Source organism: Balaenoptera acutorostrata, chromosome 5 (genome assembly GCF_949987535.1).
Source record: "Balaenoptera acutorostrata chromosome 5, mBalAcu1.1, whole genome shotgun sequence".
Classification (NCBI taxonomy): Eukaryota; Metazoa; Chordata; class Mammalia; order Artiodactyla; family Balaenopteridae; genus Balaenoptera; species Balaenoptera acutorostrata.
In genome coordinates, this window is record NC_080068.1 from 91,982,550 (window position 1) to 92,054,638 (window position 72,089).

General features: G+C 38.8%; 1 protein-coding gene across 3 annotated transcripts; it reads right to left on the bottom strand.

Moving 5' to 3' along the window:
- Positions 1 to 3,083: 3,083 nt before the first annotated feature.
- On the bottom strand, positions 3,084 to 34,577 carry PI4K2B (phosphatidylinositol 4-kinase type 2 beta). Of its 3 annotated transcripts, XR_009008430.1 has the most exons (11): positions 34,118 to 34,577; positions 24,719 to 24,855; positions 22,963 to 23,163; positions 22,208 to 22,339; positions 20,240 to 20,393; positions 18,652 to 18,713; positions 16,478 to 16,577; positions 12,642 to 12,775; positions 12,005 to 12,064; positions 4,933 to 5,176; positions 3,084 to 3,694 (listed from the first exon to the last, which is right to left on the bottom strand). XR_009008430.1 is itself a non-coding variant. In XM_007168448.3 (10 exons), the coding sequence occupies exons 1-10, from the start codon at positions 34,428 to 34,430 to the stop codon at positions 5,003 to 5,005; spliced, it is 1,467 nt and encodes a 488-aa protein (XP_007168510.2). In that variant the 5' UTR covers positions 34,431 to 34,577; the 3' UTR covers positions 3,084 to 5,002. The 3 variants fall into 3 exon arrangements, 2 of the variants coding, with proteins under 2 accessions (XP_007168510.2, XP_057403261.1); XM_007168448.3 differs by having other exon boundaries at positions 3,084 to 5,176; XM_057547278.1 differs by lacking the exon at positions 22,208 to 22,339 and having other exon boundaries at positions 3,084 to 5,176.
- Positions 34,578 to 72,089: the final 37,512 nt, after the last annotated feature.

Consider the following 72,089-nt stretch of genomic DNA (forward strand, 5'->3'; position numbering starts at 1 on the left):
CTCATACTTAGGTCTCTGTATGGGGTGAAAGTGAAAGTTCACTGAGAATACTGGCCCCCAAAGATGTCCATGGCCTAATCTCCAGAATTTTTGAATATATTACATGGCAAAGGGGAATTAAAGTTGAAGATGGAATTAAGGTTACATATAAGCAGGCCTTAACATAGGGAGATTATTCTAGATTACCCGGGTGGGCCCAGTGTAATAACAAGTGCCCTTAAAAGTGCAAGAGGGGGGCTTCCCTGGTGGCGCAGTGGTTGAGAATCTGCCTGCTAATGCAGGGGACACGGGTTCGAGACCTGGTCTGGGAAGATCCCACATGCTGCGGAGCAACTGGGCCCGTGAGCCACAACTACTGAGCCTGCGCGTCTGGAGACTGTGCCCTGCAACGGGAGGGGCCGCGATAGTGAAAGGCCCGCGCACCGCGATGAAGAGTGGTCCCCGCTCGCCGCAACTAGAGAAAGCCCTCGCACGAAACGAAGAATCAACACAGCCAAAAATAAAATAAATAAATAAATAAATAAATAAAGTAGCTATTAAAAAAAAAAAAAGTGCAAGAGGGAGGCAGAATGGTCAATGTCAGAATGATGTGATGAGAAATGTATTCAGCCCGCTGTTGCTGGCTTTGGAGATGGAGAGGGCTACAAGCCAAGGGATGTGTGAGGCTCCTCGATACTAGAAAGGACAAGGAAACAGATTCCCTCATAGAGCTTCCAGAAAGAAACACAGCCCTGCTGACACCCTGATTTTAGTTCAGTGACACCTGTATCAGGCTTCTAACCTGCAGAACTGTCAGACAATGAATCTGTGTTGTTTAAAACACTAACGTTTGTGGTAATTTATTACAGCAGCAACATAAAACAAATGTAGAAAGCTTTAGATTTTCCAGCACTAAGTATGATGTTTGCTGTAGAGTGTCTGTGGATATGTTGTCTATTTGCTCTCGGGTTCCTTCTAGTTTATTTCTGAAACATACTGTTAACTCCAATATTTCCTCTGAGCTCTGTCAGCTCTCATTTTATTTCCTCCTGTTGCTTGTCCATCTAATTTTTGAGCTTTTCTGATTTTGATGTTATATTGTTCTTTCTTGGCTTCTATCATGTCTTGAATTTCTTCAGCATTTTAACAAATATTACTGTTTTCTTCTGCTTTGTAAAAGTTTCTAGGATATCTTCATTTTCTGTGGGTATGTTATACACGCTGTTATCCTGTTTTCTTAAAGCATATTGTATGATGTGGTCATGTTTAAGTGAAATGGACTTTGTCATACTTTCCTCCTATATTTTCAGAAGATTCCTGGGTAGGTGGTGAGGTAGGCCTGGAGTTTCCTGGTTTTGTAGTTCTACGGTTCTCTCTTCTGTAGTTACTACAAAGTATTAGATAACATTTTTTTTTTAAGATAACTTTTATTTTTATTATTATTTTTGTAATAGCTGATATTTTGTTCTTATTTATTTATTTATTTACTTATTTATTTGACCATGCCACTTGGCTTGCAGTATCTTAGTTCCCGGACCAGGGATGGAACCTGGGCCCAGCAGTGAAAGTGCTGAGTCCTAACCACTGGACCACCAGGGAATTCCCAGATGACATAGTTTTTTATGAACCTTCTTAGTACTTTCTGAATTGTCTCATCTGGTCCCCTTTTCTATCTGTATCAGAACCTTGTCTCCTTTATCCCCAGGGTCCTTCCCTTGTCAACGTCTATTCTATATCCAGTAGCTTCTCTCAGGGCAGGCCTATGTGCTCTCACCAGCTACTTCTGGGAACCCTGAAGACCAGGTTGCCCTGGCACCCTCATACCTTCCTGCAGGCTCCCTTTACAGCTGCCAGTTGAATGCTGGACAGCCCTCTCCCAATTTTGATTGTGGTTTTGGATGCACCAGCTGAGACTGCCACGAGGACTGGGGGCGCCTCCTTTTGGGGCTGACGACATGTCAGCAGATTCTGGGCTCTTTGTACCATCACAGGCCCCCCTCACTTTCCCTCCGTTCACTCCTCCAAAGCTGTTCTTCCCATGTGATCCTTTTGCTATTGATGGATTTAGCCCAAACTGCTCATTTCTGGGATCCATAGGGATATTCTATCATCTAATTTTAGTGAAGATGGTGTCACTGTGATTTTTCTTTTGCTATCCTAGTTGTTCTATGGGGATTTGAGATTAAATACTCATTGCTGCTGCCATTCAGCCTTCTATAATTGGTTTTTTATTTTTTTAATTTTAAAATGATTTTTTTTCTATTTACACTGTTAACACCCAGGATAGGACAGACTATGGTAAGTTTTAATAAATAAATGCAAAATTTTAGTGACTAAACACAAGCACTATTTCTTGCTCATGTCACAGTCCAATGCAGTCAGCACGCTCTCCTGGTAGGTTTCCAAGCAGTGACTCACATGCCCTGGCTGCTTCCACTTTGCAAATTCTTTGTTTATAGCCAAACGGGAAGGCAAGAGAGTGGTCAACGGTGACCACTGGTTGTGACGCAGTGAGTTTTACTGCCAGGTCTGGAAGCCCCATATATCCCTCATCCGCACATCTTACTGACCAGAACTCGGTTACATGGCTCCAAACTCACCATAAGAGAGGCCTGGGGACAAAGCCACACTGAGGATCTCTGCCACTACTCTGTACAGCTGCCCAGGCAACTTTGGGAAAGAAGGCAGACTATAAAACATAAGATGCTGCCTGTCTCTTCATATACCTGTAAAAGGATTTAAGATGTAATCTGATCAAAGAACTGGTCACCATTGTTTTTCATAAGGTTTTAATTCCATTAGTAAAAAACTTTAAATTAAAAAAAAAATTTTGTGAATCAAATCGTTTTCAAGACTGCAAAAAACATGTTTCCGTAGTCTTCAACTGCTGACAAATTTGGGGGAGAGTAAGGCAGCTTATATTCAAATAAAAATGAAAATGTCTCTAATTATAAAGATTCCAGTTAATTATGTCTTTTGGAATGATAAAGTATTAAACTATACTACTAATATATGCAGTAAGAAAATGGTGGTTTGGCATCATTTATAAACATAAATGTATTTACAAACATTCTAAATATTCAATATACATACTTCAGGAGAAATCTAGTCTTAAGACAGTGATTTTTATTACCTTTCGTCTACCATGTTTGACACTATAAATATACTCACTGAAAATATTAACACAATATTTAAATAAAAATGAAGTTCATGAAAATTTATAAAATAAAACCAATGTACTGACTTGTAATCATATCTTAAATATTTCAACTCTACTTTTCTGGCCTGGTCAGACCATTTAAAAATATTTCCACACTATTTTAATTTTAGGGTATAAAACAGTAGCAACTTACTAAGTTTCCATTTTTAAAATTAATATAGAAATTCTCAAAATACTGAAAAACCTGTTTTATGAAAGCAGTACCCACATCATAACAACTTATTTCATTAAGAACACATCTTCAAAAGGCACATTTTAATTACTGGTATTTATCTAAAGATATTAGCTTGAGTTTTGAATTTCCAGTCAATTTTCCATTATCTCAACATTAAGATCATGGAGGGTCAGAGGAGGTAGGAGAACACAGGTTTCCAATGGACTTCCACTAGGACAGCAGTATCCTCACTCATCACATCCACGAAGACCAAGAGAAAGATGTGAAGGAAGGGAGAACGGCAGATCTGACTTCCATCCTAATTCAACCTTCAGGAAATACTTTTTACATAAAAATAACTTAATTTAAAAAATTACAGGACAGAAAGCTTAACAACAAAAGGCCAAAACCACAAACTGCCCAGTTTAGTCTGAGTGGTGATGTTATTTGTTTGGAGCCTAAGAAGAGAATGAAGCTCCTGCTTCTTTGGGATCAAATCTTCGTATCGGGCTCATCTCAATTTCAATCACTTGGTAAGTTAAAAGTACTACAAATTCCCAGGATGCCAGAAATACTGATATTCAAAATCAAATAAAAATGACTTAATGGTTATCTCTGTTACGTCCCCCTTTAATTGGGACTAGTATTCTAAAGTTGACTGTAATTATAATAACATCAGTAATTTCAAGTACCCTACACACTACTATTATTTTTAAGAGGTTATGTCCTAGGACCTGAAAATGCAACCCAGTAAACAGTTTGAGTTATGGTTTACCTTTCAGTGAAGTTTAATACTAATTGAAGTACTAAATTGAACGAGATCAGTACTCTGAGGTACTAACTGATTAAGTATTGATCCCATGCAAGAAACAGAAGGGAATTTTTAATGTTATTCTGGAATTTCAAAATACTGGGGATCTATCTTAATTTCATATTATTCCCCTCAAGTCTCAGTTGAGTGTTTCCATTTTTTTAAAGGGGGAGATAGCATTAGATTTTTTTTCCCCTCACTATAACAAAATAATTGGCCAAAAATATTCTGAAGTACACAAAAGAAAATAGTCATTGGTAACTTGAAATATAATTTTCTGGTCCCTAATAATGGTCACTTTAGGAGCATTTATTCAAGTTCTAAAATAGCAGCTTTTTAAATTAAGGCAACATTGCTTTATTCTTAACTATTTTCTATTAACTACTCTATTAAAGCTCATAAGAGCAGTTTCATCCTCAAAGGCCTTTTATAATGTAAGAAGAGTTAACATGACCATTCTTCTCAATATTAAAAAAGTATATAAAAAGTTATCGTATTCAAAGTCAACAAACACCTTATTTTTCTGTTTGGAATTCTAGAGTAATTATAGTCATTCCAGAATGTGTAAACTATGAAATTACCTCTGAAACTAACATCAACAACATAAAATACAATTTTTCTACAAAAATACGATATAGGAGATATATCACCTCTTCCCTGAAATAGAAATTTAATATTTGGACAAAAAACTGTAAACTTCAATTACATTCAAAAGAAAACCTTTTAGAAACTTATATTATTTGAGGTTTTGGCAACTGGAGCTCTTACCAGCAGGTTTACAGGGCGGTAATGTTGTAACAACACAATAATGCCAAACAGTTTCTTTCTCTCACATCTGCTACCAGGAGGAAAAAAAAGGCTTCCTGCAGTGGACAGTCTGGGTGAATGAATTGCTGAGGTGGACGATCCGACCCTGACCTCCACCTTGACTGCGCTCCACAATCACACAAGGCATCTGTACTAGCTGGACAGGACTCCTCCTGTCTCTCAATGCCTGAGTAAGATTTAAGATCTGTGGAAAGAAGAGAGGTTTTCATCAGTTCAAAAAAGATAAAAACCTTCCGTTCATTGACATTATTTTAACCATCTATTCATAACTACAATTTTTATTTCATCCATTTATGCCCAGCAGAGAATGTGATGAGGAGTAACTGCTCTCAATATATATATGTGGACATATGTATGCTTATACACACACATACATATACACAGACAAATGCACAGGATTAAAATCAAATAATTTTTGCCAATTGGTAACTTTGAAATATTCTAGAATGCATCTATGTCCAGGAGCAATGGAGTCAGAGACTGAATGAAATGAATGGTTCCACATACGTACCCCATTTGACACTGGACCTAAACAAATACTGGTCTAAATAGTCTGGTTTTTACTAAATACTTGCCTTACCCACTCATTCAACAAATAAATTTATTGCATGCTTATTACGTGCTAGGCCCTGTTCTAAGTGCTGGGGATGCAACAGTAAGAAAACAAACAAAATCTCTGCCTTCACAGAGCTCATATTTCAGCAGAGGAGGAGTCAATAAACATCACAAACAAGTAAATTATACCAAGTATTAGAATGAAAAAGTGCTATGGGGAAGCATGACGCAGGGCAAGTGAGTTAAGAGAACTGGGGAAGGTAGCATTTAAAGTAAAGTTTTATTTAAGAGTCTATTCTTAAGTAGGAAAAGTAAAACTAGGGAAAAGTAAACTATATTACATTCCATGTTTAAACATACTCTTGGAATTGCTACTTGAGCATATAAATAAGGTTATGAAATAATGCATAGCTTACAGCCTATTCTACTCTGTTCATATAAAAATTTAATAATTCATTTTCTTTTTCTCCTTGCATATCAGGTAAAAAATTCCCTTTGTTGTGTACTTTAGAAATAAGGATGTCTCCTTCAGGTATTTGAAAATATTTAATATACAGATGGTGTGCATTTTACTAGTTGTTGTAGAGACTGTTTAATAGTGAGATAAGCATAAAGGTTTCAACATAAAGCCATACTAATAAATAAATGTCATAATACTTGAACGGTATAAACTAGATGGTTTAGATCCTGGAAGATCTGAAGTATTTAATACATCAGAGAAATAAACCTTTACTAGTAATAGTAGTTACTCATTGTATTTATGGTTTAGGATTCCTTTTAAGCTCTTCCCTTAAAATCTTCTAGGCTGGTTATGTTTGGATGAAAAGACAAAAAGAATTTACAAAATTTATGTTTATAAGCATTGTCCTTACCATGAAAATAAATGTGGGTACCAGCATGGCTAAGGAATGAAATATTCAGTTAGTTTCCTCTTTTGATTTTAAAAATCCTATTCTAAACATGTTAATCTAAACACACTAATTTAAGTAACACCTAATATTTTCCTGACTCTAAAAACAATACATGATTGTTGTAGAGAATCTAGAAGCGGAATGGTACAAAGAAAATGAGAGTCATTCTACAAGACTAAAAAATTTCAAATATATAATAGCAAAAATTATTCAGTCTTAAAGCTATCTAAAATATTAGTATTTCTTTGGGAGTTGAGAAGACACTTGATGATCTTGCATTTATTTACTGAGCACGCACTGTGTTGGGGAGAAGACTAAATACGAGGGAAAAAACCCATCTGAGCCTTAAAGTGCACACATTCTAGAAACAAACAGCCGCACGAACAAATAACTGGAATGTAGTGTGACAAACACTTCAGCAACAGTGGATCTATGCCCTGACTTTACAATCTGATCCCCTCCTTTACATACCACTCATTTTTTCATTTCCCAAAGAATAAACACATCTATTACTACATCTTTACATCAGAGAAGATTATTTTTAGAAATAGACTAAACATTGCAGGCAAGGAAAAACATTTTAGAATGCTCCATCTATGCCACATTTGATACCATGGTAGGGGTGCGATCGGTCAAGGGCAGATGGTGTGAACTCACAGACTTCTGCATATAGACTTTGCTTTCCTTTGGATTAGTTCACTGGTCCTCAAATTTTAGTGGGCATGAGAATTACTGTACTATCTACATAAAACTACATATATTCTACTTCCCGGTTGGTTTTAAGCTATTTTTCAACTGTACTATGCCCAATTTGCAGTCCTTTTTTTTTTTTGGCCTGCACCATATGGCTTGTGGGATCTGTTTCCCGACGAAGGATTGAACCCGGGCTGCAGCAGTGAAAGCCCGGAATCCTAACCACTAGGCCACCAGGAAACTCCCCCAATGTGCTGTCTTAACATCCAATTTCTGAGTGAAATGTGACCCCAGTACTCCCATGGAGTGCTAGGGAAATCAGAACTCCTTGAGTGGCAGGAGAAGCCTAGGAAAGGAAAAACTGTTCTCCAGAGGAAGAGGAAAAGGCACCCAAGGAGAGACGACAGCATGCAAAGGGCACCACTGGGAAATGTGAACTGGGACTGAGAACAGTTCTGAGTGCCTAGGCTTAGGGGAAGCTGAAAATGACAAGAGATAAAGGCAGGTATGTTGGGCGGAGGCAGACTGCAAAGGTGCTCAAAGTCAGGCCTTAAGCCTATACTGACTGACAGATCAGGGGAGTTTTAAATCACAAAAGAGAGGATCCTATCTGCTTTGAGAGAGATTGTTCTGGTCTAATGTGGAAGAAGGATGGGAAAAGAGGTAGGGACACCACTTAGAAGATCATTAAATCCAGAGAAGAGATGATAAGGACCCCAGGCAGAGGCAATGCCGAAATGTTGCAGATTTGCCAGACTTAGACTCCCTTATTAAACAGATGCAACATGTTAACCCATTTGAGCCAAGTTACAAAATGCAGACAACTATGTAGAGCTGTTATGAGGAAAAATAATAACAAACATAAAAATATCTAGTAAAGAGTCAAGTACTCAGGAGGTACGAAAGCGTCACTTTCATTTTCTTTAACATCAATTTTTACTGAATCTGCAAATGAGCTTCTGGTTTATATATCACTGAATAGAATTTCACTCTGTATTAATAAAACTGTTTTATTAATCATTTCTGCCACTTTTTTCAGATTGTGTATAAAATATATTTCAAATAAATAAGTATTTCTGAGGTCCAGTGTTCCAAGTAGGCACAGGTAGAATATAAAATGAATGCTCTTATTGAGCTTGATCGTGACCCTACCGCTATTTAATGTAAAATTCAAAAATTTTAACTGAATAAACATTTCTAGTCAAATTTGAAAAGAAATGCCTTCATACTAGTTCCTCATTCCAGTCCACATCTTTATATGTAGAATGAGAATTGTCACTGATTATGTGTGCAAAACTAAAAACTTACTATAAACTAGGACAAAAGACTTGGTTGTACGAAGCACAAATCATGATGTTAATTGGTAAAATTAGAAGGGAGAGGGATTCAAGGGATAATTATAAATGATTGAAATAATGAAACGGAGCAGGACCCTATGTCCTCTGCCTGCCTTTTGTCTGTGGAAAAACCTTAGCCGGAGAATAAGTTTAATCAGAGAAATGAGAAAATGCGGAAACAAAGGAAGACAGCCAAAGGAGACCAAATAATAACAGGTTAGTCACTAAGCATAGTCAAAGACCTTTAGTTCCTCCTCAAGGGCTATAGATAATATTCTGGGCCATATCCTGTGAGCTGTGTTATAGATACTGAAACCCCCATCAAGTGGAAGAAGTTAACTACATGATGACCAGACTGTAGCCATGACCTAAGCTGCCACAATTCCAAGAATTGGCCTCAAGGAAATGGGAACAAACCGACCCTGGAACTGAAGAGTAACTGTACTTACAACAACCAAGATGACGCTGGTGAGACCACCACGTGACCAATTTCAGGACGCCTGTCAGAGCCGACTGTGCTGTTCCTGCATGTAGCCCCCTCCCTCCATCTATAAAAGCTCTTGCCGGCTGGTTGTAGGAGGAGGGGAGTCGGCCTTTGGACAGGCGTCCGCCCTTCCCCCAACCCCAGCTGCCGGCATCTAAAATAAAGCAAACTTTCCTTTCCACCAACCTTGCCTCTTTTTGGTTTTTGAGCAGTGAGCAGCCGGATCCCACTTTCGGTTTCAATAACACAAGCATTTTGACTCAATTAAGGAACTGGCTGAATAATGAATTCTGTTGCTTGAAACACAGGTATTGGTTTTTGTTTGTTAAGCCTTGGTTTCAAAGCACTGATTTACTTTAGAATATAAAATAATACCTGATTTTTTTCAGACCAGCTTTTTAAAAAAAGGGTTAAAACCAGAGAGCTACACAATCATGTACATGGTCAGAGTAACCTTACTCTTTTTGGCTATCAGAAAGGTCAAAACCAAATTAAAATAAAAAACCAAAACAAAATCAAATTAAAACATATAAGGTTTTATTTTATTTTTTCTTTCCCAGATCCTGATCCTGTCACTTTTATATTCTATTACACCCATTTGTATAATACTTTACTCCTTTGTAAACAAGACAGGATATGAATAAATAAACCTAAAACAGCAGATAGCCACTGGTATATCTTTGTAATAGACCTCAGAACTAGAATGTCCCCATATCTGTTCAGACAAGCATTTTAAAATTAAAATTAAAATTTCTCACGTACTAACTTTAATCTACAATTAAAGCTTACAAGATTATTTACAGCTTTTATTTAAAAAAAACACACAAATATTTCTGAAATAAAGATACATCTTTAGGGATAAGAGAATTCCAGAAGATGGAGCATGTTGTTAAGTCAAATAGATTTGTTTCAAGTAAAAATGCCAAATTAGGGCATAATTACCTATGCCTGAAAATTTAGTTCAAATATAGTTTAGGGTGGTAACACTCAGCAACATAATTACAATCATCAATCATCTAAGCCCATCATTCATACCTGAATTACTGAAAACACCTCCCCACAAGGCTCCCTGGCTCTAGACTCATCTGCTGAGTCAATCTGCACCCCACTGTCCAATCTGCAGGGGTTCTTTGTTGGGTTATGGACACCTTTTGCTGGGATATAAATTCTATCGTCCACTCCATGCCCAAGAGGCACATATAAACAGAATTTAGCACATAATCTCAGGGAGTTGATAGGAGAAACCCCAGGGTAAGGTCTCCTCTCGGGAAATGTAAGTCTCATCATGACTCTCTCTTTTAAAAAAATATTCTGATTCCTTTTTTATTATATACAATATATTAGCAGCTTATACATACCATTATGCACTACATTTTATAACATAATATATTCTGGAGATCTCTCCATACTAGTAAATAGACAGCTTAGTCATTATCACAACCCTTTTTTAAAACTTGAAGTATAGTTGATTTACAATATATTGCATTAGTTTCAGGTGTATAGCTTAGTGATTCTTTTTTTTTTTTTTTTTGCAGATTATACTCCATTAAACGTTATTACAAGATACTGGGTATAATTCCCTGTGCTATACAGTAAATCCTTGTTGATTATCTATTTCAGGTACAGTAGTTTGTTAATCCCATACTCCTAATTTGTCTCTCCCCTCTCCCTCTCCCGTTTGGTAATCATAAATTTGTTTTCTATGTCTGTGAATCTGTTCCTGTTTTGTATATAAATTCATTTGTATTATTTTTTAGATTTCACATATAAGTGATAATCATGTAAGTTTTGTCTTTCACTGACTTATTTCGTTAAGTATAATATTCTTTAGGTCTATCCATGTTGCTGCAAATGGCAGTATTTCATTCTTTTTTGTGGCTGAGTAATATTCCACTGTATTCTAAGCCAATCATCTGTTGATGGGCACTTGGGTTATCACAACTGCTCCAACCCCTTCCATGTGGAATCTATACCTGGCACTTAAGGCCCTCTAAAATCTGGCTCTAGCCTGCTTCTCCAGCCATTTCACTTACTATTTAAAACTTATGACTCCAGCAAAGCACTGTATAAGCGCAAGAGAACACAGAGAGATGTACATGCTAATAATCTGTCCCTTTTCCTGACCCCCAGCCTCATCAGAGCAAGAGCTCCATCAGAGTAGGAGCTTGGTTTTTACTCACTGCTGTATCTCAATCACTAGGACAGTTTCTGGCTCTGGTTCTGTCAATAAATATATGATGAATACATAGTTATCTAATTTAACTATATCTATTTGTTAATGTTATATAATAAATAGTGCAAAACCTAGACTTGTCTTCTTTGTCACAGGTATGCAGCAAATAGCTACCTTAAATGAAATGCATATTTTAGGAAGAAAAAGTTAATTAGTAAGTCACTAAAAGACAATGTTTACACTATAGTTTATTTTCATTTCAAGTCTTCCTTTTGGAATCTAAATACTATTAGTAGAGTAGAAGAACCAGACATCACCTGTAGGTCAGCCCAGCCTGCAGGTCCACACCAGCAGATGTAACTGATACCCTGTATTGCTAATTAAAGGAGGTGAAAAGGAGTGAGAGGACTGAGTTACAACTAGTATTTTTATGTCCCAATTAGTGCTCAACCATGGTGACATGGTTATTTACTGACTGCTCTAGCAAAGGCCAAACATATTTTATGAGGAAAATAATCAACAGGAAACAGAACGTGGTATTGAAACATTCAAGCAAGTGGATTTGAGGAGGAAAACGATACCAACACTCAGGAAAACAGTTATCAAAATGAGGACAAGAATTAGCAGTAGGAGGAGACTGGCTAACTAAACAATACACAACAAGGTAAAAAAATCTAATACAGAAGACAAAAGAGTATTGAAATCAACTTCATTTCTAATCATCTGAGCTATTTTGGTTCAGAATAAAGGACAGTGTTGAGAGCTGCATCTTTGGGTCACAATGGAAAAAAAAAAGTTGACTACTGTTTCAAAGAGAGAGTTTTTCCTTAATGAACAAGATCTTAAAAAGGTGACCTACCTGACCCCTCATCACAGACATCTGCCTTTCAAAAGTGGCTTTGTCAAATCTTCTGTCAGTCTATCACAAAAAGGAAAGAAAACATTACTATAATTCCAAAAATCAGGATCTTTGAAAAAAAAAAAATTGGAAACAAATGAACTCTTCAACTCAGCACATAAGGTCATTAGAAAGCATTCCTAATAGAAAAAAATAGCATGAAAAGATTATTTTTACTTGATGTATTTTCGTATTCCTCCAGAATGACAATAAACAGTGTAGTTATACTCCAACTTGTTCCAGAAAGGATTTAAAATGACTTTCCAGCCAATGGGTTTAGGCTTTTTTAAAAAGAAAATTGAATCATAGCAGATCACCAAACATTTATTATAATTCATAGAGTAATTTTGTAAAAGTTCAACTTTTGAAGAAAACAACTTCTCAGATTATAATGTAATTTCACTCCAAAGAATACTCATAGTGTAACTTCATAAATTTATGCTCCTATAAAGTAAAACTGCTAATTCCTTTCTGTTATGTCAGGTTCTACTGCAAGCAGTGATACCAGAAGCAGTAAACTGCAAATTAGCTCTATTAAGAAAATCTCTTTAAGATTTATTTCATTTTCTGCAATAATTAAAACTAAAAACTTATTTACCTTAAAAAGTTCATAAAGATCTTCACATAAATCTTGCACAAAGTTCATGTCAGAAATATATGGTAGAACCAAGCTTCTTATTTCTTCAGAAAAAGGAACTTTTGCTTGAGGAAGCCAAGCCCAGTGAAATGGATCTAAAAAAAAAAAAAAAAAAGTATTCTTATCAGTGAGGGGAAATGGTTTATTTAGACCTAAATTTTATACCCTGTTTTTTCCCTACAGTTCTTAGGTTAAAAAAAAGACAGGAGACCTAGAGGGGTGGGATAGGGATGGTGGGAGGGAGACACAAGAGGGAGGAGATATAGGGATATATGTATATGTATAGCTGATTCACTTTGTTATAAAGCAGAAACTAACACACCACTGTAAAGCAATTATACTCCAATAAAGATGTTAAAAAAAAAAAAAGGAGAAAGGAGGTATCAGAGAGAACAATTAGTTTTTGCCATCTAAATTATTCATATTTCTAAGTTTGGATGGTTAATTCAGATGGTAAAGCACAGTAAGGTATTACCTGAACTGGTTAGGTTTCTGAGTTTTAAATACGAAACACTAAGAGTTCTAATAATGAGTCTATCTCAAACAGCCCTATATCAAAAAATATATCTGAATCTCTGGTTCCTGTGTTTGGAAACTGAGGGGTATCTATAATTTGTTCAGAGCCCCAGATACCATGGCCGAGGTCTCCCTGCGTTTTCAGCCACAAATTATCAGGAACTGACCACTCATATTTGTATATGTGTGTCTGTGTGTGTGTATGATGTTCCAAAATTTTAAATCATTGGTAGGTAAACAGGTAATTGGCTTTGAAGGATAACAGATCCATGATTCTGGGCTAACTCTAGTTCTCTCCCAAGAAGACCATTAAATATACACAGTGCCAGGATTAGAAAGATTTGTAACGTAGTGAGATTGTCTAGATAGGGTACATATTCAGATTCTTGCAAGAAAATGTAAGGCTTATGAGAATATGATCACCCATAGAACTCCAGTGGGTACATCCAATATGAACCTCCAGCTCCTACCACTTAGAAAGCCCTGAGGAAAAAACTCTGCCTTTAGAGTCATTCCTTCTGAATTCTCTTCTATCTATCTCTTTGAACACTGTGGGAAGTACAGTCCATTCCAAAGAAAGCCTTTCCTGTGGCCTACATCTCTGAAGCTATGTCCAATTTCCCTTTGACCTTTCCCTGACCAATTATATAAAAGAAAAGCCCTCATTCTATGCCTGCCTCTACTTCCAATCCCTATCCCTCAACTTCTACTATCACCATTCAAACTCTCCCCTAAGATCACCAGTCATCTCATAAGGGTTTCTCAAAAAGCCCATTTTCAGCCCTCATGCTACTTCATGTGTCTTTGCAGCAAGCAGGACTGTTCTCTATCATCTCCCTCTGTGAAATTCTCTTCTATGTGGTTTTGGAGATACCACTCTCTCAAACTTTACCTTCTGTCTTTTAAGCCACTTCTCTTGTTGGCTGGCTTTTCCTCTCATTTTCAATGTCACCATTAAAGTATAGGTTCTATACTTAGTCCTTCCTCTCCTTCATCTACTAAATATTCATGAAACATTTATTGAGTACCTATGTACCTCACACATTGTCCTAGTGATGACATTTGTTCACCATGATTTTCCCAGGTGATAGCAACACCACCATGGCTTCCACTTACCAAGGTGACAGTTTAAAAATGACATCCTCAATACCAATTAATCTTTCAAGTTCTAGACCCTTAATCCCCAACTGTGTGTTTGGTAAAATTTTCCAGGTGTACTGTAGGCATCGTAAACTTGACACTTTTAAAATGCAATTTGCATATAGATTCCAAACCATTAAAGGAAAAAAAAAAATAGAACAAAGACATCTCAAGTCAGTTCAACCAAAGATAGGAAAGGAAAAAAAGAAAAAATTGAAATTCATGGTAAATAGAAAAAAAAAAAAAGATGGCAGGAAAAGTTCAAACACATCAGTAGTTTATTGAGACAAACTACAGAGTTAAGTGTACCTATTAAAAGGATCTCAGATTGGGTAAAAAAAAAAAAAAATTCAGCTAAGAGCTGTTCATATGTCATATACTTAAAATAATGAAAGTTGAAAATAAAAGTATAGAATAATACAGGTAAATACTAATAAAAAGAAACGAGGTACAGCAATGTTACAACAGACGAAATAAGAAATGCCAAAGACACTGCGACGGATAAAGTGGGATATATTTTACATTACTGAAAAGAACAAGCCAACAGCAAGATAAAACGCTGGGCCTTTGTATGTGAAATACAAAGCAAAAAATGTATAGAAATGCAAGAAGAAATTGACAAAATCACAATCGCAGTGAACTTTGTCTCTCAAAAATTAACAGATCAAGTGGTCAAAAAATATATCAAGAATATGATTTGACTAACAAGCTTTCATTAGTAGACAGACACAGAACTTTGTGCCTAACCACATTCTTCTCAAATACAGTCCTTCAAACTGGCCATAAAAGTTACAAAAGAATTACTAAAAAATTTCAAAGAGCAGAATTCACACAGTTAACATTCACAGATCCCAAAGCAATAAAACTTGAAAATAACAATGGACAGTTTTTTTTAAATCAACTGCCCTAGAAATTTAAAACCAAACAAAATACTTCTAAATTATTCCTGTCAAAATAAAATCGGGAAGTATGAATATGTAAAAGCAGAACAACAATGCAACACCTAGCCAATCTGTGCTTTAGCCAAATGATACCTAGAAAAAAAAAATAGGAAAAAAAAATAGCATGAACACAATAGAAGAAAATAATAATGGAAAACATAAATTATGAAAAAGAAAAAGCAAATAAACAAACTGGAAACCTGATCAATAGAAGGCCAATTATCTGATAAAAGCAAAAACAAATTATATATAAAATATATTTATATAATTATGTATATTATATTTGTTTTGTATATTATATTTATATATAATCATATATATTATATATATATGGGCCAGTGCTTTATAATAGACAATCTTGGGCAAGTCTAGTGAAAAAAAATCCAATAAACAGTAGGAATTTAAAAGAGGCATAGTCATAGATACAGAGATTATTTTTTTAATTTATTACATATATTTCAAACATACGCAAAAATTTTAAAAACTAGTACAATGAATTCCCATATTCTGAATAACCTAATTCAATTATTCCCAAATTTCTTATAAAATTTGTTTCATCTATCCCTGTTTTTCCTCCCCCTAAGTATTTTAAAGCAAATTCCATTTCATTTCACCCCTAAGTATTTAATATGCACAGAGGGGATTTCTTAAATCATAAGAGAATTCTACAAAACACTTATACGCATAAATTACAACTCAAGATAACATGGATAATTTTAAGCAAAATAACAACGTCTAAAACTGGCTCAAGAAGACGTAGAAAACCTGACCATTAACTGTAGAAGAGACTGGTAAGGCAGTTAAGCCACTACTCACTAGAAAAGGGGGAGGTAGGCCTAAATTGTTTTAGAAGTGAATACTACCCAAATATGAAAATAAAATTCTACCAAAATATTAAAATAGATAATTCCCATATTACATACATTTAAAAATTGGAAAGCTAGCAAACTTATTTTACAAGGCTAATACAAGCCAAAAAATCAAAATCAGACAGTCATCCAAAAATAAGCAAACAATACATGGCAAGACCCACAGAGTGTAGTACACATCTTTGCATCCCTAGTGCCTAGAACTGAGCCCTAATGAATGACTGTATTTCATCCAGTTTTTCCTCTGCTATTGTGATATCCATAAATTTCATCCCCTCTTATTCTGGAAAAGGGGTAACTACAGAATCTATGGAAAGTTCTAAATACTCACATGCTCTCCACTCATCAGGATGTTTAAAAGGAAATGCTAGACCATTATCAATTGCAGCTATTTTAATAAGCGTTTCTTTATCATCAGTCCGTTTTGTTTCCTAAAGGGGAGAAAAATAGTCTGTTGATAAAAAAATTTATATGCATATTTCCAAAAGATAATTTATAACAATTGTTGAGGTTTAAAGACATTTTATCTGAAGAGCTTATAAAAATAAAGTTGCCAGAAGGTACCAATTTACCCTTTAAGGGAAGAGACTGTCTTAAGAATCAGTAAAAACTTCATAATCACTATTTTTTTTTAAATTTGGTATTACAAATTCATACATTAATAGTTTCATTTTTTTTCCTCTTTGTGGAAGAGGGCTGGGAATTATCAAGACTTTAAAAAGTGTACTTCTGGATAATTTATTGTTAGATACATTGCTTAAATGTATGGTATTTGCAAAATATTGATATTTTTAAGATAACAACTTAAAGTTACCTTATTAAAATCAAGTCTTTCCTACGGTCTCATAGAAATAATTAGTTCAAACACAAAATGTTTCTAAATAAAACTCCCCAATGACCATAGCTAAATATAATAAGGTCCAGTAGAAGGAACTTCAAGAAACTCTTGATTACAGAATGTAGTCCATTCCTAACTTCTCCATTCTTCTGTAACGGAAACGAAGACCTCAGGGACAAGAGACTTTTCATGTTAAACAGTACCTCCTATTATCAAAAAATAGACGGTTGCCATTATTAAGTGGCCCAGATAAAATAACAAGATGTGAAAAAGATAATTTTTAAATTGAAAGTATTAGAGTGAAGGTCCAAGTGATATATGCCAGGTTTGTTCCTGTTAGTTTATATCAAGTATCTCGATGAAAATGCACAAAATACTTAAGAGCGGAAGAATAAGGTTTTCAGTAAAATCCAATTGCTTAAGATATACCAATAAAATATATTTAGGAACTGTTATAAATATGAATATTTTTATATGTGTATTTTAAAACCCATTTCTGCTATAACTGCCATTTATTTGTATTTCTATCATTTTTTTCTATTTACAACTTTATTGAGGTATAATTTACACACAATAAACTTTACATATTAAAGTGTACAATCTGACAAGCACTGACAGATGTGAAACCACCCAGAAGTTTCCTTGTGTCCCTTAGCAGTCCCCTCCCTCCCTCTACCCCACCCCAGGCAACCATGGCCTGCTTTCTGTCCCTAGGGATTAGTTTGCAGTTTCTAGATTTTTATATAAAAGGAATCAGACAGTATCTTCCCTTTTGTGTAGCTTCTTTCACTTGGCAGGATTTTGAGCTGCATTCACATTATTGCATATATCAAGCTTATTCTTTTTTTATTGCTGAGTACTATGAATATGTAATTTTAAATTTCTTTGATGAACACGGAAAACTACAAACTTTTAAAGTGATGCAACAGCTTTAAGTGATGAGAATACACAGACTGTAAACATTGGAGAAATTTATTTTTAATCAGTTAAAACTCTCTTAAATGTTTAAACTGATTAAAACTAGTAAAATTATTCTGAAAATATCTCTCATGTAAATATCTAAAATTTGAACTTAGGTAGTCAAAGTTGATAGGAATGGATCTAAAATCTATCATCCTGATAGTGTTGAGGGTCTTCACAGTCTATTATGTACATGAAAACCAGCTTCTTATAAGCATTAGAAGTATATTTTTTTAAGTTCAATGGCTATAATTCACAGGTAAAGCACATAGGTTCCATTTTATTGGGTAATTCTGCATTATCTAATCCTGAGTCATAAGGCTCAGAAAGAAGTGAATTAGTAAAATATAAACATTTTGACAAAAAATACTAGAAGCCTTTCTTTATTACATAAAAGCAAAATAAATATGGTGGTTATACAACAAATTTCCAAAGCCCTAAAAAAAGTACTGAGCTGATATCATTCTTCTATACTAATACAACATAAAAAATAAAACTGCACAGAGATTTTGAAAATAGAATAAAAAGTACAATGTAAACAGGTGAAGGAAAGAAAAAAGAGGATAAAAACAGAAAAAGGAGATAAAAACCAAGGATCTAGGTGAAGGAGAGGATGTGATGAAGAATAACTTAACGTCAAGGAATTTTTTACAGAAATTGATAGTGTGTGTATGTGTACATACATATATATATTAAAATTTCCTTACCGTAATTTCATCTTCTTGTTTCTGGTTTTCACATCTGATTAACCAGTTATCATTTCCCCTATCTTTCAAAACAAACAAACAAAAAAATCTGTTACTTCATTTTTTTATGGATATCATAGTTTAATCACGGGGAAAAATTTAGTCATCACTTTTTGAGACCTTCATTTGTTATCTGTAGCATATGGACATATTAAAGCCTCCAATTTAGCACATACAGACTAAAAATACTCATAAATGTTAGCTAACATTCATTGAGATTTACTCTGTGCCAGACATTGTTGTAAGTGCTTAACATGTATTAGTTCACTGAATTCTTATAACTCTGTGGTAGGTACGATTACTGTCAAGAACTCTTAAACCAAGGTTATTAAAAAGGATAATTTCTCTTCACCTTGGGAAGAAAAAGCATCCACCCCCATTTCCAGGCAAATTCCTGGATAGGCTCTTACCTAATGTCTCTATAGGAGTATTCTAGATTCTACACTAATTTTTAAAAAAACTGAACTATAGTCAATTCGCAATATTGTGTTAGTTTGAGGGGTACAGCAGTGATTCAGTTATATATACATATTTTTTTCAGATTATTTCCCATTATAGGTTATTACAAGATACTGAATATAATTCCCTATGCTATACAGTAAATCCTTGTTGCTTATCTGTTTTATGTGTGGTAGTTTGTACCTGTTAATCCCATACTCCTAATTTATCCCTCCTTCCTTCCCTCTCCCCTTGGGTAACCATAAGTTTGTTTTCTATGTCTATGAGTCTGTTTCTGTTTTGTATGTAGCTTCATTGGTGTTATTTTTTTGGATTCCACATATAAGTGATATCACATTATTTTTGTCTTTCTCTGTATGATTTACTTCACTAAGTATAATATTCTCTGGGTCCATCCATATTGCTGCAAATGGCAATATCTCATTCTTTTTCACGGCTGAGCAATATTCCATTGGACTCTACACTAATTTTAACATTAACTTAAGACCATATGATTTAATAAAGGTAAATCTAAAAAGGTACATAATGCTTTTCCAGAAACTAATATAAATAAGCAAAGATTTGGTTCTCAAGCTTCAGGGTGCATGAGAATTACCTGGAGGACTTACTAAACCACGAACTGCTGGCCTCACATTCAGCAGGTCTGGGCTGGGCTCCCAGAAGATGCATTTGTAACAAATGCCCACATAACACTGACCCTGACAGTCCGGGGAACCACATTTGGGAACCACTGTCGCAGATTATCTATTATGTTGGCCAAAAAGTTTGTTCGGGTTTTTCCATAAGATGTTACAACATTTCCAATTTCCAGCAGGCTTTGTCCTGTTGCCAAGAAACTCCCCGCTCCCGAGGGATAGGAACTGATCGTTATCACCTGGGCAGGAGCCTGCTCTGAGTCAGAATATCCAGTAGGAGATTAATTCTGCCTGGGAGAGTTGGTACTACATCTCTGTTTTCTAAGGAACGTAAAGAAAAAGTGGCCTCAAGACTACTGCATCAAAATTTTACATCTTTGATTTGGATAAACAAGAGTTGAATACAATTTGAAAGTTAACAAGATTTGAGTGAACAAATGAGAGAACTTCAGTACCTGTATTTCTGATGAGGTAATCCAAAATAACTAATCTTTCAAACTGTGACTGAAATTGTTTTCTAATATTCTCCGGCAAAGGGTCAGCTTCAAATTTCCTAAGCCAATATTCAGCCTCCTTGTAACCTTCAACAAATAACTGAAAGGAACCAATCTATAATTTTAAGAATTATAGTTAGAAAAGAAAATATAAGAACAAAGAGACTACTTTTTAAAGTTCTCAGCAGTATTGTCATAAAATACTTTATATGAACACAATAAGAAAAATCGAAGTTAACACTAATTTAGATAAGCCACATTTATCAAGAAAACTATTTTTATACACTAATTTAAAATAATCACATAAAGAATACATAGCAAATTAAAAACGCTCAATCCTAGACTTTCAAGGAGCATAGCAGCTATTTTAGGATAACTAAAAAACAAAATACACACGTGCCTTTAAGGTGATATTCTCAACAAGAATGCTGTTTTCTAAAAGTATTCATTAACATGAAGTTAATTTTGAAGACCAAATTTTACACCTATCCTGGTTATTTATTTAATAATAGTATAATTTTATCTTACTGAAAAAATACTTCAGGATTCTTTTTACAACATAAGATACAGAAAATGACTTTATTTTTATAAAAGAATGAATTCTTTGACTATGTAGCTTAAAGATCCTGTCATAAATTTTAAAGAAGTAACCAATTAATCATAACCTCTATAGTGGTTTTTTAAAAAAGTCCTTTCCTTGAAGATATGTCTATTTTATAAAGTTTTCTATCGCTAAAATTACTAGTTGTTAATATTAAACAATTTTTTTAAAGACGGAAATACAAATTTAAACAGCACAGGACACATAGGTAATGGGTAACCTAGCTGGCCTCATAAATATTTACAAACAAATCACTACAAAGAAAACCTATTTAGGACTCCACGCTTTCACTGCCGAGGGCCCAGGTTGGCTCCCTGGTCCAGGAACTAAGATCCCACATGCTGGGCGTTGCAGCCAAAAAAAAAAAATCTATCACTTATCCTAACACTTTATGTTATGGTTGGCATGAAATTTTAATGATTTCCTAAATGTTTTCTCTAAAGCACTCATAATGAAGTCCTAGTAGTCATAAATACGGAAATAATATCCTTCTTTAGTCACACCTATTTCAGCATATGCAAGGAGTAACAGGCCTTGTAAATTTTTTCAAAACTTCCTGCTTACTTGGAGTACAATATTAAAGACAAGTTAGGATAACCATGCATTTCTACTCCAATTCTTTTATATAGATAAATGCATAGCAACAACAAAACAACAAAATTGCATGTTAAATAATAATTAAAAAATAAATAAATAAAGCCTAGTGCTTTTTCTAGAATGTTTTTTCCCATTAACCCTCCCTACCCTTGCTTAGCTAGTTGCTAATCATCCCTTAGGTTTATTTAGAAGTGATAAGAAAAAACAAAATCTAATATGTAGTGAGTAAACTCGGCTACTATTGTTTACTATGTGCCAGGTACCGTACCAATACTTGACATATATTTTTTCATTTCATTCTCACAACCCTAAGAAGTAGTTTTTTATTATCCCCATTTTACAGAAACTGGGGCTTGGAGAGTAAGGGACTTGCCCAAGGTCTCAGAGCTAACTGGTGGAGAGGGCTGGAATAAAACCGAGGTCTAATTCTCAGCCTGCCCTTTCAGCCAGTACTTTATAAAGCCTTAGGTGCAGCCTCCTCTCGGAAATTCCCTAGCCCTCCAAAGTGGGTTAACTATCCCTCCTCTACCCTCTCTGGGCTCCCTGCACTTAACCATCCTCAACAGCTTTATCACATTGCGTTGAGACTGCTTGTTACTATAAGCTCTTGAAGGTGAGAAAACCGTTTTTACTAACATATATCCGCAGTCCACAGCACAGTGCCTAGCGCACAGAGCTCAGGTAATATGTGATGAACTTCCCCCCAAATAAAGCTCATCGCAGTAACTTACCTTAGGAGGAAGTCCTATCCGATGAAATTTTCTACCTACTTTTGGCACTTTCTCTAAAGCATACTTTTTGCCTCTAGATTTTGCACGGTCAATTGCACTGTAGTTAAATGTCTCACTGACAAGCCAAACCACCTAGAAACGTACAGTTTAGAAAAATGGCTATTAGAATTTGCATTATAGTATTTCTATTCACATACCCCATGGCACTCACTCTAATGCTGTAAATTAGCAAAGTTTAACACTATACTAAATGCTCCTGAGAATCTAAAATAGAAAGGCTAAGGGATTTGGCAAAGTTGGTTCAATGGCACACATGTATTTCTTTCTGAGAGAGGCAGCCTAAAATTGGCCAGTGGAAGAAAGAAGTAGTAGTCTTGAAATGTAGAATTAGGAATGAACATTTCACGTAGAACTTCAAGTAAAAATGTATAAAGGTCAGAAAGAAAAATATAGCAGTTTTGTGAGCATATTAGTTATCTCTACCTTCAAAAGAATTGCTAGGTTTTTTTCTGCTTTCTAAATGCTAGTTCTTTCTCCTCTTTTTGTCAGCATCATCTCAGCTCACCTGAGCAAGAGATATTCCCTTGGATACTTTGTGGATCTACACTAGAATCAATTTACTAGTCATTTGTGACTCTGGATTACAAGAAAAGGGGCTCAACTTTAGGCTCTGTCACTACAAATATTACTGAAGTGTTCACAGAGAAGTGGGCTGTAAATCAGAAGTACATGATTAAAAACAATTTCTGCCTTACCCTTGTTTTTGGTACAATGCCCAGATGAAGCTTTTCATCCACAAGGGAGGCACCAGCTTCGGAAAGGTATCCCTGATTAGGAAGCAGGCAGCCTCTGCCAAAGCAGCAAGGGCAGCAGACCTTATGAACATATTTGGTCCATTTTGGATTCAGGTGACCATAAGGCTCTTCCGATTTGGGTTTAAACACACCAATAATGTTCTATAGGGGGAAAAAAGTAGAAATTTTATTAGACTTTTAATACAGAGAGATAATAATCCATAAAACGCATTCTGATCATTTTCTACTTCTTCCCACCACAAATTTGGGCATCACTCTTAACTATTAAGAGGTTTAATTCTAATAACAGTTTTATATGCATTCTCATTCAACAATCTAAAATCAATAATCCTTTGGGCTAATGGTTTTCAAACCGTGCTCTGAGAAATTCTAGGGAAGGTGAGAGAAGAGGGGAGGGCAGGGCTCTAAGACCCTATCCACTGATTTCACCCATTTTATGTACTGGACTTCCTAGTTAAGAAGGGGTCCCACTGATTTTAAAATGTTTGAAAACCACTGACCTAGGTCAAACAGTGTTATTATTCAATATCTATTAAATACCCAAATTCTATGTTTATTTATTGTCTACTTTCCCAGTAGATGTGTATTCTAAAAGGGCAGGGACTTTCTCTGTTAGGGCTATATCCTAAGTACTGTGTACCTGGTACACAGTAGACATTCAAGCATCTGCTAAATGAATAAATCCAATGACAAAAAGTCATCTCTAAGATACAAAGGAAATGATAGGATATAGTGACATCTATGCTGCCAGATTCTCCTACCCTAAATCATTTTTCAGTTATTTCTTTATGAACCAATTTTTAAATAAATTCTCTCCTCTTAAAAAAAATTGCTCATGGATGTCTAAAAGTTTATAATCATTATTACTGGTCTGATAAAATACATTAATATTAAATTTAGAAGCTGAATTATCCTTAGACAAGAAATAAAAATCTAATTATAAGTATATAATTGTTTTATAATGCAATAAAGTCTGAGTCACTAATAAAAAAGTCAACACGAACAAATTAAGAAATCAAGCTTGGAATAAAGATTGAGAGATTGACATTACCTACATATATATATTTAAATCTCAAAAAAGACTATGTTTTAAAATATAACTTCAGTCTTTGCAAAAAATATTTGGATGGAATTATAATCTTTTTTCCTCCTGAAAAAGAGAACTGCTGGCTATGCATCATTCAGAAAGCTTTTAGAAATAATACAGATTTTTGAAAAATTCTAGACTAAGTGGAACAAAGTCCCGTATCAACTTCTCTTTTCTGCCTTAGAATTATACTTTGGTTCATTTCACTTTGTCACATTCCAACGCCTTCAAACTTCAGACTTCCCAGGCTCCTTCTCTGGTATAATGCTGGAAAAAATATTCTGAGGGTAAAATAAAACTCTGCTTGGTTTCTGTACGGTAAGGACTTGTGAATATAAACCCAACAAATCTACAGCTAAATGTGAGTATTCAATAAATACTTGAAACCAAATATTAAAATAATAAAACAGAAAACTATGGCTTAAAATGAATAGCTCAATTTTTAAGTCGTAGAGTGCTTTAGTTAATAGTAAACTGACCTTTATATCTGAAAAGAAGGTGCAATCAGATTTATTAGGAAAATATCTTCAGAAACTCACAATGACTTCACATTTAAATTAGTGTTTTCCAAAATGTCTGTTATGTATAGTAGGTCTGTGAAATTCTCACCCTCTTAGGATCCTTCACAAAGTAACTTCCACTTGAACCTTGAGAGATTCTTTCTGGATAAACTCCAAATTCTATTGCTTGCTCTGCTTTCAATATAACATCAGCAAATTCTGGATCATCCAAGAATGTATTCAACTCTGAAGAACCAACAATTATTGCATTAAGAAAAAACAATGTTAAATAGAATGCTAAGAAGAAGAAAAACCAGCTATGAGAATGCTCACAATATAGACCTGTAATACTGGATTAGATTATTAGCACTAAAACATTTAGGTACAGAAAAATGTAATTAAGTATTGTATGGGCTGGTTTGATGCTTTTTTTTCTTTTTCTCTAACCCCACTTCAAGCTATGACATGTGAAAAACAAGATCTCCTATACTGAAATAATCACACTAATGCCTTGTGTTAACTTGAACTCCTCCCTCCCAGTGTTTTTTTTTTTTTTAATTACTCACTTTTTTTTTTTTTTAAATGCTATTCTTGTCTGCTTACATTCTTTTTTTATGTATGTATGTATGTATGGCTGTGTTGGGTCTTCATTTCTGTGCGAGGGCTTTCTCTAGTTGCGGCAAGCAGGGGCCACTCTTCATCGCGGTGCGCGGGCCTCTCCCTGTCGCGGCCTCTCTTGTTGCGGAGCACAGGCTCCAGACGCGCAGGCTCAGCAGTTGTGGCTCATGGGCCGAGTTGCTCCGCGGCATGTGGGATCTTCCCAGACCAGGGCTCGAACCCGCGTCCCCTGCACTGGCAGGCAGATTCTCAACCACTGCGCCACCAGGGAAGCCCCCTCCCAGTGTTTTTGTTCTTCATCCCACCTCAGCCTCCGACTGCAGTCATACCTCAGATCTGTCATCACCAATACCTGCAATCTCTCCCTACTTTTCACTTCAAGCATCTATTTTTCCTAGTTCACGCCCTCTGGCACCCTGAGTCCAAAAATTCTTCCATCCCACTAGGACGTTCAAAGCACCGATTTACCATATACTGTTCAAGGGTCTTCACCCCCTTTGTGTCCCTACTTCCCTCCTTGCCAGCATAAATTGTGGTTAATCATCAAAAAATCACTCTCGGGCTTCCCTGGTGGCGCAGTGGTTGAGAATCTGCCTGCCAATGCAGGGGACGTGGGTTCGAGCCCTGGTCTGGGAAGATCCCACATGCCGCGGAGCAACTAGGCCCGTGAGCCACAACTACTGAGCCTGCGCGTCTGGACCTTGTGCTCCGCAACAAGAGAGGCCGCGATAGTGAGAGGCCCACGCACCGCGATGAAGAGTGGCCCCCGCTTGCCACAACTAGAGAAAGCCCTTGCACAGAAACGAAGACCCAACACAGCCAAAAATAAATAAATAAATAATAAAAATAAAGGAATTCCTTTAAAAAAAAAATCACTCTCTTCCTCCCACCCCTCATCATGGTTACACGGAAAAATCCCAATCCTGGATAAACCCAACTGACTACTGACTATGCCTATGCCTGGACAGCTGAACTTGACTAGATAAACACAAAGCCTGGTGTCTCCCCTTAAATTCATCACCACAATCCTCAGGTGGACCCTTCATGTTGCCCTGGGAGCATACTACAATCCTGTTAAAGACTCAATGCTTGTGTCCCTCAAAACACGTCGAAGCCTTAACCCCTAATGTGATCATACAGGGAGTGGGGTCTTTGGTAGGTAATTAGGTTTAGATGAGGGTGGGGGCCCCATGATGGGATTAGGCCATGTGAGGACACAGTGAGAAGGCTGCCATCTGCAAGTCAAGAAGAGAGCCCTTAGCAAGAACCTGATCATGCTGGCACCCTCATCTTGGACTTCCCAGCCTCCAGAACTGTGAGAAATAAATGTCTGTTGTTTAAGCCACTCCAGCTAGGGTATGTCATTATAATGGCCTAAACTAGGACGACTCCCCTAATACACAGACTTTCCCACTCTTCTGGACAACTATCTCATACCCTCCCCTCTCCTCAAATTCCCAACACCACTTTCCTCTCAGCAGATGATCTTCCTATTTCAAGAAGAAAAGAGAAGCAAGCAGAAAAAACTATCATCAGCCCTCAGCACCATATCTACCCATCCACAACCTCTGCCTCCTGCTTATTACTATAGATGGATGATCCAAGCTCTAAGATCAACTCCTCCACTTTGTATACTAGACCTATCTCTTCCTGACTTCTCCAGGACATTTCTTCTACAATTCTTTCCTGTATCAATATTTCCCTCTCTATTGGATCATTTCCGCCACCATACAAAGCATGGTGTAATTTTTCTCATCTCAAATCTCTCTTAGCCCCCAAAGTCCCCCTAGACACCCCCTCATTTCTTTGCTCCCTTTTATAGCAGAAGACTTCTATAATTATATTTACCATCTCCAATTTTTCTTCTCCCACTCTCTTCTGAACCCATTTCAATCACGCTTCTGACCTGACCACTCCATTGATACAATTTTTGTCAGGGTCCATAGTGACATCCACATTGCTAAATCCAAACTTAGAACTGATCTTCCTTGACCAACACCATCGTTCCACCCTGTCGGTCACTCCCTCCTCCTGAAAACACTTTCTTCACTTGGCTTCCAAGATGCCACTTCTCCAAGTTGTCCTTCCATTTCATTAGCTCCTCTTTTTCAGTCTTCTGTGGGCTCATTTTCATCTCCCTGACCGCTTAACTTTGGAATGCCCAGGTTCAGTTCATGGCCCTCTTCTCTCCCTCATCAGCACTGATGGCTCCCTGATTTATATCTCAAGCCTGGACTTCTGCCCTGAACCCCAGACTATTATACTCAGCTTCTCCATTTGGATGTTTAGTAGACAGTTCAAACTTTACTGCCTCAAACTCAATTCTTCATTTCCTCTCAACTGCTTCACTCCCAGTATTCCCTGTGTTAGTTACTGGCAACTCCAAATCTTCTAGGCGCTCTTGCAGAAAACCTTGGAATCATCCATGGTCTCACACCCTCACCCCCCGACAGCCAACAGCAAGTTGTGTAGCTGTACCTTAAATGAATATCCAGAACCTAACCACCTCTTACCACCTCCATTCCTTCCATGTGATTCAAGTCACTATCAACTCTAGCCTAGACTGTTACAAGAGTCTCCTAACTGATCTCCCCTCTACACTCAACAGTGAAGGTACGGTAATCCTTTTAAAACGTAAATCAGGGAATTCCCTGGCGGTCCAGTGGTGAGGACTCAGCACTTTCACACACAGGGCAGCCCAGTGCTTCTCCATCTCACTTGAAGAAAAACTCTAAGTTCTTATATTGGCCCCCAAGACCCTACCCAATCTCCCCTAACCTCCACTTTATTTTTCTGGTTAGCACTTATCACCTAACATATTATATAACTTATTTATTTTGTGAGCTCCCAAGAAGACAAGGATTCTCTCACTGCTATATACCCAGAACTTTTATAGTTCCTGGAACATAAAAGGCATTCAATAAACACTTGCAGAATTAATAATTAATCATTTAAAGTGGTAGAGAAGCCAAAAATTATTCACATTTTACTCTGAAAGGCATTTAAATGCTATTACACGTCAATCTTATGAAAATTCAAACTATAAACTTTCCTTAATTTAAAATTTTCCTTAATTCAGACATAAATAAAACTATTATTTACTAATTTTTAAAAGTTTATGCTGAGAAAAATACTACAAAAAGGGCCCTTGGGCATATTTAACCTACTTAAAAGAATAAATAATCCAAGTACTTTAGTCAAGTCTATACAATTGATATACTATTTCCAGATCTATTCCATGAAAATTCTTAAGAATGAAGGAGAAACTTTGTCTTTCTTGTTCACTGTGCATCCCTAGCACCTGGAAGAGGAATTGGCGTTTAGTGGGTTCTTCATAAACATTTAAATGACTTAAATGAAGTATTAGTTGTGTGGCAGAATAGGCCAATAATAATTATAATTAGTCAAATGATATTTCTTCTAGATCAGGGCTCTTAACAAGAAAGAACTTGAAAAGCTATTTATTTCAGCTTTGCTCACAGTACTGATGTACTTTCCATAATACATCACCAAGCAGGTGGTCTCTGGACCAATGTTTAAACACTTCCAAAGAGAGATCACTCCTTTTTCCATACTTTTTGTGTTTGTTTGAAAACAAATATAAACTTTCTTTTTCAGAAATAGGTTTCCTGTAGTTTCACCCAATGTCCTAGACCTGCCATCTGGAGCAAAACAAAAGTCTACTTACTCCTCTCTTCCCAGGGATAGCCCTTCAAATAGCTGAAGATCATTTCATGCTCCCCTAAGTCTCCTCTATTCTCCGCCTCCTTCCATATGGAAGTTTTTTCAGGCTTTTCAGCATCCGAGTTGCCCTCCTGCTTCATGCTTCAGTTTTCAATGTGCCACTTTAAAATATGGTCTCCAGAATCAAGCAACCCATTGCAGAGAATAGAGATATCTCTCAGTCTTGACACTATACCAAAATAAGAAGCACTCTAGTATTACAATTGTTGTTTAGGAGTCCTGTCATACTAATTCATGTTGAAATGGCTAAACTCTTGGACCCCTTTTGGTCTCTCCCATCCTGTTCCAATTCTTTTGGAAACTATGTGCAGACTTTGACATTACTATTAGATGTTATCAAATTGCTTTATGGGTTAAGCTTTATGAGTTCACCATAGAACCTGCCTTTGTTACTCTCACGGAGCCCAGGATCATACTCTGAATTCAGCTTCAACCAAAATCAGATCAGAACGATTCCTATAAAATCAGCCTGGATGTTCTCAATCCCTTTTTCTTTAACTTGTCCCTTTATTGAGCAACTCTTTTGGATAAATGAGATTATCTCCCTACATGAAAACTGGCATTCTTTGAAAATGGTCTGGATTTACCATCACAATCCAGAAAGGCACTTAAGAGACAACTGGTCCTACCTAACTACCGCCAGGAAAAAAAAAAAGGCTATATATCAACTATTCTAAAAATCAAAGTAATTATTTTTTAGTAATTTTTCTGATTCATAACTCACAATTACATTCTACAACTTTCTTCATTTTATTTACCTAAATGTGTATTTAGCAATGAGTTTAAGTTGGAGAACACACCCTAAAGTTACACCACTTCAAGATAAATGTGCCATGGAGATTTGGTTTGAAGGTCTGTTGTCATTGTTTGGTTTGATTTTTAATAGCTGAGGGCTTAATTAGCTATATCTTCTTTAAATTTTTAAAATTACTTTCTCCCTTTTAAGAAATAAACTATGAGATTTTTATTTGTCCCTGTATCAAAAAATATTCAAATTTTCTGAGAATGTGAGTTCTATCTCTGTATACTCTCTTTGGCACTCCTCCAAGAAGCAGTGGCCTTCTAGTCAAGTTCCAGTCCTATTCAAACTCCACACTTTTCACAAGGCATCCAGCCCACCCTCTGAACCTTTGCCCATGCTGTTCTGATGTATATGCCAAGTTTCCTTTCTATGGCTAATTCTTATCCATCCTTCGACTTCATCTGATCACCTTGCAACACTATAACAAAATAATCTATGTTCCAGGAGGGCAGAGAGCTTTGTTTTGCCCTGTGATATATGCCAAGTGCTTAAAACTGTACCTGGCACATGGTAAACCCTCAATAAATTTGCGAATTATTTATTAACAAACCCTTAACCACACGTAAGGGTTACAGCTGATCCTCTGATAAGCAGAAATGGAAAACGGATTAAGAGAACCCCTTGTATAACCTCTTATATTTAGTTTTATATAAGTATGCATGGTAACTTATCAAGTTCTCATTTTAAATAAATAAATCAAAATGAACTCTTCCTCACCTAAGGGTTGGGACTATATCTTACCCACTGGCAAGAATATTTTCTAAAAAGAAAAGTAGCTGGCTCACAAGTTTGGTGATCTGACCCAAACTGGAACCCTCAGGGGTTCCAGTGCTATTCATCCTCAAGTCTCAAATTGGACGCTACTTCCTCTGCTAAATCTTCCCTGGCCCCTAAATCCAGGGTATGGCTCAATGGAAGCCTTGGCTTTCCCCATCCAAGCACATATACCCTCTGTTAGAACTGTTTGTTTTAATTGACTCTTTCCTCCATTAGGTTATAAGGTTACATGGGGACAAGGCTTGTGACTGGACATCCATTTGATATCTGGCCACCACGGTTTCCCCAAGGCCTCAATTTCCACTGGCACCCCATAGACACTGAAACATTTGCTGAATGACGGATCTCTGCAATAAATGGAAAACAAGAATAAGTGTATTCTAATTATTGGCTGAGGAATATCTCCAACACACTGCTGCTCACTACCTTTCAAAAGTTCAGCTTTGGAGGATTGTCAAGATCCATGGGATATCCACTCTTCTAACACCTTCCTCTAAATTAAGCCAGACTATCAGCATCTTCAATCTAGACCTAGCAATACTGATACCACCACCCACTAGAATTACTTCTACTGAAATGAACTTCAGGGAAGTTGTAAGAAACACTCCTGTGAAATTCAACACTTTTATTACCAAGATATTACTCAGCATATAATCTCTTCTCCAAGAGAATACATGACAGTTTATCCTTTGCCAGTTTTGTCTTGGTTCAAATAACTAGTCTGTCTATGGACAGAGTGATTGTCTTGCAAGTGACTGTGTTTCTCTCAAGTTGGCTGCTCAGTAATCTTAATCTTAAATATCTTAAATATCAAATTTGTGGGCTGCCTGTATTGAGTGTGTGATGTTAATTTTGCGTACTCTTATTCCAGCCTCCATCTTATTTATTTCATTGCTCTTACTTCCCATTCTCATATATTTTCCTTACTTTTAAATGATTTTATTTTGTTCGTACATTTATAAGCCACCATGAATCATTAAATGGCTTATAAACACACACTCTCTTTTACTTTGGAAGCTCTTTGTGAATTCTAACATCATTCTCTAATTGCCAGGCTCTCCAACAAAATTGATAAGTGCCTCTGGTTTATATTAACTGGGACCTTCACTTCACCTCTCTGTGCTTCCTTAAAATGAAAATAAATAAAAAATAGTGCTCACATCATAGGGTTGGTTATAAATTAATACATGTGAAGCACATAGAACCATGCCCTGCACGTACTGTTTTGTGGGTATTAACTGTTATCATCTTTACTACTCTTCAACTCACTGATTAAAATGACAACTGGAACAAGGAATGCCACTAATCCTTTTGACATTGATCCAACAACACTATGTTTATGCTGGTTCTAGACTTTGTCACATGTCTTGTTCAAGTAAAGATAACAGACATATGACATTCTTCCACTGGGTAAAGTACATAAAGCTCCTGTTTGCATAAACAAAATAGTTAAGCATCATAAATGACGTTAATATTAATCTAAAGGCAAGAATATCTTGGAACTAGAGAGGTGGCTTCATGGAAATTGGATGGTAAAGGACAAAGCAAGTTAATGGACTCAAAAAATAACTAAACTTAATCATCTAGTTAAATTAATTATGAACTTTCTAGGAGAATGGTTTGAAATTTTAAAAATAGTTTTTACAGTTCAAAACTATTCTTCAATCCATTAAAAATAAGACCTCCATAATAAGTAAACAAAAGTTAACAATTATTTTATAACACTTGGGGATCTACAGCAAAATGGAAAAACTGTAGGACATGAAAAAACTAGGTTCAGTCTGGCTTTTCCACTTCCTGGACCTTGACTTTGGCTTACCTCTGAAGTTCTATCAACTGCTAGTCATTACAGTTTTCATTCATTTTCAGTCTTCACACTCAGGATGGGGGTAAATAACAACTAACTTGCTGTGCTATTGTGAGAATTAATGAAATATACAAAAAAAGATCTTAGCAAACTGTAAACTGTGATATAAGTAAGTTACTGCCATTCAAAAGGTTGGAATTCTCTTTAATAATCCATTTGTATTCAAATATTATACTCTATCTCCACTTTTACTTTCCCTAGCCTAAATATCATTTGTTTACAAAACCTCACCTTCATAGAATAAATATATTTTCAAGGTTTTAGGCTCTTTTAAAATCTAGCTACACAGGTAACTTTGGGTAGAAAAAGGCAAGCTACTCACACAAATCTTAGTTACTTCACAGATCGGTTTCTAGGTAATATATATCCATATTATCAATGTAGCTGGGTGAATGTGGATCCATTTGTGATTTGATTGCAAATGCATGTTTGTTTGTTCTGTTAAATGTTGTACTGTCAATGCATCCAAAAGCTAACATAATGGTAGCTAGCCGCCTGTATATTAGACAGGTTTGTTAAAGCTTTATTCATTAAAGTCTGCTTCCCTTGGGCTGCTCTGATTTATTTACTCTAGAATATTTGACCATAAATTCAACTACAACTAGAATAACCTACTCTATCCAGAATTCTTTAAATTGTAGAAGCCCCATTAGTGTACTAATAGCAGGACATGTAAAATCTAACCACTCCAGAAAAACTTAAGCAGCATTAATGAAAACTACATTTTCTGTGCCTTTTCTTTAAGCTCACATGTGGAATGAACTCCAGGCACAATGCACACATCTGGTCATTTAAACCATCCTTACCACCAGCAAGTAGGTGTTATCACGGCCATTTTACAAACTAGCCTGTCTCAGCTCTACCTAGGACTCTTACAAGCCTATTCTATTTTACTATCCAATTAGTCTTATTCGACTCGATCATGCCAAAAAATTCGATTTATCAATAAATATCAATGCCTGCAGTCGCATACCTTTCAACATCATTTCAATTATCCTCTCTTTCACGTGAGGCTGTCAGTCTGCTTAAGAGTGAAACAATTTTTTTCTTTTTCTTTTTAAAGTATAAAAATAGAAATGACTCAGGAAAGGAAACTTTGCAAGAGAGAGAGCAGGTACAGAAATTCAACTGCTTCTGCCCCCTTTGGCTAATGTTACAGTAACAATATTTAATTTAAAAAGTTTTTGAAACGTGTCCCAGTGGCAACCGGATATTCTTGCTCTCTGTCTCTCGGCTGTCATCCACCTTGCAAATTCACCAACTTTCCTGGTAGTTCAGGGTTCTTACCCCAAAACTCAAGTCCAAACTTGAGCAAACAACTTACGTCATTTTACAGTGTTAAATTTTCCTGTCTGATTCCAAAAGTTTAGGCTCACTCTTAGGGGAGGCCTCAAGGATCAGTGTTTAATGACAACCCCGGGCCTCAGGTGAAGCAGCTTATAGCCCCTGGAAAAGGTGCGAGTAAACGGGGAAGCAGGAGAGAACGGCGCGGTGTCCAAGGTGTGACCAGCGGCTGACCCTCGGCCTGTGCGTCGGACCTGATGCCCGGCGAAGAGCCTTTCCTACTAGGCAAGGGCTAGCGGGAGACAGCGAAAGAAGCCGGGGGTAGGGACCCAAGGAGGGGCTTGAATGGGGGGCTAAGCGGCGGCGGCGACAGGCGCTCTGGGAGGGCGCCGGGGAAGGGAAGAGCCGGATCGCACCTGAACCCACGGGGCGGTTCCGGTCCAGGTTGGTGGGCGAGCTCCGCAGGCGCTCCAAACTCAGGGAAGAAGAGAAAGACGCATCCCTGGGCAGGAGCAGCAGTTCCCGGTCACTGGCCTGGTTAGGGGAGGCCGCGCCCTCCTCCCCGGCAGCCTTCTCCAGCCTCACGGCGCCCCCCGGAGCGCCCTTCCGCGGCTGGGCCCAGGCGATCCGCGGCAGCAGCGGCTCCCGCTCCTCGTCCTCCTCGTCCTCCTCCTCCAGGCTCCCGCCGCCCGCGGACGCCTGCCGCCCGGGCTCGGAGGGCTCCGCCATGGCCTCCCTCTGTGCCTTCCGCGCTGAGACTGACTCACAGAGGCGAGGCGTCCGGGTCTGGCCTCGGCATCGCGGGGAACCGGCACCGAAAGCACCTCTCCAGTGTGTGGTCCCGCTCGGCGCCCGCCCGGCGGTTGCCCCGCCCAGCCGCCGGCCGAGCCCCACCTCGCGCCCATCCCGCGCCTGCGCGGAAGGGCAGGGGCGGCTGAGATGGGGGGGCGCGGCGCGCGGGGCGGGGCCGCCACCTGCTTCCTAGGGGCCGCAAAGACGGCGGGAGGGGCTGATGTTACTCCTCGTGGAGCGCAGGGGTCGAAGTTAACTTACCTCTGCAGAGGTGCCCTTCTCCAACCCCAATCGGCCTCTCCCTCCCCTGCAGAATTCTCATAGAGTTTACCACAGTCTATACCTGTATATTTCTTTGTATGACAATGTACATGTTTCCCCCACCAGAAGTCCACGAGAGCCAGGACCTTGTCATTTTTTCAAACATCCCTGATTTTGGTATTTTGCATTTTCTCTTTTTTTTTTCTACTGACTAATATGGCCAGAAGTTTATAAAAATTTTAAATTTTTTCAAAAAGCCATCTATGGTTCCATTGATTATCTATTCTCTAGCTTATTGACTTTTGTTCTTTATTATTTCCTTCTTCCTACTTAACTGGGATTTGACTTCCTCTTCTTCTAGCTGATTAGATATTATTTTCTAGATATTATTTTAAAATTATTATATAGATATATTTTTAGGGAGATTGCGATTGACACATATACACTATTTATTTTTATTTTATTTATTTTTGGCTGTGTGGGGTCTTCATTGCTGCGCACGGGCTTTCTCTAGTTGCGGCGAGCAGGGGCTACTCTTCGTTGCAGTGCATGGGCTTCTCATTGTGGTAGCTTGTCTTGTTGCAGAGCACGGGCTTTAGGCGCGCAGGCTTCAGTAGTTGTGGCACGTGGGCTCAGTAGTTGTGGCGCACAGGCTTAGTTGCTCCGTGGCATGTGGGATGTTCCCGGACCAGGGCTCGAACCCGCATCCCCTGCACTGGAAGGCGGATTCTTAATCACTACACCACCAGGGAAGCCCTAGATATTATTTTTTAATTACAGTGTAGTTGACACATGACATTATATTACTTTCAGGTATACAACATAATGATTCAATATTTGTATATATTGCAAAATGATTCCTGGATATTATTACTGATTTTTAATTTAATTCTGTTGTGGACAGAAAGGAGTCACTAAAATTTCAACCTTTTGGAGTTTATTGAGACTCATTTCATAAGCCACCATATTATCTACCTTGGTGAACATCCTATGTGTGCTTTAAGAAAGAATGTGTATTCTGCAGTTGAGTAGTTATGAAACTGTCAATTTTTTTCTATAAATATTAATTCAGTTTGGTATTGATAGTGTTATTCTGATTAACTATATCCTTATGAATTTTTAAATTTAGTTGTTCTATCATTCTCCGAAAGGAGAATATTACAATCTAACTGTGAATGTGGATTTGTCTATTTCTTCTTTTAGTTTGATGAGTTTTGCCTTTATGCATTTTGAAGTTGTGTTATTAGGTGCATATATATGTATGATTTTTATGTCTTCTGTTAGGCTTTCAAGTCTTCCTGATTATTTAACCCTCCCTTTCTTCCTTCCTTCCTTCCTTCCGTTCTCTCTCTCTCCCCACCCCCCCTCTTTCCTTCTTTCATGAACTGCCCCTCCTTATCTCTCTTAATACTCCTGGCTTGAATTCTATATTGTCTGATAATAATACAACCTCTCCACCTAATACAACCTCTCCACCTAATACAACCTCTCCACCTTTCTTATGTTTACTGTTTGCCTGGTAAATCTTTTTCCTTTTCTTTTCAATCTCTTTATATTAAATATGTGTCTCTTGTAGATAGAGTCTAGTTGGTTCTTTTTTTTTTTTTTTTTGGCTATGTTGGGCCTTCCTTGCTGTGAGCAGGCTTTCTCTAGTTGCGGCGAGCGGGGGCTACTCTTTGTTGTGGTGGCTTCTCTTGTTGCGGAGCACGGGCTCTAGACATGCAGGCTTCAGTAGTCTCGGCACATGGGCTCAGTAGTTGTGGTTTGCAGGCTCTAGAGCGCACGCTCAGTAGTTGTGGCGCACGGGCTTAGATGCTCAGCGGCATGTGGGATCTTCCTGGACCAGGGCTCAAACCTGTGTCCCCTGCATTGGCAGGCAGATTCCTAACCACTGCGCCACCAGGGAAGTCCTATAGTTGGTTCTTGATTAAAAAAAAAAAAATCCAGTCTGATAATTTCTGCCTTTTAATTGGAGTTTTTAGTCTATTTACATTTAACGTAAGATTAATATTGTTGGATGTTAAGTCTATTATTATTTGCAATTTGTATTCTATTTGTTTCATCCCTTTTTTGTTCTTTTGTTTCTCCTTTCCTGCTTTCATTTGGGTTAATCAATATTTGTTTATATTTCATCTTCATTCCTTTATTGACCTTCCACTAAACTTCTTTACATTAATTTTTAGTGCTTACTCTAGCATATGCATGCTTAAAGTGTCTCAATGCACATGACCTCATATTGTAGTAACTGATGTAAAATGTAAGAACCTTGCAAAAGTGTAGTTCTATTTATCCTCCATCCTTTACATGATTGCTTTCATATACATTAGGCCCACCTATGTTCTTTTTTTTTTTTATAAATTTATTTATTTATTTATTTATTTATGGCTGTGTTGGGTCTTCGTTTCTTTGCAAGGGCTTTCTCCAGTTGCGGTGAGCAGGGGCCACTCTTCATCGCGGTGCGCGGGCCTCTCACTGTCGCGGCCTCTCCCGTTGCGGAGCACAGGCTCCAGACGCGCAGGCTCAGTAGTTGTGGCTCACGGGCCTAGCCGCTCTGTGGCATGTGGGATCTTCCCGGACCGGGGCACGAACCCTTGTCCCCTGCATTGGCAGGCGGATTCCTAACCACTGTGCCACGAGGGAAGCCCCCCACCTATGTTTAAATGCAGTGAACTATTTTTGCCTTAAACAATTACGTCTTTTAAATAAAATTTTTAAATGTATATTCTTTTCTATTTACCTACATATTTACCATTTCCAATGCCCTTTATTTCTTCCCATAGATCTGAGTTTTCATCTAATATCATTTCCCTTCCCTCTGAATAATTTTTAAAAAGCATTTCTTGTAATTCATAAATTCTAAGTTTTTGTTTCTCTGAAGTCATCTTTATTTCACTATCATTTTCAAAGAATATTTTCTCTGCATATAGAATTCTGGATTGATGTTGCCCCCTACCCCTGCTCCAAGTTTAGCTCTTAAAAATATGATCCCATTGTCCTCTAGCTTTCATTGTTTCTGAATCCTGTCCCTCTACCCACCCACTCAATTTCTACTATGTCATTTTTCCCTAGCTGCCTTTAAGATTTTCTCTTTATCTGGTTTTCAATAGTTTGACCATGATGTTTGTGGTATGAATTTCTTTTTTTATATATCCTGCTTGGGTTTTGCTGGGTTTATTCATTTTTAAAGTTATGTATTCTACCAAATTTGGGGAAATCTGTCATTATTTTTTCAAAAAATTTTCTGCCCCATTCTCTCTTCCCTTTCTTTCTGTGATTCCTATTACATGTATGTTAGGCTCTTTAATATTGTCTTGAACGCCACTAGGGCTCTGTTCATTTTTTTCAACAGTTTTTATCTCTGTTTTCAGATTGGATAATTTCTTTTAATCTGTTTCTAAGTTTGCCAACCCTTCAGCCATTTCTAAATAGCTGTTAGGACTACCCAGTGAATTTTTTATGTCAAATTTTGTACTTTTCAGTTCTAGAATTTCCATTTCTCTCTCTCTCTCTTCTTAGAATTTCTATATCTCTGCTGAGTTTTTCTGTTAATTCATTATTTTGACCATATACTTTTTCATGTCCTTGCATATATGTATAATAACTGTTTAAAACTCTTTTCTAGCCACAGTGGAGAACGGTATGGAAGTTTCTTAAAGAAGAAAAAACAGTTACCATATGATTCAGCGATCCAACTCCTGGGCACATATCCAGAGAAAACCATAATTGGAAAGATACATGCACCCCAATGTTCATAGCAGCTCTATTTACAATAGCCAAGACATGGAAGCAAGCTAAATGCCCATCAACAGATGAATGAATAAAGAAGATGTGGTATATATATATATATATATATATATATATATATATACACAATGGAGTATTACTCAGCCATAAAAAAGAATGAAATAATGCCATTTGCAGAAACATAGATGGACCTAGAATTTATCATCCTAAGTGGAGTAAGTCAGAGAAAGACCAATATCATATGATATCACTTACACGTGGAATCTTAAAAAAAATGATACAAAGAACTTATTTACAAAACAGACTCACAGACATAGAAAACAAACTTATGGTTACCAAAGGGGAAAGGAAAGGGGGTGGGATAAACTGGGAGTTTGGGATTAACATATACACACTACTATATATAAAATAGATAAACGACAAAGACTTACAGTATAGCACAGGGAGTTATATTCAGTATCTTATAATAATCTATAATGGAAAAGAATCTGAAAAAGAATATATATCACTTTACTGTACACCTGAATAACACAACATTGTAAATCAACAGTACTTCAATTAAAAAAAAAAGTCTTTGCTAATTCTTACATCTGAGTCATCTTGGAGTCAGTTTCTACTAACTACCTTTTCTCTGAACTATGAGTCAAACTTTCCTGTTCCTTGGAATCCAAATTGGAAAAGAAGAAGTAAAACTGTCACTGTTTGCAGATGACATGATACTATACATAGAAAATCCTAAAGATGCCACCAGAAAACTACTAGAGCTAATCAATGAATTTGGTAAAGTTGCAGGATACAGAATTAATGCACAGAAATCTCTTGCATTCCTATTCGCTAGCAACAAAAGATCAGAAAGAGAAATTAGGGAAACAATCCCATTTACCATTGCAACAAAAAGAATAAATTACCTAGGAATAAACCTACCTAAGGAGGCAAAAGACCTGTACTCAGAAAACTATAAATACTGATGAAAGAAATCAAAGATGACACAAACAGAGATGGAGAGATATACCATGTTCTTGGATTGGAAGAATCAGTATTGTGAACATGACTATACTACCCAAAGCAATCTACAGATTCAGTGCAATCCGTATCAAATTACCAATGGCATTTTTCACAGAATTAGAATACAGTTTGTATGGAAACACAAAAGACCCCAAATAGCCAAAGCAATCTTGAGAAAGAAAAATGGGGCTGGAGGAATCAGGCTCCCTGATCTCAGACTATACTACAAAGCAACAGTCATCAAGACAGTATGGACTGGCACAAAAACAGAAATATAGAACAATGGAGCAGGATAGAAAGCCCAGAGATAAACCCACGCACCTATGGTCACCTAATCTACGACAAAGGAGACAAGAACAGACAAAAGAAAAGACTGTCTCTTCAATACTGGACAGCTACATGTAAAAGAATGAAATTAGAACCTCCCTAGCACCATACACAAAAATAAACCAAAATGGATTAAAAACCTAAAGTAAGGCTGGACACTATAAAACTCTTAGAGGAAAACATAGGCAGAACACTCTTTGACATAAATCACAGCAAGATCTTTTTTGACCAACCTCCTAGAGTAATGAAAATAAATGGGACCTAATTAAACTTAAAAGCTTTTGCACAGCAAAGGAAACCATAAACAACACCAAAAGACAACCCTCAGAATGGGAGAAAATATTGCAAACGAAGCAACTGACAAGGGGTTAATCTTCAAGATATACAAACAGCTCATGCAGCTCAATATCAAAAAAACACACAACCCAATCAAAAAATGGGCAGAAGACCTAAATAGATATTTCTCCAAAGAAGACATACAGATGGCCAACAAACACATGAAAAGATGCTCAACATCACTAATTATCAGAGAAATGCAAATCAAAACTACAATGAGGTATCATCTCACACTGGTCAGAATGGCCATCATCAAAAAATCTGCAAACAATAAATGCTGGAGAGGGTGTGGAGAAAAGGGAACCCTCTTACACTGTTGGTGGGAATGTAAATTGATACAGCCACTATGGAGAACAGTATGGAGGTTCCTTAAAAATTAAAAATAGAACTACCATATGACCCAGCAATCCCATTCCTGGGTGTACACCTGGAAAAAACCATAATTCAAAAAGATATATGGACCCCAATGTTCACTGCAGCACTGGTTACAATAGCCAGGACATGGAAGCAACCTAAATGCCCATCAACAGAGGAATGGATAAAGAAGATGTGGTGCATATATATAATGGAATATTACTCAGCCGTAAAAAGGAACGAAATTGTGCCATTTACAGAGACGTGGACCTAGAGACTGTCATACAGAGTGAAGTAAGTCAGAAAGAGAAAAACAAATATTGTATAATATTGCTTATATGTGGAATCTAAAAAATGATACAGATGAACGTATTTGCAAAGCAGAAATAAAGACACAAACGTAGAGAACGGCATATGGACACCAAGGGGGGAAAGGAGGGATGGGATGAATTGGGAGATTGGGATTGACATATATACACTACTGTGTATAAAATAGATAACTAGTGAGAACCTACTGTATAGCACAGGGAACTCTACTCAGTGATCTGTGGTGACCTAAATGGGAAGGAAATCCAAAAAAGAGGGGATATATGTATATGTATAGCTGATTCACTTCGCTGTACAGCAGAAACTAACACAACATTGTAAAGCAACTATACTCCAATAAAAATTAAGTTAAAAAACCCAAAACTTTCCTGTTCCTTTATATTCTTGTTAGTTTTTTATTGTGTACTGGATATTGTAGGTGATACATTGTAGAGCCTCTAGATTCTGTTATCTTCCTCTGATAATTGTTGATGTATTCTTGCATGTACAGTAAGTCCCCTACATACGAATGAGTTCTGTTCCGAGAGCACATTCATAAGTCCAATTTGTTTGTAAGTCCAACGAAATTAGCCTAGGTACCCAACTAACACAATCGGCTATATAGTACTGTATTGTAATAGGTTTATAATACTTCTCACACAAATAATACATGAACAAACACAAAAATATAAAGAGGGCTTCCCTGGTGGCGCAGTGGTTGAGAATCTGCCTGCCAATGCAGGGGACACGGGTTTGAGCCCTGGTCTGGGAAGATCCCACATGCCGCGGAGCAGCTAAGCCCGTGAGCCACAATTACTGAGCTCGCGCGTCTGGAGCCTGTGCTCCGCAACAAGAGAGGCCACGATAGTGAGAGGCCCGCGCACCGTGATGAAGAGTGGCCCCCGCTTGCCACAACTAGAGAAAGCCCTCGCACAGAAACGAAGACCCAACACAGCCATAAAAATAAATAAATTAATTAATTAATTTAAAAAAATATATATATAAAGAAAACATTTTTTTTTTAAAGATTTTTTTTTTTAATATTAGTCATTATTTATTTATTTATTTATTTATTTATTTATTTATGGCTGTGTTGGGTCTTCGTTTCTGTGCTAGGGCTTTCTCTAGTTGCGGCGAGCGGGGGCCACTCTTCATCGCGCTGTGCGGGCCTCTCACTATCGCGGCCTCTCTTGTTGCGGAGCACAGGCTCCAGACGCGCAGGCTCAGCAGTTGTGGCTCACGGGCCCAGTTGCTCCGCGGCATGTGGGATCCTCCCAGACCAGGGCTCGAACCCGTGTCCCCTGCATTGGCAGGCAGATTCTCAACCACTGCGCCACCAGGGAAGCCCAAAGAAAACATTTTTAATCTTACAGTACAGTACCTTGAAAAGTACAGTAGTATAGAACAACAGCTGGCATACAGGGCTGGCATCGAGTGAACAGGCAAGAAGAGTTACTGACTGGAGGAGGAAGAGGAGGTGGGACATGGTAGAGCTGAAGGATCATCAGCAGTAGGAGACAGAGGGCAAGGTGCAATTTCACTCACGCCTGACGTTGATGGCACAGGTTCTGGGTCCTAGCTGGATTCAATTCTACCTACCCTCTTGAAAAAAACGATCCAGTGATGTCTGGGTAGCTATTTTTTTCTCATTGTAGATGACACGGTAGCACTGGATTGCATTCTGAACGGCTACTGCAAACTTCGTGTTCTGTTCTACGTTCGGGTCCTGTGCCTCCAAAAGTAACAATGCCTCCTCACATAAAGAAAATCCCCTTGCCATTTCCTGCATTGTGAATCTCTTCGGTTCTGCAGTTACTTTTTCCTCTTGTCTCTCTTCATCCTTTCTCTGGGCCTCCAATTCCTGGAGCTTCTTAGCGGTACCAGCTACATCACCACTGCTTTTACGCTTGCTTCCGGACATCCTGGGCTTGAAATAAAGATACTGTACTACTGTACTCTATACAGTACTGTACAGTAAAATACACAAAAGCGCAACCACTTGTAGAGGATGCACGCACGTGACAATGTACAGCAGACACGTGAACTAACTTACGTGATTGGACACGAATACACGTTCACATCTTTGAAAGCTGGCAACTTGAAGATTCATACGTAGGGGACTTACTGTAGTTAACTTTTATCTTATGCACACAGAGTTCATGCGTCAACCAAGGATTTGGGCAGAGTGTATGTGTAGATTTTGGAGCTCTCTCCCTCTATTACTCCTTCCTTTTCAGGAGTTTCATCCTCAACTTCCAGTTGCTCTGGGAGCCCCAGGCTCCATTCTCTAATTCCTTAAGCCATTAAGATTGTGGCTTTCTGAGTTCCCACTGCTTTTCACAGTGCAGACAGAGTAGTGCCCTCACATAAAAAGATGTATGAGCATAAATCACACTCATTATATTTCAATTCTTTGAAGAGTAGCCATCCCTTAAAATCCTGCCTGCCAGCTTTTGGTTACTTTCCAGCGTCTTCAAATAATTGTTTTTATATTTTATCCAAAGTTTATAACTTTTATCTATAAAAGGCTTAGTCTGATATAATCTCCTATAACATATTTTTATGGAAATGTATCTTTTAGTGAGGTGAATGGTGCTATTTTTTTGTCCATAGTTCACATGTTAGTAGAGGAATATTACTTATTGCTAGATAAGACAGAATTCAGCATCAGTTCTATTCATAGTTTTAGTTTTTATAAACACTGAGAAAATATGTTCAAATAAATAGATGCTTATGGTGAATACTTTGTAATAGCAATGTCACTCAGATCTTTGATCTTCCAAGATAAATGCTAAAAGTCATATAGCACTCTATCATCAAAAATTATTTTTTATGATCTATCATAAGGCAATTCATTTAGGTCCTCCTTTGTTTGAGTTACTCACTTTGTCAATCTCTGGGAAGTATACCAAAAAGGCTTTTAAAAGACTTATCAGTAATTAATAATTGTACTGTAACTCTTTCATTTCAAGGCACTTTATTTTTTAACTCAGAATTGAGAAAATAAGAACATTAACATTTCTATAGACCTTTGGCAATACAATATTATTGTTAAAATGTTTTTATCTTATCATGAGTTTTAAGTATATTTTTGCCAAAACTTTAGAACTGCAGATTTGGCTTATTCAATGTATGTAAAAAATCTAACTTAAAAGTTGATCAGTAAAGCCAATGTTTATTACCAAATCAATCAGCCAAAGCAGACTTTTTTTCAATTCTCGTAAACATGGTAAAATATATCCCTGTGTCAGCATCTCAGTTTTGAATTCTAAGGCTCTGCTGCCTCCAGTATTTCTCACAGATATTTCTTAATTTTGTTCCCATGGAATATTCCCTTAGGAGTCCATTCTTCAATAAGAGTCAGGGTTTAGAAGATGCAAGATCTTTAAATGAAACTTGGCATCACTCGTACAACATAACTCTACAATACCTATGTATTCAGAACATCCTAACACAGGCCTAAATGCACCATGTCCAATGTCACCATCACCTGTAAAATAATGCTCCTTTAATAAGAAAAGACACAGAGCGCTGCTGCTATTTGATGGGGCTTTTGTTAATGGAGGCTGTGTCAACATCTGTATTTCAAATCCAGTCTTTGTTGAGAGCCTCAGGTTTTTTAACACCCCGGAGCAAGGAGCCATTGGAAGATTCAGGATAGGCATTCCAGCACCACCTGGCATACTACAATTCAATTCTGCCACTAACCACCCAGAGTTACCACAGATCCCACAAGTTAAGGGGTCAGTTCTCCATGAGACTGTCCTTACTACAGATGCCAGCTACACTTCAGGGGTCCCCAGGCCACCCCCTTTTATGACCAACTGGCTATAAATTTGGGGGGCCCATGACCTCCTCAGGTTCTGTAATTTGCCAGAACAACTCACAGAACTCAGCAAAGATCTCAAGGTTTTTGCCGTAAGGGAGAGTATGATGAGATGGAAATTACAAACAAATAAACAGGCAGTTACAATACAGTATGCTGTAGCTATGTGGAGGAAGTACAGGCTGCTATGAGAGCATATAAGAGGGGCCAAGATCAGGAAAAAAGGTTAAGAAAGAGAATCCAGGGGCAGGGAAGAGACTTGGCTGGAGTAAAATCCCGCTTGAAATTTCTGATCATTTTTTTTTCAGCGATCTGGTTGCTGCTTTTTGCTAGTGGTACTGGGTGGGCTCCATCAACAACCCTCCTCCCTCCAAGGTACCCCAAATGATCTTTATTTTCACCCCTAAGTAGAAAACCATCCTTACTGAGCAAACATGGACTCAAGAAAGTTTCCTAGTTCCTCCATACATTCAACAAATAAATTGCGCCAAGTGCTATTGTAGTGCTGGGAAGAGAGGAGTGAACACACCTCTGCTCTCACGAGGCTTCCATTCTCCTGGGGGAGATAAACGATAAAAAGTAGCCAAGAGAATATTAGAATGTGAAATGATGACAAATGTTATGAAAAAGAATAATGCAGGGTGAGGAGTACAGAATGATGGTAGTACAAATGGGTGGGTGCTATTTCATACAGGGTGGTTGTAGTGGGTTGAATGGTGATTTCCCTCAAAAGATAATGTCCTTGTCAAATCCCTGGAAACTGTGAATATTATCTTATTTGGAAAAAAAGGTTTTGCAGATGTAATTAAGTTAAGGATTTGGGGATGATATCATCCCAGATGGCACTAAATCCAATGACAAGTGTCCTTATAAAAGAAAGGCACAGGGAAGTTTGAGACAAAAGAGGAGAAGACACACTTCAGGCAGATGTGAAGATGAGGCACAGATTGGAGTGACGTGGCCACAAGCCATGGAATCCAAGGAATGCCAACAACGGCAAGAAACGAATACAATAGTCAAACGCTCAAAGACAGAATTGAGGGTGAAAGTGATAGCTGTTAGGCTATGGGATAAGAATGTTCCGAATACCTGGTTACTTCTAAATCCCTTCTATATGGAAATTCTGGAGCTTCTACTTCTGTATATGTTTTTGGCACTGTTTCAATTTTTGTGTTTGTTTTCTTTTACTAAAAAGTTACATTAAAATGATTTTAGTGCATTACAATGTTTTTACAGCAATGGGGGAAAAAAGAAACAAAGACTACTTGACTTAGGTGAATGTCTTAATTAGATGAGGTTGATTTTTAAGGTTATGATTCAACTGATATGCCATGTGTAACCGTGGAAAACAGAAGGAACACTAGCCTTTCTGATATATTATAAATACCATAATATTATAAATCTGATAATAGCCACTTGGTTGATAATCTATATTGGCTTTGTTTAGCTAGCTGCAGTGGGCTTTTACTTCATGGGGACTTACCATTGTCTTGAAGAAACACAAAGATCCTCCAGAAGAGCACTTTGTATCTTTGTATTCTGCTCCACTTCAATATTTACATGTATATGTTGTGATTTGAATACAGATATATTAAAGAAAATCCTGATTCCAAGTTTTCTGTCATTTCCCAAATTTATCTTACACTAATACTGGATCTTGCTTTAAGCAGAATCTGTTCCCAAAAACTTACATGCAGATAAAATGCTTGTGAAACAAATGCTGCTTTTATGCAGTGATAATGAAAGCTACAGCTTACTGAGAACCAGATGCTGTTCCACATGCTTTGAGTTTATTAGCTTATATACCCTCACAACAGCTCACTGTGGCAGGGGTTCTTATTATCCCCTCTTTACACATGGGGAAACTAAGGTATATACAGGTGAAGTGATTTGTCCCAGATCACCCAGCTGTAAGTGGCAGAGTTAATGTGGGAACGCCAGTGGTCTGGCTCCACCCTTTTAGCCATTCTATTATACAGCCTCTCTTCACTTAGGAAACCAATGGAAGGTTCTTTCTAAATCACAGTTCTGATCATTGTCACTAACTTCTTTTTTTTTTTTTTTAGGAGATAGTTTTTTTTTTATTAAAGTATAGTTCATTTAAAATGTGTTAATTTCAGGTGTACAGCAAAGTGATTCAGTTATATATATGTATATATATATTTCTTTTTCTGTAATTATAGGCTATTACAAGATACTGAATATAATTCTCTGTGCTATACAATAGGTCCTTGTTGGTTATCTATTTTATATACAGTAGTGTATCTGTTAATTCCAAACTCCTAATTTATCCCTCCCCTCCTTTGGTAACCATAAGTTTGTTTCCTATGTCTGTGAATCTATTTCTGTTTTGTAAATAAGTTCACTTGTACCATTTTTTTTTTATATTCCACATATAAGTGATATCATGTGATATTTGTCTTTCTCTGTCTGATTTACTTCACTTAAGATGATAAATTCTAGGTCCAACCATGTTGCTGCAAATGGCATTATTTCATTCTTTTTTATGGATGAGTAATAGTCCATTGTATTGAGAGATATATATATATATATATATATATATATATATATATATATATGTACACCACATCTTCTTTATCCATTCATCTGTTGATGGACAGTCACTAACTTCTAATGTTATCCCATTGCTCACCAAAAAACAAAAACAAAAACAAACCTAAAAATTTACCATTGCAGGGACTTCCCTGGTGGCGCAGTGGTTAAGAATCCGCCTGCCAGTGCAGGGGACACGGGTTCGAGCCCTGCTCTGGGAAGATCCCACATGCCACGGAGCAACTCAGCCCATGAGCCACAACTACTGAGCCCGCGTGCCACAACTGCTGAAGCCTGTGCGCCTAGAGCCCACGCTCTGCAACAAGAGAAGCCACTGCAATGAGAAGCCCGCGTGCACACCGTAATGAAGAGTAGCCCCCGCTTGCTGCAACTAGAGAAAAGACCGTGCGCAGCAGCAAAGACCCAACATAGCCAAAAATAAATAAATAAATAAATTTATTTAAAAAAAAATTATCACTGCATGTAATTCCTCCCAGACTGGGCTCTAACTGCTCACATCAACCCCACGGTTGACCTCGTCCCAGCTGCAGCCATCCTGAGCATCTCCCTATTCCTAGAACCAGTTATTTCATGCCTCTGTGGCTTTATTCTTGCTGACAGGATATCCCTACCCTCTTCTCCACTTGGCCAACCTCTACCTGACCTCTAAATCCCAGTTTAATGTCAATTCCTTTGGAACACTGTCCCCACTTTCCTAAGCAGAGATCACCATGTCTCTGTCCTGTATTCTCCCCAAATCCTTGCTCTGACTTCCTCCAGTGGCACCTCTCCCACTGAAGTTTAATTATTTCTCTATTCAAAGGTGCTGTGAAACTGTGAGCTCCTTGCAGGGAAGGATGTGATGTTCTCTCTGTATTTCTCTCTCACTCCCTCCAGTTCCTAGGAGAGTGAGTAGAACATAATGTGTGCTTGACAAAGCATATAAATTCATGAACAAATGAATGAATAAGTAAAATTAGATTTAAAGGAGTTATGTAAATAAACTTTGTAGTGAAAGCCATCAACCCTCCACTTCTCTTTGATAGTATTGATATTTGCTCCCCAAATATCACAGAGAAAGCCTGTGTTGGGAGGTCCCCAAGGGCATCCACAGGTTTGATGATTCACTAAGAGGACTCACAGGACTCAGCATATAGTCATATTTACATCTATGGCTTATTATAGCGAAAGGATACAAAGCAGAATCAGCAAAGGGAAAAAGCACCTGAGACGAAGTTGGGAAAAACTAGGCCCTTACTTCCAAGAGCTCTCTCCCAGTAGAGGCACCACAGGACACTCTTACCTCCCTAGACAACAAGTTGGGACAACACGTGTCAAATGCTGTCTACCAGAGAAGCTCATTAGAGGCTCAGTGTCCGAGGTTTTTATTGGGGCTAGTCATGCAGGCACCCCCTGTCTAGCATCTACCAAAATTCCACATCCCTAGAAACAAAGCACGTGTTCAGCATAAACCATATTGTTTGCACAAACATTTTAGGCATAGTGAGACACTCTTATCAGGAATGGTGGGAACCGAAGTTCCCAGATGTCAGTCAAGGGCTATGACGACCTCTTCAGTGATGAACACATCTGCCAAATGAGAAGAGCTCCCAAAGGAAAGGGTACATCTCAACAAGAAAAGAGGGAAAGGGTTGGCCAGCCCCTCACTCCAGAATGAACATGAAGGACAGAAGCCTAGTTCCTCAGAGGCCATCTCAGAAGAGAGTTAAGCAAAATGTTGCCAGATTTTCTTTTCCAAAATCCTGGTTGGAGATGGGGATGGGTTCATGGCATACAAGGCTGTGGTGGTGGTTAAAAATATAGGTACTTGATGAAAATGCATTGGTACTTCCGATTTGTGCAGTTTATATCAATTTTAGGAAATATTTTAAAAATTTTATAACTGTAGAGAAGTATACAATTCAATTTTTGTTTGTTTTTTGTTTTAACAGAAAGGAAAAATACCCAAGTGCCAATTTAATTGCAGACGCTAGATAACTCCAGGAACAAGATAGACCAGAAGAGCAGTGGTTTAACAAGTTTTATAAACCTTGCAATTTCCTCCACATTCTTACTTGTGTGGTTGCCTGTCTGTAGTAATTAGTAAAAAAAAAAGTAATGACAGCAAAGAGGACTATGAGCTTATCGGCAGGAAAAGGAGGACCTGGGAAAATTGGGTACCACTCTGCTGCTGGGCTTGGGTGAGGGGAGGCGAGCGGTGGTGACAGTTGCTGAAAGAAAAGGAAAATAGGTCATCCTTAAGCCCCTGGTGGAGAGGAAGAAATGGGGTCAGCAGGCGTGGGCCTGCAAAGAGATCTGGGGCTCAGCCTTTGAAGCCTGTATTAGTTTCCTGGAACTGCCCGAACAAACCATCACAAACTGGGTGCCTGAAAACAACAGAAATTTATTCTCTCACAGTTCTCAATGCAAAAAGTTTGAAATCAAGGTGTCAGCAGAGCCATGCTCCCTCCAAAGTCTCTTGGGGAAAATCCATCCTTGTTTCTTCCAGCTTCTGGTACCTCCCAGAAATCCCTGGCCTTGTGGACACATCATTCTAATCTCTGCTCCAACATCACATATCCTGCTCCTCTCTGTGTATCGCTGCTTGTCCTCTCCTCTTTTTATAAGGACACCAGTCATTAGATTTAGGGCCTACATTAATCCAGGATGACCTCATCTTAACTCATTACATCTGCGAAGACCCTATCTCAAAATAAGGTCACATTTTGAGGTTGTTTTTTTTTTTTTAAAGATATTCGCCATGTATTTCTTCTTTAGGTCTTTTTTTTTTTTTTAATTTATCTTTATATTTATTTTTGGCTGCGTTGGGTCTTTGTTTCTGTGCGAGGGCTTTCTCTAGTTGCGGCAAGCGGGGGCCACTCTTTATCGCGGTGCGCAGGCCTCTCACTATCGCGGCCTCTCGTTGCGGAGCATAGGCTCCAGACGCACAGGCTCAGTAGTTGTGGCTCACGGGCCCACTTACTCCGTGGCATGTGGGATCTTCCCAGACCAGGGCTTGAACCCGTGTCCCCTGCATTGGCAGGCAGATTCTCAACCACTGCGCCACCAGGGAAGCCCCACATTTTGAGGTTTTGAATGGACATGATATTTTCTTTTTTTAAACAGGGGACACTATTCAACTCACTATAAAACCCCATTGCAGTAACTTGCATCTGTCATTATTAGATGGACGGTCCCCTACCAAAACCTCAATGTGTCTATTAGCATAGCTTTCCTGGAATCTGTGACTATCAAAAAAAGGAAACCACTGAGCAAACCTAAGAAGTGGTCAAAAAAAAGATAAGGAAAATTTCTTCCTATACATGACCAGATTTAATGCTTTTCCATGGATGAAAAGACCATGATTCCAAACCTCACAATGAAAGCTCTTTGTGGATGGAAATCTGCCAGGAAATCTGCCTATGAAGCACCATATGCTGAACGTGGTCCCACTAACTCTTTGGGGTGTCTTGAATGTGCTCTGAGCTTCCTCACACAGTCCCTTCCTCACTGGGTGTGTGACAGGCCCACCTGCAAGGATCCAGATGCAGTCAGATGACAGGATGCACATGCATGTAACCATATCCAGAACTTTCCAAGCCACCCACAAAGACGCCCCGGCTACACTAAAATGACCTCTGGCCACTCGCTTCTGGAGACTGCTTCTCTGCTAGGCTTTCCTGTCAAGCTGGCCTCAGAATAAAGGAAATCTTTATTTGTTTAAGGAAGCTCTAGCAATTGGAATTTGTTACTCTTGGTTCTGAGAAAACACTGGAGAGTGGCTGCAAAGTCGTTTCTGCTCCCAGAATTACACTTCTGGCCTCTGGCATAGATTAAAAAACAAATGAACAAACAAACCAACTTATATGCTGATACTATTTTTAACTTCTATCACAGAGTTTGTACTGTTGGCCAATGAATGAGATGCAGAAGAACCTCAGAAGTACAACTGCAATCATTTCTGGTCCACAAGAAATTTTCAAAGGGCATATTAAACTATTAAGTAATTGCTATAGATTGTGCTTCCCCCAAAATTCGTATGTTAAAATCTAATCCCTAATATGATGGTGTTTGGAAGTGGGGCCTTTGGGAGGTGATTAGGTTGTGGGCGTGGAACGCTCATGAATGGATTTAATACTCTTTAAAAAGACCCTAGAGAGCTTTCTTGCCCTCTTCTACCATGTGAGGACACAGTGAAAAGATGGGCACCTATTAATCAGGAAGCAGGCTTTTACCAGACACCAAATCTGCTGGCACCACAATCTTGGACTTCCCAGCCTCCAATCAATTTCTATTGTTTATGGGCCACCAGCGTATGGTATTCCTGCTACAGCGTCCCAAATAGACTAAGACAGACATTGTCAACATGGGATATGGCACGGAACTTTCCTAATGATTTAATCTAACCATCCTTCCATTCATCCACCCCTCACCCTATTGATTCTACTTCTGAAATATCTCTTGAATCATCAACTTCTCTCTCTCTTCACCACTGCCACCCTTGTTCATCATCATCTCTGTCTTGACCACTCCAACAATCTCCTAATTGGACTCTCCCTTGTACTCTAGCCCCCTAAATAGTTAAGATGTCATAAGCAGCAAAAACAGAAATCCCAACTCAAATTGGTTTAAAAGAAATTCATTATCTGACTTAGGAGAAAGGCCAACAAGAGGGCACGTCTGGGAGCTGGTTCACTCAGGGTCACCAGAGACCCAGGTTCTTTTCATCCTTTAGCTCATCCACGCTTAGTTTGTTGGCTTCACTCTCAGGCTGCCACTCTCATGGGTGAATGATGACTGCAGGTGTTGTCAGCAGCTTCACAGCCAGACACAGCCACATCCAGAAGCAGAAAGGTACTGTCTCCTAGTGCATTCCTACAAATGAAGATGCCATTCCCAGAAGTCTCCCACGATAGGCCTCCCCTCAAAGCTCATTAGTCAGAACTGGTTCACATGTCTAGTATGGAACCAATCACTAACAAGGAGAATGGGACCATCATATTGACTTGGACCAATCAGAAGTTACCCCTGGAGTTGGGAATATGATCCCATTATCCTGAATCACCCTGAATAGATGTACACCAGACCAAATTATAATTCTGTCTGAAAGAGGTAAGGGAGGAAAAGGTATTTGACAAGCAAACCAAGGTATCAGCGAGGCATTCCACCCAAATCTCTTTTCTGTAGAGCAGCCAGAGTGATGTTCCTAACTTGCATTTCCAATTGTGTTCCCCCTCTGCTTATATATTCCGTGGCTTCCCATGATACTTATTATATAATCCGAAATGTTATTTGGGTTTACAAGCTGCGGTCCAGCTGAACTGGAGGGAAACCTGATAAGGAACTAGCTTCTCTCCTTGCACCTCAGCAGCAAGGAGTCACCAATTCCCTGCCATTCTGCTGATTCAGCTCTGCCCCATCTCTTCTGCTCTTCTCCTGTTACTACCCACGAACAACTTCCCATCTGTCCACACCTTCCTGACCTTGTGGCAGCTGTTTACGAGTAACACGGGCTCACTCATGCCTTCTCTTTGCAAGTTTTCAGAATCTCTTCTTGAACCCAGCTGATTCTCTCTTCATACTTTCTAGATCTAATTTCTGACCAAGGCACTCTGGTTGGCGTCTTTTCTTCCTACCGTTCCTGTTTGGATAGAGCTTCCCAATTGGTCCAACTGGTTGTGATGGAGGAGGTCAGGAGACAGGCAGATCACATGGAAAAGAACATTCCAGAGGCTGTGGGGGAGGCCTTTTTTTTTTTTTTTCCCCCAGGGACTGAGAGTGAGGCAGGTACCCTCACTGATCCTGTCCAATACCACAGAAAAAGGATGGCCAGAGTTTTTGGATAATAGTGTAAAGTGTTACCTCCTGGCAAGGTATAGTAGTATTTTGAAGAGGCTCAGTCTCCCTCATTTCTGGCATATGGTGGCTCTAGATTTTCTTTTTCAGGTTAAGAGGCTGGGAGTAAAACATGCTGGGGGCAGTGTGAAGGAAATGGGAAAAACAGTGTCAAATGGAAAGAAGTAAAATAACCCGAAGATTATAACATTATTTGATTTGGACAATAACAAGCGAATTTAAATGAAGCTAGATCTCTAAGTGATTTCTATGAAACAGACAACTAAGTTTTATTTTTCTTCCTTTTTTTTTTTTTAATAAAAATTTTAATCCAATCTGGTCAAGTAGAAGAAAATAACTCAATGTTCTGAAAATAGATTTCTCAGAGGAGGCCATTAAGGCAGCCCTTTTGTTTCCTGTCATACTCGGAATCAGTTACAAGGACAAACTCTATTTGTTTGGGTACATTAATTTTGCTCAATGGCCTTTCTATAAAATGAGCATCAAATTGATGGGACTGGACCTCAGCAAAGAAGAAGTTCCAATTTTCTCTGGATGGATTGTTCTGGACGTGCGGTGGAAAATTATTATTAATAGTGAGTCATGTTTACTATCCAGTGAACACGAAAGAAAGAGTTAGAACTGCAGCTGTATCCAACTAAGCACTGAACATCATAGGACAAATTACTATGGAGTGATGACCCCAATCTTCAGCTCCTGTGTGGCTAGTCTATTTAGACCACATTTGGTGTGTTGGACCATAGGTGTTCTCTGAATGTGCTTTGGTTCAATAACTTCAGGGAAGCAAGATAGGTTTTTGACACAAGCTATTCATTTGAGTTGTCTTCCTGCATGTACCACATAGTGCTTATACCCTGAATGCATCCACATGTTTATTTCAGTCATTCAGCTGGGCACATGGAGGTGGGCTGAACAGACATGCTTGCTCCCTGCCCTCATGGAGTTGATATTCTAAGTGATAAAATCTGGTGCCTAAGGTCTTCCTGATTCAGAGCCAGCCTTCAAAGGTCAAACCAAATTAGAGGCATACGGTAGCTCTAGATTTTCCTTTTCAGGTTAAGGAGTAGGGAGTAAAGCATGCTGAAAGAGGGTGTGGAAAAGGAAATACAAAGAAGTAAAACAACTTCATCTTCCTGCAGCTTAACCAGAACCCAGCTAGTCCCTGTGATCAGTGGGGTACGGACAGTTGCTGTAATGCTCATTTTTCATAAATGTATATGCCTTTGTCATTGGCATTCTGTGCGCTAAGCTCATTCCCAAGTTCATTTCTCTTTCTCTTCTGTGGAAATAAATGAAGACCAACCAAATGAGAACGGGCAAGATGTCTTTGTTTAGAGTTTGCTATAGCAAGGGAGTCAGCCACCATTACTTGACTTTTGGCAGAGACTGAAAGGCAGGCAGAGGAGTGGGAAAGTTTTATGGTGAAACAAAGCGAAGGCTTCGGGTATGCCCTGATCGGAGCCTGTTGGCTTGGAGAACCTGGAGGTGCGCTAACTAGAAGTGGGGCATCCTGTGTGATTGGTTAGGGGTGCATATTGGGCTGTGTCTGATTGGTCCTAAGTTCAAAGTGGGGACAAATATTAGGAAAGTTCAGTTATTAATCAAGTCCTGGCTTGATTTGGGGCCAACCGTTATAGCGATTATTATTTAGCTTCCTGGGCTGGTTGATAGAGATAGCAGTCTGACTTATAGAGAGAAGACTGGCTTTCCAGTCTGGTTACTATAAATAATAGATTGGTTTCCCAGGCTGCTTGCTACAGGTTGTGGGTCAGAGCTCTATTTTTGTATATGGTCTGACCATTGTCTGTTTGTATATTCAGTTTCTCACTTATTATTTACCTAGGTTGCTTCATCTATTTTAAGTTTTACATCCTTTATCTTATACATATCTATTAATATCCATCAATTTTTCAGCCTTCATGGTACATTTTCAAAAAACTCTTGATTATGAAAATAATGCATGTTCACTGAATAAAAAGTTTTAAAGTAGAAATAAGCAAAAGGAAAAAGAATTTTATAAACTCCCACCAACCACGTCTCTACTGACAATTTGCTGTATGTTCTTTCTATGCATGTACAGTAATCAATATAAACCCATAGCACTTTGTAACTCTCTTATAAACAGTAGTTGGTGTATGTTTCTCCCAGTAGAGATTTTCAGAAATGGGGCGTATTTCTTATTCAACCTTTACTCCCCAAGCCTTGCATAGTGCATTGAACATGGCAGTATGTTCAATAAGTATTAATTGAATATTTTATATTGAACCACAAGAAGTTGCGTTTCTTGTAAGTCAAAAATGATCAAATAATGGCAATTTCATGTTGTTAAACCTAGTGGATGGATAGATGAGTGGATGGATGATTGGATGAATGAATGGACGGACAGACGATGGATGGATGAATGACGATGGATGGATGAATTGTAATGCCTTTTGCCATTGTCAGTTCTATTCCACATAACTAATGATTTGAGCATCAAAATTCTAGATCAATGTGTTGTGACCTCTTAAAGATGATGGGGAAAATTCTGACGTCTGCTCTCAACTTGGTTATTTCTTCCATTTGTTTATGACTGTTAGCCAATTAACCAAATGGCAGTGTCAATCCTTTTCATCCATATATGCATTCAACGTTTTTATTAGACTGCAATCTCCCTGTCATGAGTAGATGGATCATTTTCATTTTTCAATTATTTGAACTTCAGTTTATGACTTTGGTTAATGATTTTGCAAGACATTGATTAGAGAGGTCTTTTTCTTTCCTGATTAAAAGCATGTATGATGTCTTCTCTCCAGCTCTCTTTTATTTGTATCTAGTAATTGTGGATCTAAATATATGACTATGGTGATCTGTCACATACTATATTATGTGAATTTTTAAGGAAGCAAAATCTTTTTTATTTAAAAAAAAAAATCATTCCAGAAGGTTGTCATTAATCAGACTAAGGATTCTGGAAGTAAGTCTTCAGTAAAATGAATTGTTTTCAACAAAACACTATAATAGCAAATCACTGCTGCCAACTCCTATTCAATATTCCTCCTATTATAGCATCTTTGTATAATATCTAGAGAAGAGCTGTCACATAAATTATCTCTAGGGGCTTGTCCTTGGGGCTTGGTCTCTAAATACAGCAAAAGTTGGTAGTTTAGTATGGTGGGTAAAAATACAAAGTTGGCTGTCCCAAGTTCTCTTTCTTTCCAGTTCTGTCTGGCATAAGTTCTGTTACCTCGGGAGTGTCACCTTCCCTCTTGGAGTTTCAGATACCTCCCCTGTAAAATGGTTCTATCTATATATCTGAATGTTTGTGGCCTTCCCCTCAAATACATATGTTAAATCTTAACCACCAATATGACGGTATTAGGAGGTGGGGCCTTTGGGAGGTGATTAGGTCATGAGGGTAGAGCCCTCACAAATGGGAATAGTGCCCTTATAAATGATACCCCTGAGATCCCCCTCATCTTGCCTGCCATGTGAGGTTACATCAAGAAGACTGCCATCGGGGCTTCCCTGGTGGTGCAGTGGTTAAGAATCCACCTGCCAAGGCAGGGGACAAGGGTTTGAGCCCTGGTCCGGGAAGATCCCACATGCCGCGGAGCAACTAAGCCCGTGCGCCACAAGTACTGAGCCCTCGTGCCACAACTACTGAAGCCTGCGCACCTAGAGTCTGTGCTCCACAACAAGGGAAGCCACCTCAATGAGAAGCCCGCGCACCGCAATGAAGAGTAGCCCCCGCTCACTGCAACAAGAGAAAGACCATGCGCAGCAACGAAGACCCAACGCAGCCAAAAATAATAATAATAATAATAAAATAAATAAAAATTAAAAAAAAAAAAGAAGACCGCCATCTACGAATCAGGAAGTGAGACTTCACCAGACGCTGAATATACCAGTGCCTTGATCTTAGACTTCCCAGACTCTAGAACTGTGAGAAATAAATGCTTGTTGTTTATAAGCCAACCAGTCTACGGTATTTTGTTATAGCAGTCTGAAAGGACTAAGACAAATGGGGGTAATGTTATCTTGTAGGATATAGTCATTCATTCTTTCATTCAATACACACTTACTCATGTGTCCAGACCCTGCTCTCAGCAGTGCTATTGGTGGCACATTTTCATGTAAAATATGTTCACATGGGCTTCCCTGGTGGCGCAGTGGTTGAGAATCTGCCTGCCAATGCAGGGAACACGAATTCGAGCCCTGGTCTGGGAAGATCCCACATGCCACGGAGCAACTAGGCCCGTGAGCCACAGCTACTGAGCCTGCGCGTCTGGAGCCTGTGCTCCGCAACGGGAGAGGCCGCGATAGTGAGAGGCCCGCGCACCGCGATGAAGAGTGGCCCCCGCTCGCCCCAACTAGAGAAAGCCCTTGCACAGAAACGAAGACTCAACACAGCCAAAAAGAAAGAAAGAAAGAAAGAAGCTTTCATTTAAAAAAAAAAAAATTGCGGCCTCTCTTGTTGCGGAGCACAGACTCCAGACGCGCAGGCTCAGTAGTTGTGGCTCACGGGCCCAGTTGCTCCGCGGCATGCGGGATCCTCCCAGACCAGGGCTCAAACCCGTGTCCCCTGCATTGGCAGGTGGACTCTCAACCACTGCACCACCAGGGAAGCCCCAGATTAATTTTTTATGTGTATAAACCCGTATAACCACAATTCAGATCAAGATGTAGAACATTTTCATCACCTCAAGAGATTCTCTTATGTCCCTACTCCTCAATAATTATTCACCCTTCCCAGAGGTAACCACTGATAGTTCTATCACCATGGATTAGTTTCTTCTGTTCTTGAACTTTATTTAATGCAAGCAAATAGTATGTACTTGTGTGTATATTGTCTTTTGCTCAATAGTATGTCCGTGAGATTCATTCATGCCATTGTGAGTATTAACAGTTTGCTCTTTTATGTTGCTGTATAGCATTCCAAAGCATGAATATTACAACATTTATTTGTCTGTTCTTCTGTTGACAGATATTTGAGTTGTTTCCAGTTTGGAGCTACTATGAACACTGTTTCACATGTCTATTGTGGACACATAACACTTTTACATATATATATCCAGGAGTGGAATTGCTGGGTCAGAGGTAGATGAAGATTAAGCTTTGGTAGATATTCCTTTTATCTTTTATGAAGACAAATTTTGGAAAGTTAAAATAATTCATTTATTCATTCAATAGATGTTTGTTAAGTGCCTAATACGCACCAGGCACTTGTTCTAAGTCTTGAGGTGCAGGAGAAGTTCAAAGATGTCATTAAGGACCACTTTTCCTTTTAACCATCTTTAGAGTGTTTTAGAGTATTCAACTTCATCCTCAGGTTTGTGTCCTCATAGTCTCAAGAAGGCTGTGATTGCTCCAGGCATCACATCACTATAAGACCTTATCCAAAAACAAAAAGTAGGGGGAAAGAGCCTCCTTCTTGTGCATGTGCTTTTTATTTTTTTAATCAGGGAGAAAACTTCCCCCCAAATCCCCAGCAGACTTCCCCTCAGGCCCCGTTGGCTAGGTTGCATCAAAGCTCATGCCCTAGCAGCAAAGAAGTCTGGGATAAAGTGTATTCAGCATTTTCAACTTCTTTAATGAGAAGTATGTTCAAGCAGCAAAGAGGAAGGAAATAGTTATGCACAAGCAATCAACAGTGTCTGCCATAGATATTTTATAGCTATTTAAACTTGGGTAAATGACTTCCCCTCTTTGAGGCTTTCCCATCAGAAAAATGGGGGCAATGACACCTGATTTAAAGGTTAGGGTTAGTATTAAATGAAATAAAATATGATGAGATGGGCACATAATAGGTTCCGAATAAATGTTAAGGCCCTCCGTTTATACTATCCTTATGCCCATGCCACTCAATGTTTGTGGAGATTTCATCAAGAATTGTTAAAATGAAAAACCAGTTGAGAAAGGTGAAGAGGAAAAACAAAGAACATGTATTTCCTGTTGTGATATGTCTATGTAATTTATAAATTATATGGCTAGAGAAATTGTAGCTTATTATTTTAGGGTGCAAAAGAGAATGTGGAAATCTGAATCAGTTACAAGGAGATGTATTGCAGTTAACCAAATTTCATTGCTTCACAAATACATGAAAAAATATGATCATGTGAAGGATACTGGATACCAAATGGGCTTTATTTTTAACTGTTTTAATAGCTTGTGAAAATATGGTGGTGCTTTTTATGGCTGCAATGAATTTTAGAGATATGAGACTTCACTGCAGCTTTCTAGTACTAAATCTTTTTAGTGGAGATACGATACTCAGTTTGCTGGTGTCTCTCCATGCATCCTGGTAGCCAATTCCTCCTTCTGTTGCTATTCATGCTTTCCTAGAAATTGCGGGCTATAAGTATTGGTAGAAGGGGGACAGTCTCAGCAGTTGGTGCCTAGGAAATTGGTATCATCTCCCATGAGCTTCACTTGACTTGAAACCAAGAAGGACCCTGTGGGACTCCTGGGCACAGAAGCCTTTTTGTCCCCCGTTTCTTGTAGGCAAGACTCCAGCCTCCATGACCTTCCCTGAGTTCCAAAGGGCAGATTCGAACAGTTGCTAATCAAGGGAGGAGCAGCCAAGCTCCCACCTGAGGCAAGGTTAAAGGGACCAGGGATTTCCCTGGTGGTCTAGTGGCTAAGACTCTGCGCTCCCAGGTTCGATCCCCGGTCAGGGAACTAGATCCCATATGAATGCTGTAACTAAGGGTTCGCATGCAGCAATGAAGATCCCACATGCCACAACTAAGATCCAGCGCAGCCAAAATAAATAAGTAATTAATTAGTTTTTAAAAAAAGATTAAAGAGGCCAGAGAAGCTGATCAAGATTAGGAGACTGACCACCTGAGATGACATTAAGCGAATGCAGGCCTTGCACACACCCTAACCTTGTCAGTAATCCCACCCTTGAACTATTGCTATAAAACTCTTCATCAAATCCTCAAGCACTGGGACACATAGTTTTCGAGGGCAGGAGTCCGCTGTGTCCCCCTTTGCCTGGCAAAGCAATAAAGCTATTCTTTTCTACTTCACCTAAAACTCTGTCTCCAAGATTCAATTTGGCACCTGTGCAGAGAGGCCAAGCTTTCCACACCAGCCTTCCTTAGGTTTATTTTCTCATTTCTTAAAGACGAACTTTTCCCCTTCCTGTGAAGGGCACAAGATGGCTTCTTTGGCATTGGAACTTTAAAAAGAGGATAAGTATATAGGTGTATTAAGACTCTTTGACTTCAATAGCAGACACTCAACTTCTTTGCCATAAAAAGGGAAATAATTGGCTCACATAACTGAAAAGTCTAGGCCATTTGACTTCAGGCATGGCTGGATCCAGGAGCTCAAATGCTATCAAAGGCTTGATTCACATGTCTCTGGTCTTGCCTGCTTTCCTCTATAGTGGCTCCGTTCTCAGACAGGCTGATCTCTAGTGCTGACAAGAGAGCTGCCAACCTTTTGTCTTCTCAGAAAACCCAACAGAAAAAAACACATTCTTTCTTCAATAGTTCCAAGAGAATGTGTCCACTCTGGAGGATGAGGGGTAAGGACAGGGTTGCTGCTTACAGATGGGACAACAGTTTATCATTGCCATCAATTGGGCAGTGCCTATGCCATACCTGTTGTTAACTAATCTGAAGTAAGGAGAAGTGGCAAAGAGTCATCCAGTTGGGTTTTTAATAGCTTTTACTTCATTTCATCCATTTTCATTTTTATTTTTCCCTTACCTCTTTCTTTGCTCCTCCAAAGTCTCAAGAAGTGGGTGGGTAAGATTTGATCTTAGTTTGGGGGAATGAGTGTGATGTAGTTGTAGTAGTGGTGATTGTGTGTTTGAGGAGTTGGGCCTGGTTATTCCAGCTCCTGTTTTCCACCACAAATCCCTTTGTCCAAGAAGAAAGTAGGAAAAACTTCAGCTTCACTAGGGCAAGTGCCTAACGTCTAATTCACCATTAATTTCCAGCACATCATAGTCCAGTGCCTGGAGTGCTTCAGAAGTATTCATCAAGTATTATTTGAATGTAGGAAAAAAGAAACTTGAAGAAGCTATAGGATTTTTTCTCCTTTAGTTGTCTTAAAAAGCATGAGCTATGGAGGTAGAGTTCCTGGGCTTGAAACCTGGCATCGCAGCTCTTCCCTTACTACCTGTGCCACTTTGGGTATGTCACTTAACCTCTCTGTGGCTCAGTTTCTTTATCTGGAAAATGAAGGTAGTAATGGGGGGTTGTCGAGAGAATTAAATGAATTAATACACATAAAAACACTTACGTGGTAGACAGGATTTCTAATCACCTATACCTAATCAGCTATGGGAAGAATGTACCTCACCACCCCCTTTGAAGTCAAGCTTGGCCTTGTGACTTGATTTAGCCAAAGATGTGAGAGCAAATGCCACGTGTTACTTCTGAGTAGAAGCTTTAAAAGCCAATGTGTGTTTTGACATATGCTATGTAGTAAGGAATTTGGCCTTGCCCAAAGAAAAAACTGACTTTGCCATCAGCTACTAGGAGGTAATCAATGTCATACCGGGTAGGAGTGTCTTTGGTTAGTGTAGGGGCTAGCCACACCAGAAAGACCACCCATGGGGTTCAGGGGGGTGTCTTTCAGTCATGTGTTATCTCAACTCAGGAGACTGAGTTCAACCGTGTGGATAATCATTCCCTCAGTCATGCCTCTGTAACCCCATAAAAAGTCTGGACACAGAAGCTCAGGTGAGCTGCCTTGGTCAGCAATATTCTGTGTGTATTGTTACATACCGATGCCGGCAGAGGAATGCATCCTGAGGACAGCATAGCTTTGTGTTTGGAACCTTCCCAGAGTCTGCCCTATATGTCTCTTCCTTTAGCTGATTTTGATCTGTACCCTTTCCTTGTAATAAACAGTAACTCTGAGCATAATAGCTTTCAGTGAGTTCTGAGTCCTTCGGTGAATTATTGAACCTGAGGGTAGTTTGGGGAACCCCTGAACTTGCAGTTGATTTCAGAAGTGAGGACAGTCTTGGGGGCTGTGCCCTCAAATTTTCTAGTTTGGTTACCTCTGGGTATTGATGCTGAAAACTTGGCCTCTGTGCACTGGTGCCGAATTGAACCTCAGAGACAGAGTCTTGGGTGAAGTAGAAAAGAATAGCTTTATTGCTTTGCCAGGCAAAGGGGGACACAGCAAGCTTGTGCCCTAGAAAACTGTGTGTCCCCACCTGGGAGGATTTGGTGAGGAGTTTTATAGCAATGGTTCAAGGGTGGAGTTGCTGATAAGGATCAGGGCGTGTGCAGGGCCTGCACTCCTTTAATCTGGCCTCAGGTAGTCTCCTAATGAGCTTCTCTGGTTCTCAGCTACCATTCTACTGTTTCTATGAATTTGACTACTCTAGATACCTCATATAAGTGGAATCAGATAGTATTTGTCTTTTTGTGACTGGCTTAATGTGACTTAGCATAATGTCCTAAGGCTCATCCATGTTGTAGCATGTGTCATAATGATTTTCTACCTAATCACCTAACATGTTGTTTATTCATTTACCTATCAATGGACACCTGGATTGCTTCCACCTTTAGACTACCGTGTAGAGTACCGCTATGAACATGGGTATACGAACACCTCTTTAAGACCCTGCTTTCGATTCTTTTGGATATGTATCCAGGAGTAGAATTGCTGGATCATACAGTAATTCCATGTTTAATTTTGTGAGGAACCACGATACTGTTTTCCGTAGCAGCTGCATCATTTCATATTCTCACCAACAGCTGGAGCAGTTTTAAAATAGATTCTGCATTGAAAGCTCACAAGGGGCACTTTAAAATTTAGCCATGGTCTATTCTTCCCATTATCTCTTCCATCATATAGAGGGAGGACTATTCAGAGAGATCAACCATGATAAGGGAGTAAGCCATACCCTTATTTGACTTCCTCAAAGCCTCATCTTTTTATACCACTCATCTCCTATATAGTCTTAATCTCTCATCCAGAATCTGCAAAGAGGACAGAGCTCGAAAAGTTTCCACATTTGATTTTCAACCATTACTTTTTCTCCTCTTTTCTAAAAGGAAAAAGTTTTTTTTCTTTTAAGGATTATATGCTTCTTTTTACTCCACCTGTCTTACCAGTACATGGGTGGCTATTAGCCCAGGTTAATTTCTGGTTATCTATTGCTTTGTAACAAATTACTGCCACAATTAAAACAACAACCATTTAATTCTATCTCATGATTCTTTGGGTCATGAATTCAGGCAGGCTTAGTTGGGTGATAATTCTCCATCGTGAGTATCAACTGGGGTCACTTGATGGTGTTTAGCTTGTGGATGACTGCTCTGAAAGGCTTCACTAGCTTGTACAGTTTCTTGGAAGGGATGACTGAAAGGCTGGGCTTAGCTGGGACCCTTGGCTGTGGGACGCTCCCACACAGGGCTTCTCCAGCATGGTGGTCTCAGGGCAGTCACTTACATGGCAGCTTAGGGCTTCCAGAGAATGTTCCAAGGACAGGAGGTGAATGCTTCCAGTCTCTTAATGCCTAAGCCCAGGCACAGAGTGAGCTTTTGCCATATTCTGTTGATGAAAACAGTTACAGAGCCCACCTAAATTGAAGGGGAGGGGACACAAACCCTATCGCTTGATGAGAGGAGTGTCAAAGAGTTCTTGGCCGTTTTCAATCTTTCACGCGATTTACATAAGAAGAGACTAACAAATACTGTGACTCAGGTAGAGTCGAGTCTGAGTTTCATAGTGATCAGTGATGGGAGGATTAAATGACTGTCGTAGGTCGAGGCAGAATAAAGATTGAGGTTCCAAAAAGTTAGCTATAGCCAAATCCCCAAACTGTGAATGAAAGCGTCATAGATTAATAAACTAATTAAACATTAAAACTACTAAATAGAAAAAATAAACAATTTACAAGGGAAAATAGTAATATGTTTAATAAATAAAGGGTTACTATCCTTAACACAGAAAGTACTTTTTGAATTAATAGTAGAAAAATATGTTTGGAAATGCAAGGGACCCAGAATATCCAAAACAATCCTGAAAAAAAAAATAAAAAACAACTAGTTTGGAGAACTTACCCTTTCTGATTTCAGAAATTATTACAAAACTATTTTAATCAAGACTATGTGGTACTGGCATGAGGATAGAATACAGATCAATAGAACAGAATTAAGAATAAACCAATTTATGGTCAATTAATTTTTGACAAGGGTGCCAAGAACAATTCAGTGGGGGAAAGATTCATCTTTTTTTCTTTTTTTTTGGCCGCACCTTGCAGCATGAGGGAGCTTAGTTTCCCGACCGGGGATCGAACCCGTACTTCCGGCAGTGGAAGTGTGGAGTCCTAACCACTGGACCGCCAGGGAAGTCCCAAGATTAGTCTTTTCTAATAGTGCTGGGCCAACTGGATATCCACATGCAAAAGAATGAAGTTGGACCCCTGCCTCATACCATATACAAAAAAGAACTAATAATGAACCAAACCCCTAAATGTAAGAGTTTAAACTATAAGACTCATAGGGGTAAATTTTCTTGACCTTGCATTAAGCAATGGTTTCTTAGACATGAAACCTAAAGCTCAGCAACCAATGAAAAAATAGATTAATTGGATTTCATCAAAATTTACAACTTTTGGGCTTCAAAGGATGCTATTAAGAAAGTGAAAAGACAACCCATAGAATGGGAGAAAATTTTTTCAAGTCATATATCTGATAAGGAATTAGTACTATCCAGAATATGTAAGGAACACTTATAGCTCAACATTAAAAGGAAAAATTACCTATTTTACAAATGGGCACAGGATTTGAATAGACATTTCTTAAAAGAAGATAGACAAATGGCCAGTAAACATATGAGAAGATATTCACAGCATTAGTCACCAAAGAAATGCATATCAAAACCACACTGAGATACCACATCACACCTACTAGTACAGCTATAGTAAAAGACAGATAATAACAAGTGTTGATGAGGATATGGAGAAATTGGGACCCGCATACATTGTTGATGGGATATAAAAAGGTTCAGTTGCTCTAGAAAACCATCTGACAGTTACTCTAAAAGTTAAACATAGGTTTACAAAATGAGACTCAATTTCACTCCTAGGTATATAAACAAGGTAATTGAAATGATACAAACTGCAATAACATTTCTAGAGAGCAAATTAGAAATAGTTATCACAACTTGAAAAATACATACCCTTCAACCCATACGTTCCACCCCTCAGAATATATTCTAAGGAAACATATTAAGGCAAGAGTACAAAATATATATCTATGATGTTCATTGAAGTATTGTTTAGTAAATTTGGAAATAACCTATAATATCTATCAATAGGAAATAAGTTCTGGTATGGTTTCTTTTAGGCAGTGGAATTCCTAGCACTTGTTTAAAAGGATATTATGTGGCTGGGCTGATGACTCTCTTACACTGTAATTTTTTTCTTTCTTGTGGAGATTGAATGAACAGACTAGGACAAACATCTATATTTCTTATCCACCTTCGAGCCCAATTCCCAGAAGATGGACTGTGTATTTGAAGCAAAGGAGGAGAATGTGTGATACTTGTAAATTTCTTTTCGATAGTTTCTGTTTGTTGGAGGTTGTGCTGAATTGCTTTCTAGGTTGTCTATTTGGGAAGTGGGGGAAGAAAGATGTCCCTCCGTGTCCCAAATGAGAGAACAGAAGTGTGATTGGGAGTGGCTAAGGGTCACAATTCCAGCCTGGAGGAAGGTAAATAAAAGAGGTAAGGGCAGCTTCCACCTTAGAAAGGCAGTTCTCCTCAAGCCTGCAGGACATCAGAGGCTGCTTGACATCAGAGGCTACTTGTCATCAGCTCCCAAATCACTCCCCGAGCGTCCCTGACTTGGGCCCAGCATCACTTGGTAATCTGTGCATCCCACCTTCAGGACGAAGGTTGGAATAGTATGGGACTAAAGGCTGCACTTTGCTTAACCTTGAGTGGTCTTTGACTCTCTTGGCCCTGAAACTTCTACCTCATTCCAAAGAGTCTAAGTAAAACCTAGGCCTGGGTGGTGGCACAGCTGGTCAGGCTAAATTTTGACAGGTCTTAAGATAGCTATTTATAGAAAGGGAAATATGTCCAGAATATATTAAGTAGAAAAAACAAAGCTGAAAAATTATATATGTTATGATTTCTACTTTTTATATTAAAAAGCACACAAGTCCTTGCATAGACAAAACATTCTGATGCACATACAATGAATGTAGTTAACAGTGGCTATCTCTGGGTGTGTATTTTGGAGGTGATCTTATTTTCTTCTATATACTTCACCAGTGTTTGATCTTTTGTTTTTCCCCAATGAGCATATATTACTTTTATAAACAGAAGAAACAGAACTATTTTTTTTAAATGTGCCAGTGTGAGAGGGTCAGGTAGATATTATTGGCCTAAACAGGTGGACTTTGGAGCCTGGCAGGTCCATGCTGACACGTGGAAAGCACAGAGCACGAGGGTGACTGCAGATTACAGGGCAGAAGGCGTTTACTCTCTGGCCCATTTATACTCTTCACTAGATGCCAGCGGTCATGTTTCTTCCTGTGTTATGGGAAAGTAAAAGGAATGTCAGAACTGGTCTGCTAAATGGAAGAGTGTAGTGTGCTGAATTATATCCCCCTAAAATTCCTATGTTGAAGCCTTTATCCCTAGCGCCAAATACACCCGAGACTATATTTGGACATAGGGTCTTTAAAGAGTAGTTAAGTTGAGGTCATTAGAATGGCCCCTAATCCAATCTTATTGGTGTCCTTATAAGAAAAGGAAATTAGACACAGAAAGACACCAGGGAGGTACAAGCACACACACAAAAAAGACGTGAGAACACAGCCAGAAGTCAGCCATCTGTAAGCCAAGGAGAGAAGCCTCAGAAGAAAATAAACCTGTCGACACCTTCCTCTTAGATTTCCAGCTCCCAGAACTGAGAGAAAATAAATTTCTGTTAAGCCACCCTGTCTGTAGTATTTTATTATGGCAGCATTAGCAAACTAAAACAAGGAAATTCACAATTTTAAGTTTTTGCATGTTGAAATGTGTAAATACTTCAGCCCAAATATTTTCACAGATGCTGACTTTTTTTTGCCTTCATTCAGAGTGACTTTCTTCAACAAATATTTCATAAGAAAAACCTCATCAAATAAGTTGTCTCTACTTATGATTCTGCATAATTATAGGCCTCCTAAATTTCATTTCATTCCAGTATAGAACATAAATTTACCCAATTAAAAATAGGTACTTCAGCAAATGTTTCATTCTGCAAGTTGAGATATCCCAAAATGCAATTACAGAATTTCAATATCAATATTGTATACCATTTAGGGGCTCATTGTTTAATTTGTTCAGTAGCTCCTGTGCTCGTGAAGTTATTGCTTCCAATAACTGCATTTTGGCATTTCATTTGATAGATATTTTGATTAAACATTTTCATAAGCACATGAAAAGTGTCCAACTTTATTGGTCATCAGAGAAATATCAATTAAAAATCACAGTGAGATACCACTATACACTAGAATGGAGGAAGTGAAAAAGACTGACGCTACCAAGTGTTGGCAAGGATGTGGTGCACCTGGAACTCTCAGACATGGCTGGTGGGAATATAGTCACTTTGGCAAACAGTATGGCATTATCTTAAAAAGTTAAAGATTCATTACCATACAACCATACCATACAAGCAGAAATTCTACTTCTGGGTATTCACCCAGGAGAAATGAAAATATATGTCCAGACAAAACATGTATATGAATGGTTGTAGCAGCATTATTTGTAATAGCCCCAAACTGAAAATAACTCAAATGTCCATCGCCTTTGAATGGATAAACAAAGTGTGTTGTATCCATACCATGGAAAACTACTCAGCAATAAAAAGGAAGGAAATACTAACATAGACAACAATATGGATACATCTCAAAAATATTACGCTAAGCGAAAGAAGTCAAACACAAAGATTCCATATTGTATGAGTCAATTTATATGAAATTCTATAGTATGCTAAACTATAATGATACAATGGTTGCCTGAGCCAGGGTGAGGGGAGATGCTGGGTATGAGGTGAGGAAACTTTTTAGGGTGAGAGAATCGTTCTATTTCTTGATTGTGGTGGTGGTTCAATGATTGTACAAAATTACAAAAGTTCACCAAATTGGACACTTGAAGTTAGTGTAAATATTACCTTGCTTAACAAAAAGGAGGAAAAAACTTCCAACTAACTGTGAACAACATACAACCAAAATTTAGAGGACTTACAAAAAAAATAGATACACTGGTAGAACATATATTCATTTGCAAAGTAGTTATTTCAAGGCTCAAATGTTTTTAATGTCAGATTGATGTGTTGGTTTGCATCCTTGGGAGTTCCCTGGTAAAATTCAGAATTGGTATCCTTATGTGGAGAACAAAGAGAGACCAAAGAAAGAGGCAGATCATTGCAGATTGGTAGATGGCAGTTTTAATAAGCAAGAGACCTTACATACGAGGTTTGTCTTGGGTGGCTGCAACATGAGTAGATCTCTCCACCTACCCACCAGAATCTTAAGAGTTTGTGTAGAAGCCTTAATGGGGTTCAGTCATGTATACTGTCTAGATGTTCTCAATAATACATTGCTCTGTCAAAGCTGTGTCCTTTAAGTGGGTCCTAGTGCAGGTACAGTGGGCAGAATGTACATTCCAAGGACAGGGGAGCAGGGAGTGAGAAGCCTCTGATTGCTTGGGTCCAGCTTGAAGGTCAACTGGAGTCATGTCCTCTTAATGACCTTCTCAAACATGATGAGATTCCAACAATGCTTTGAGGAAGTATGATCTTCATTTTGAAGTTGTTAAAGCAGGCCGAGAGACCATGAGTAACTTGCCCAGAGAAACAGCTAGTAAGTGGTGAGGCTGGGATTCAAACTAGGTCTGAGGTCAGAGCTCATATTCCATCTACTACATGCCTTTGACTTCTTAACTGAATCCAACATTAGTGTTTAACATGGTCTTTGGGGGCCATTTGGACATGTTGTGAATAGAATTTAATGATAAACCTCATTTTTAGCTTGTTTTAAAAGTTGTTTTCCTCTCGAATCCTCTACCACAGTCACAATGCTCTACCAGTGGTCTGAGAATGTCTCATGTGTCCTTCTCCACACCTTGGTCTCTTCCATTTGAATCACCCTCTCACATTACCCTTCGCTATCCATCAGTGGTTCACACACCCAGTAAAGTTCAGCCCTCCAGGGGGTATTTGGAAACGTATATGTTGGGGAGTATTTTGGATCCCTGGTACGTAGCGGGCAGGAGTCAGGGGTGCTAAGCATTATGCCATGCATGAAGCATGAACGAGTCATCCAGCCCCAACCTGTCAATAGCACTCCCTCCAAAACTTTGGCTAAATCCTGTCTTTAGAGACCCAGCTCAAGTCATCTCTACAACCCAGCCCCAAGTCACCTCTCCCTCTTGAATGACTCCATGCCATTGCTACCCCGCCAACTCCTGAGCAGCTTTTCAGTCTTACTTTCTCTGGTTTCCTTCTCTTCTTGATGTAAAAGCCTATCTGTCGAAGCATATTGGAGGCACTCTGCCTTCAGGAAGCCAGTCTGCTATTCAGTTGTATCCAGCACTTCAGAAGCACAGTGTTTTGCTTGCTCAGTCAGGCATAAAATGATTTTAAAAGGCTTCCATAGGCAGTACTGTAGGAATTTCTTTAGAGATTGTAGCTAGGGAGACATGAACATGGGCCTTTCTACAGAATGAGTATAAATGTGTATGCTACGGATGCCAATGAGAGACCTGGGGGTGGGGTGGGTTGGGATGGGGGTTTCAACCACGGCTGGCCTTTGATTGGGGCTCTAGGAGGCATCAGAGATGGCTCTCCTGGAAACTCCTGTTAGCGCTTAATTCTGTGCGGGTTGTCGCCATGATTCATGCACCAGGCCATTAATCCAGTAAGAGGCTGCTAAATGGGCAGATGAACAAAAACAGGAGGCCCTTCTGACAGCCATAAATTATCTCTCATAATAGCTTTATATACTTGAAAGTGAAGGGTATTCTGAGAGCACTGCGGAAAGTACCTGGAACCTCAGTTTCTAATAGAAACCTGGGAAATTTGATTCAACTACTAACAAATTGAAGACTTATTTTGTACAGGTGGCTGGGCTGGTACAGAGATGAATAAAAAGACAGTGCTTAATCCTTCTGGAGTTCAAAAACTTGAGAGAGAGAGTAATTTTCAAAAACTACATTTCCTTCGCCTACCCTGACCCTATAGCTAGTCCTAAAAACTAGCCCTTTAATACCCTCTCCAGACCTTGTGCTCCTCTCCACCCCTATTGCTACTGCCAGGTTTTCTGAAAGCCTGGATGGATAGCGGCAACAGCCTCTCTACATGGTTTCCTTGACCGCTCCTGCCCCATCCGGATCCAACATCCTCACAGCAGAACGTGAACATTTCCAGAAAGCAATCTGATCCTATCATTCAGTAACTGATGCAAAACCCTTTAACGCAGGGGTCCCCAACCCCCGGGCCGTGGACCAATACCGGTCCGCAGCCTGCTGGGAACCAGCCGCACAGCAGGAGGTGAGCGACAGGCAGGCGAGCAAAGCTTCCTCTGCCGCTCCCCATTGCTCCCCATATCTCCCATATCTCCCCAGGGATACCGGCATTACTTCCTGAACCATCCTCCCCACCCCCCATCTGTGGAAAAACTGTCTTCCATGAAACCGGTCCCTGGTGCCAAAAAGGATGCGGACTGCTGCTTTAATGGCACTCTAATGTTTTTAAGGATGAAATCTGAACCCTTGCCAAGGCCCTTCACCATCACAAGTCTGTTTGTGTCTTCAGCCTTTCTGTAATATAATTCTCTAATCCAGATATACCGACCCTCTGGCAGTTTCCCAGGCCTCCATGCTCTCACTCGCTGCTCCCTGATGCTATGTGTCCCAGCCCAGAATCCAGTCAACCACGCTTTCAAAATTCAGCCCAGGTTCCATCTCCTCCTTCTCCTCCTGTCCCCATGCGTCAGGGGCACCTCTGTTTGGCCTCCCATCGCCACTATGCTTTCTCACTTGTCACACACACCATACCTGACTCATTTGTCTGTCTCAGTCAACTTTGATTTTCTCAACTAAACCACAAGAACTATATCTGACTCATCTCTGACTGCTCAGCACCTAGCAGTGAGTCCGGCATCTGCTAGGCACACAGTAAGTGCTTGCTGAATGTATTTGAATGAGTCCTATGCGAGGTCATAATAAATAAGACAAGAATGGCTTATTCAGAGATGCTGTATTGTGCCTTTATGTGGTCCCTGCCTTGTTTCTAACATTGCACTTGGAAAAGTTGTCGTGGACAATTGAATACCTCATTGTTCCTGAATGATGTATGGGAGGGGTATGCTCTTAGAAAAGAGACAAGGTTTGTTTTCCTTGGGGAAATCAAAATACAGGTTTCCAATATAATTCTATCTCACAAATGATAAGAACATCCATGTTCAAAGTGATATATGCATAGAAGATCTATAGTTTAGTGGGCTGAATATTTTAGTTAAGTAGCTGAGTTTGAAATGCCATGATTTTGTTAAACAATCTGCCTTGCTTTTGACTCCATTTGATTTTTTTGGACTGTGTGTTAGTTTCCTAGGGATACCATAACAAATCCCCACTAACTTGGTGGCTCAAAACAACAGAAATTTATTCTCTCACCGTTCTGGAGGCCAGAAGTCCAAAAGCAACATGTTGGCAAGCTGCGCTCCCTCTGAAGGCTCTAGGGGAGGATCTCTCCCTGCCTCTTCCATCTTCTGGTGGCTCCAGGCTTTCCTTGGCACAGGGCTGCATCACTCTAATCTCGGCCTCCATCTTCACATGGCCATCTCTTTTCCCTGTGTCTTCTCCTCTTCTGTCTCTCCTAAGGATACTTGTCAATGGTTTTAGGTAATTCCCCAGATAATCCATGGCGATCTCATCTTGTGATACTTAATTACACCAGCAAAGACTCTTTTTCCAAATAAGGTCACATTCATAGGTTGCAGAGATTAGGGTGTGGATAAAACTTTTTTCTTGGGGGGGTGCACAATTCAATCCACCATAGACTAATTTAAATA

Excerpts from the sequence above, each read along its gene's own strand:
- PI4K2B (XM_007168448.3), bottom strand. The coding sequence starts at position 34,430 with ATGGCGGAGCCCTCCGAGCCCGGGCGGCAGGCGTCCGCGGGCGGCGGG. Across the intron at positions 22,340-22,962 it reads GCATTGTACCAAAAACAAGG|GTGGTTTGGCTTGTCAGTGA; the intron begins GTAAGGCAGAAA and ends GTACGTTTCTAG. Across the intron at positions 20,394-22,207 it reads GGATAGGACTTCCTCCTAAG|ATTGGTTCCTTTCAGTTATT; the intron begins GTAAGTTACTGC and ends TTAAAATTATAG.